The sequence below is a fragment of the Phaseolus vulgaris genome, chromosome 7 (assembly GCF_000499845.2).
Source record: "Phaseolus vulgaris cultivar G19833 chromosome 7, P. vulgaris v2.0, whole genome shotgun sequence".
Taxonomy (NCBI): domain Eukaryota; kingdom Viridiplantae; phylum Streptophyta; class Magnoliopsida; order Fabales; family Fabaceae; genus Phaseolus; species Phaseolus vulgaris.
In genome coordinates, this window is record NC_023753.2 from 4,057,874 (window position 1) to 4,108,339 (window position 50,466).

General features: G+C 31.9%; 7 protein-coding genes and 2 pseudogenes across 12 annotated transcripts; 1 reads left to right on the forward strand and 8 right to left on the reverse strand.

The window, feature by feature from the left end:
- Nucleotides 1–453: 453 nt before the first annotated feature.
- LOC137830774 (small nucleolar RNA R71) lies at nt 454–559 on the forward strand (annotated as a pseudogene).
- Nucleotides 560–9,069: 8,510 nt separating this feature from the next.
- Nucleotides 9,070–17,157, reverse strand: LOC137827538 (cysteine-rich receptor-like protein kinase 10). 5 transcript variants are annotated; one of them, XM_068633722.1, is made up of 9 exons: nt 16,610–17,157; nt 13,431–13,434; nt 11,619–11,963; nt 11,358–11,474; nt 10,861–11,006; nt 10,552–10,762; nt 10,222–10,459; nt 9,808–9,958; nt 9,221–9,686 (listed from the first exon to the last, which is right to left on the reverse strand). In XM_068633722.1, exons 1-9 carry the CDS (start codon nt 17,066–17,068, stop codon nt 9,336–9,338), a joined length of 2,022 nt encoding a protein of 673 aa, XP_068489823.1. In that variant the 5' UTR covers nt 17,069–17,157; the 3' UTR covers nt 9,221–9,335. The 5 variants fall into 5 exon arrangements, with proteins under 5 accessions (XP_068489821.1, XP_068489823.1, XP_068489824.1 ...); XM_068633723.1 differs by lacking the exon at nt 13,431–13,434 and having other exon boundaries at nt 11,619–11,846; nt 16,483–17,157; XM_068633724.1 differs by lacking the exon at nt 13,431–13,434 and having other exon boundaries at nt 10,861–10,997; nt 11,619–11,778; nt 16,424–17,157.
- A 3,260-nt stretch (nt 17,158–20,417) lies between these two features.
- LOC137827541 (cysteine-rich receptor-like protein kinase 29) lies at nt 20,418–21,381 on the reverse strand. Its single transcript, XM_068633728.1, has one exon. It carries the CDS (start codon nt 21,355–21,357, stop codon nt 20,575–20,577), a length of 783 nt encoding a protein of 260 aa, XP_068489829.1. The 5' UTR covers nt 21,358–21,381; the 3' UTR covers nt 20,418–20,574.
- Nucleotides 21,382–21,764: 383 nt separating this feature from the next.
- Nucleotides 21,765–25,470, reverse strand: LOC137827528 (cysteine-rich receptor-like protein kinase 44). Of its 2 annotated transcripts, XM_068633707.1 has the most exons (8): nt 24,678–24,882; nt 24,462–24,598; nt 24,028–24,150; nt 23,521–23,654; nt 23,212–23,422; nt 22,850–23,087; nt 22,565–22,715; nt 21,765–22,432 (listed from the first exon to the last, which is right to left on the reverse strand). In XM_068633707.1, the coding sequence occupies exons 2-8, from the start codon at nt 24,592–24,594 to the stop codon at nt 22,088–22,090; spliced, it is 1,335 nt and encodes a 444-aa protein (XP_068489808.1). In that variant the 5' UTR covers nt 24,595–24,598; nt 24,678–24,882; the 3' UTR covers nt 21,765–22,087. The 2 variants fall into 2 exon arrangements, with proteins under 2 accessions (XP_068489808.1, XP_068489807.1); XM_068633706.1 differs by having other exon boundaries at nt 24,462–25,470.
- Nucleotides 25,471–26,092: 622 nt separating this feature from the next.
- Nucleotides 26,093–28,623, reverse strand: LOC137827542 (cysteine-rich receptor-like protein kinase 10; annotated as a pseudogene).
- Nucleotides 28,624–29,140: 517 nt separating this feature from the next.
- LOC137827533 (cysteine-rich receptor-like protein kinase 26) lies at nt 29,141–32,471 on the reverse strand. Its single transcript, XM_068633714.1, has 7 exons — nt 31,588–32,471; nt 31,246–31,368; nt 30,629–30,756; nt 30,322–30,532; nt 29,986–30,223; nt 29,679–29,829; nt 29,141–29,543 (listed from the first exon to the last, which is right to left on the reverse strand). Exons 1-7 carry the CDS (start codon nt 32,408–32,410, stop codon nt 29,244–29,246), a joined length of 1,974 nt encoding a protein of 657 aa, XP_068489815.1. The 5' UTR covers nt 32,411–32,471; the 3' UTR covers nt 29,141–29,243.
- A 2,542-nt stretch (nt 32,472–35,013) lies between these two features.
- On the reverse strand, nt 35,014–38,450 carry LOC137827534 (cysteine-rich receptor-like protein kinase 10). Its single transcript, XM_068633715.1, has 7 exons — nt 37,578–38,450; nt 37,245–37,358; nt 36,556–36,689; nt 36,240–36,450; nt 35,910–36,147; nt 35,614–35,764; nt 35,014–35,501 (listed from the first exon to the last, which is right to left on the reverse strand). The coding sequence occupies exons 1-7, from the start codon at nt 38,404–38,406 to the stop codon at nt 35,220–35,222; spliced, it is 1,959 nt and encodes a 652-aa protein (XP_068489816.1). The 5' UTR covers nt 38,407–38,450; the 3' UTR covers nt 35,014–35,219.
- Nucleotides 38,451–40,118: 1,668 nt separating this feature from the next.
- On the reverse strand, nt 40,119–44,156 carry LOC137827531 (cysteine-rich receptor-like protein kinase 25). Its single transcript, XM_068633712.1, has 7 exons — nt 43,241–44,156; nt 42,045–42,182; nt 41,813–41,934; nt 41,478–41,688; nt 41,134–41,371; nt 40,596–40,746; nt 40,119–40,513 (listed from the first exon to the last, which is right to left on the reverse strand). The coding sequence occupies exons 1-7, from the start codon at nt 44,040–44,042 to the stop codon at nt 40,184–40,186; spliced, it is 1,992 nt and encodes a 663-aa protein (XP_068489813.1). The 5' UTR covers nt 44,043–44,156; the 3' UTR covers nt 40,119–40,183.
- A 1,902-nt stretch (nt 44,157–46,058) lies between these two features.
- Nucleotides 46,059–50,160, reverse strand: LOC137827535 (cysteine-rich receptor-like protein kinase 10). Its single transcript, XM_068633716.1, has 7 exons — nt 49,202–50,160; nt 47,704–47,838; nt 47,494–47,615; nt 47,200–47,410; nt 46,862–47,099; nt 46,616–46,763; nt 46,059–46,505 (listed from the first exon to the last, which is right to left on the reverse strand). The coding sequence occupies exons 1-7, from the start codon at nt 49,998–50,000 to the stop codon at nt 46,191–46,193; spliced, it is 1,968 nt and encodes a 655-aa protein (XP_068489817.1). The 5' UTR covers nt 50,001–50,160; the 3' UTR covers nt 46,059–46,190.
- Between the last annotated feature and the right edge of the window lie 306 nt (nt 50,161–50,466).

Sequence of the window (50,466 nt, forward strand, 5' to 3'; positions counted from 1 at the left end):
TAATTGTTAGAAAAACCGCCTTGCCTTCCTTGATTGCCCATATAATTCACCTCAACTTCGGATGCGTTGTTCTGATAAGAACAGTGACCATTAGGATGATCACCTCCACAAAAATCACACCTGAGAGGTACATTCTGACTTTGGAGTGATTGAACAACATGCAACTTTTGGGGTAATTGGGTCATATGTGCGGTCAGTTGCTCAAGTTGCTGTGTCAGAATTTTGTTTTGAGCTAGCAATGCATCTGCAGTGTTTAACTCCAATACTCCTCTTTTTTGATGATTTTGTCTATCATGTTGAGCTTGATAGTCAGTTGTGGCCAAAGCTTCTATAATCCTCGTTGCTTGATCTGCATCAACAGCCATCATTGTGCCACCAGCCGCGGCATCTAGGAGCATCTTTGTATTTGATCTGAGACCATTAATAAATATGCTCAGTTGAGCAATATCTTCAAACCCATGGTTTGGGCATTTTCTCAGCATCCTCTTGAATCTCTCCCATGCCTCACAGAAAGACTCTTCTACCCCTTGTCTGAACATAGATATTTCAGACTTAGCATTGATGTAGCGAGAGATTGGGAAAAATCTTTGCAAAATTTTTTCCTCCACATCCTTCCATTTGGTTAAACTCTGATTAGGATGAGATATAAGCCACTCCTTTGCTTTCCCTGCCAAAGAAAAAGGAAATAAACGCATGTATATACTCTCAAGATCACCTGATTGGAAACCCATAGTTCCCACCAATTCATAAAAAGTAGCCAAGTGTGTATGAGGATCCTCATGATCCATCGCCGTGAATTGATTGGTACTAATGAGGGTAAGGAATGCAGGCTTCATCTCCAAGGCCCTGTTAGTTGCAGGCACTGCAATGCTAGAAAAGTGTCTAGGCCCTTGATGTATGGCGTAATCTCCAAGAGTTCTCCTAGGAGGTGGTGTTTCCTCCCCCGCCATGTTGTTATTCTCCTGAAAAATATCAATGGAAAAAGAAGAAGATGTTGAAGAATACTCTCTATTATCTTCTTGATTCTCTTTTGTCTTTGATTTTCGATTTTTTCTGGCCACCTTCTCAATTTCTGCTTCAAATAGCAAGTGGTCTTCTGGAATTTGACCTCTCAATATCATATAAAAACAACCAATGCAAGGGTTAGAAGGAAAAAATCACAAGTAATAACCCCAATTTTATATTTTATATTATTATTTAATTTTTTTTTATTCAAAAATTCAAAAATAAACAAGAATTTAAATAGCTAACTAAAATAAAATCAATAAACTACAAATTAAAACTTAAAGATAAAATAAAACAAAAACAAAACAGTAAAATGACACTAAGAAAATAAAACAAAGATATTCAGAAAAAAAATAAAAATAAAAAATATAACAAAAATAAAAATAAAAATATATAAATAAAATAAAAACTAAAACAGAATAGAAGAAAACAATGAAAACGAGAAATAACTAAAATCAAGAAATAAAAACAGAATAAAATAAATACTAGAAATAAAAACAAAATAGAATAAAACAGATAAAACAAAACGTAAACAACTAACGTAAAAATACAAGCTAAAACTAGTAATAGATAAATAATTAAAACAAATAAATAAAAACTACCTAAACCTAAATAAAACTACGTAACTAAACCTAAAAAGAACTAAAATAAAATAAAATCAAACTAAATCTGAAAATAAATAGAAATAACTAAAATCAAAATAAGAATTAAAATAATAACAGCAAATCAGCAAACTAAAATAAAATCAAATAAAATAAAAAAGAATCTGTAAAAAAAAATAAAAAAAATAAAAACAAATCAAAACAATTAAAATATTCACAATATTTAGGAAATTATACTCAACAAATCAAAACCTGTCCCCGGCAACGGCGCCAAAAACTTTTTACGGCAAGTGCACCACGTTTGTCAGAAGTAATAATTGTCCCTAAGGACGGATATCGATCCCACAAAGAACAGTGAATTATCGAGTAAAATATTCGCTAAATATAACAACAGAACAATAAAAAAGAGTTTGAAGTGATTATGTTGGCACTGATTAATAAGAAAACAAACAAAGAATTAGTTGTTTCAATTGGAAAAATTGGGATTAAGTTTCATCTCTCTCACTCTCATGTATTTTGATTAGCATGTTAATATTAAGTTCTTTAATTGAAATTGATGCCCGTATAAAAATCATTTATATCGATTCCTCGCATATAAAATCCTTAAGAATGTTCCCTAACTATCGATCCCTCGCATACTTATAAGAACAACTTAGAACGAAGCTCAGACGTTTAATAGCAATTAACATTTCAAGTCTATTCCTAGCACTCAAATATGTTAAGTATTGTTGTTTAGGTCCAAACCCTAAAAATACCTCCCGGTCAAGATTCTCAATTTGTCACGGAGAATTAAAAGTAAAACAACAATACCAATAATCAATCAAGAACTGAATATTAATATATAAAATATCACCTCAATACATAAGAGTTTGAGCAGATTACTTCCAATCCCAAAGGGTAGAATTAGCCACGCATACTTCTATCACCTTCCATTCTCCCAATTGGGTTACAATTCACTCTATGGTGTTTTCCTCTCAATCTGCCACACTAAGGTTGAGCCTCTAGCCCTCTATTTATCCTAGTTTTCTAGGGTTAGGTTGTTTATTGTGTCGCGCTAATGGGCTAAATGATAAAACATAAAAAGGCCCAATCTTTCTTTCTTTCTTTTTTTCTTTCATTCTGGGACCTTCTATCTTTATCTTTTTGGCTCAAATCATTCATCTTTAATCCAAATCTCCAATCTTCCTCAGAAATCTGCAATTAACACCAAATTTGGGAATAAAATACTCTTATTCAAATAAAGATCATAAAAAATGTAAAAAGGTATAAATTCATAAATTAGGGATTATTTTATATGTAAATTAGCAATAAATCCTCATAAGTGCCTATATTTTAATATGAAATATTACTGAAATTAGACACTTATCACTTGTCAACAATACTAGGGCCACAAATGTTGTTATTTAAATGTCGTTATAACATTACATAACTTACTACCCAATATATAAACAATAAAATTAAAAAAAAATAAAAATTATGACGTGGCATAAGTCGTGTCAAGTTGGCACGACTTCAGTATAACAGGGCAGAAGTCGTGTCAAGTTGGCACGACTTCAGTATGACATGACATAGTCGTGTCTAATTGGGACGATTTGTGCATATGAAGTCGTACCGAATTGACACGACTTACCTAAATTTGTAATTATTTTTAAACGGACCCCATTTTAGTAAAAAACAAAAAAAAATAACCCCATCATAATAAAAAAACCCTTCTAAATAACATTGCCACTGTTTTGTAATTTCTATGTATCATTCTATTGTTCCGTTTCCTGGCTAATTATGTCTCAGTGATAGATTACAGAATGAGTATGAATCTCTTTTTACATGTTTATCACTGAGCTTTAGTTTACAAATTAATGCCTCGTGAAGTACATGTTAATACAAGTCAAAATAGTAGTAAGTAAAAGTATCTAAAAATTATAATTTTAAATATGTATTATGTCATTTTTTTGTACATTTCATAAATACGAGATTAGATAGTTTCTTTTTCTTAGGTGTTCTAATGCTTATGTGTTTAAAAATTATAAAGAGAGATGTGTATAAGGTGTTTGCGGTGCTTTACAAAATTGTTGACAAAATAATAATCAATATTGTTCTTATTGTTTGTGTATTGAATTTAGTTTAATTGAATTCTAATTTTTTGTAACACTGTTTATGACATAATGATCTATTAGTGACTCAAGCTTTTTTTTGAATAATGATGATTAAAATATGTATGTGTAATGTAATTTGTATCTAAAAGTAAAATATCTTAAAACTGTTAAAAAGTATATTAGTAACACTTTTTTAAAGTAAAAATGTAATAATAACTAGCAGACTGGTATTCAAAAAGCAAAGACATGACAATCATCAATGTTTTGTCTTGAGAAGCATGATAGAGTAAAAGTAAATAAGTAAATTAGGTAAGTATGACTTTGATTGAAAGTAAATACAAGTAAAAGAAAAAGTACCTAGATTAAATGTAAATTAGGATAAGGATGTAAGGAATAAAATTTGCAATGAATGGGATTCAAGATCAGGTTACTTAGTAACTAAAGAAAATTTAATCACTACACTAAACACATACACCAAACACATTCTTTAGTATTATTATGATTTTTATTATACTTATTATTATTAATAATATTAACAATATTAACAATATTAATAATATGAAAATAATATTAATATAATATTAATAATATGAATATAATATTAATAATATGAGTATAATATGAATATAACATTAATAATATGAATATTAATACTAATAATATTAATTATAATATTAAAATTATAATATTAATAATAATAAGTATAATAAAAATGATAATATGACCAAAGAACTTGTTTGGTCTAGTGGTTAATTCTTCCCTAGTCACTGGAAGGACTTGGGTAACTAAGTTAGGAGCAGCCTTGGAAATGTTTAAATGTTTTGTACGTAGATAAATGATGCTTTATGCATATGTCCCGACTTCAGTTCAAAGGGTAGTTAATGGATTTTAATTGATACATTTGGTAATGAACATGTAGAATAATGGATTGGTGTTGGATGTATGACATGCTTGATCCTTCAAGGAGACTTAGGAAAGAGTTGGGATAAGGCGTCCTTGTGTCAACCAAATGAGGATAACTTACCTCATTCTTCAAGCAGCCATGATCAAAGCAAGGTTTATCATGAATATAGACTAAGTGAGGGTTTGCCCCTCTTTATTTTAGGAGGAAGTTTGCTTTTAGTTAGGACGAAAATGACTCCATCCTTACTCTAACAATGAGAGTTAAGCAATCTCTACTAGCTTCAAACTAGAGAGGATTAAGCCTACACAAGTAGTTGCAATCCCTCGCTCAAAGATTAACGTCCAACTTTTTAGCTTCCCCTGTCTAACCCAAGCTAAAGGACATTTAGTGTCCAAAATCCAACATTTGTGTCCGTATTTGGCAGGTGCTATATGTTGGGTTTCTTGTGATGACTCTCAATGAATTTTCTTTCAATTTAAAGTATATTTTTTAATTATGGTCATTAAAATTAGTATTATTTATCAATGGATGGTACTTAGAATTTTCTTTATATATATCAACTTTTTTTAAACTAATATTATAAATAATTTTTTAATCATAAAAATTTCTACACTTTTCGAATCATAAAAGAAAAAAAGAGAAGAAATGTTTCTTTTGTTGGTTGCTAAAGTATTCGTCTTCGAAATGTGTCATTAGTGTTATTTAATTTCCTTATTTACAAGTCACCTTCATTTTTCTTTCTAGAAGGATAATTTATTCTTAGAAAGAGTCATGGAAATAAATATGTAAGACGTTGCTTTTCTTCCAACCCTATTTTTATGTATCTTTATGTTCTCACTAACCAGATTGAATTGAATTCTATATTTAAGAAGGATTGGCATTCAACCCAATTTGATTCCATTATTAAAAACTATTTAATAACTTCTAATTCTTCATACAAAATTTTACTTAAATTATAAAAATTATCATTATAAGTGTTCCAGACAAGAGTATTGGCGATCTAAAACTTAAAATATTCAGTTGAGGTTGATTAAATTATGAGATGATCACTGATCGTATCCTAGCAAGTTTCATGGGCTTTAAGGAAATGAGGGGACTCCACCTACAGATGATACCCTGACGCTAAGTCAGTAAGAGCATAAAATATAATGAGTATAGTGTAAAATATGAGTTGAAAGTACTCCATGTGTTGTTGTGTTACGTGATTTGTTTTCTTTCCTTTATATAGAGTAGTGTTCTCCCCCTTCTCCTTGTATTTGGTCTTATTATTGACTTAATTCAGTTATAAATGTTGACTCCTATTTAAGACCGATTATCCAGATCCCTTGATTTGCGTTGATACAACATTAATGTCTTTAAATATAAATATCGGTAGACAACATGTTTATATGTAATACGAGCTTGACCCATAACGCTACATAATGCTCAACTTCCGAACATACATATAAATCTCTAAGCATCTAGCTCGTTACCATGGAGGGTAAACACCCTTCCATGATTTTTTCAGCTGGTAATGGACCGAGCATCTAGCTCAGCACCTTGGAAGGTAAACACCCTTCCATGGTTTTTTCGGCTGGTAATGATCGAGCATCTAGCTCGACACCATGGAGGGTGAACACCCTTTTTTTTTTTTCCAAATGGTGATGAACCGAGCATCTAGCTCGGCACCATGGAGGGTGAACACCTTTTTTTTTCAACTGGTAATGGACTGAGCATCTAGCTCAACACCATGGAGGGTAAACACCCTTCCATGATTTTTTCGACTAACAATGGATCGAGCATCTAGCTCGGCACCATGGAGGGTGAACACCCTTCCATGTTTTTTTCAGCTGGCAATGGATCGAGCCTCTAACTTGGCACCATTGCCCTTCCATGCTTTTTTCTTCATATGAATAAACCAAAGTTGCCCCCCTACAAATTGAAAACTTGTACACCATGTAGTATATTGCATAAGCAATCTTATTTTCAATCAGCATAAATTTGAAATAAATCAAATTGTACCAAATACAAATTAGACAAATCAACAAAATTTTTACAATTAGCTGTAATAAAAATGTAGATTAGTCATGCTTTATGTTCTTGGTATAAGTCTCCTATCCAATAATTTAGAAATAACTAAATGGACACTCTCCAGTGGAATGGTTATGGTAAGAGAAAATGTTCAAAAACATAAGTATTCTATATTTTTTGTATCTACTAGTTGTTCGGATACAAGAAATCATTTTTAATTCTTGAACTTCGACATTTTTAATTTAATAAACTTTCTATCAAATGGATTTTCAAAATTTATGGCATTCATTATTAATTTTTGTTGTTGAAAATATAATTAATAATGAAACAACATAATTCATCCCTAGTACAAAATCTTATGGCCCATTAGTGCAAATTGTCCGTCCATTCTTTTAATTTTGGTATGCAAAATAAAGTGAATAAATAGTGTATGCATTCTCACTCAAGATAAAGAATAAAAATTAAAAGAAGTAAACTTGGTGAAATTTGTACCTCTATCATTATTTCTCTCTCTTTCACTTTTATATTCTTTTTTTAATAAAAATGACATTGTAATATAGTGATTTTTTATAATAAAATATGATATAATCTTAAAAACTTTGAGAAGAAAAAAGTATGGATGAATGAATAAGTTATATTGGTAAATAAGCAATTTTTTTTAAAAAAAATCTATTATAAAATTAAATAATATTTTAAAAAAATCATAATACTGTGTATAAGTTTTGTAACGTATATAGTAGCATAAAAGATAATTTTACTGTAAAAGAAATTCACCTAATAAAAACATATTTAAACACTCAGTAAACATGCTGATAAACTTTCAGGGTGAAAATACTATTTTTTTTCCACTTTTCATAAATTTTAAAAGCTTAAAAAGTTCATCTGTGTATATAGATTATATTGAATGAAATTGTAAAATTTAGGAAAATTTTTAAACATAACATTTCTCTTCTACTTTTCCAAAAACATCTCTTAAATATTTTAACCAAATAAAATCCAACACAGGACAAATTCAACCAATAAAAAATAATATCATTTAAGAATAGTAAAAAAAAATTTAAAATTCAGAAAAATTACCAGAGGTTGCGAAACTATGGAAATGTATTATACACACCATTTCACAAAAATTTCACAAATATTTCCAAAATTCTCTTTACCCAATTCTTACCAAATATACTTTAAAATTATTAATTTTAAATTTCCGCTCCTATTACAAATTTAATTTAATTTTACTCTCTTTATAATGATATTTTTTTTGAGTTTTAATTATCTTTTATCTATAAAATTTTCGAATAAATTTATGTGATAGAGCATGAACACCAAATCAATGAATAGTATATATGACATTGAGTATAACGATGTGACTCTTTTACTCCATTCATCTATTCATATGTTTTTCCATTATTATTTGGGTTTTGTGTTCAAGGTGATCAATCATGAATAAAAAATAATGAAATATAAATTAATATGCTCATTAAAAATTAAAGGCAATGTCGGTGTACCTAGCACGGTGGCTGCAAACTATATCAACTATGGTAAAACAGTCCCTTCATGGGTGGTGTGTGCTACCTTGTGGAATAAGGAAAATTTTACATATATATTGTGAAGGTAAGAAAAGTTTTATCTGTCTCACGATGCGTGCCAAAATGTTCCAAACAAAAGTATTGACAATCTAAAACCTAAAACATTTAGTTGAGGTCGGTTAAACTCTGAGATGGTCACTGATCGTATCCTTGCAAGCTTCTTCACGGACTCCAAGAAAATGAGGGGGATCCAGCTGCAGAAGATACTCCGACGCTAAGTCAGTAAGAGCATAAAATATAATGAGTATAGGGTAAAATATGAGTTGAGAGTACTCCCTGTTTTGTAGTGTTATGTGAGTTATTTTCTTTCCCTTATATAGAGCAATGTTCTCTCCCTTCTCCTTCTATTTGGTCTTATTATTAGCTTAATTCAGTAATAAATGTTGTCTCTTATTTAAGGTTGATTATCTAGGATCTCTTGATTTACGCTGATACGACATTAATGTCTTTAAATATGAATATCGATAGATAACTTGTTTATACGTAATATCGAACTTGGCCCATGACTCTACCGTCCTAGCCTAGACATAAGTCAATGAGACTAAAAACTAAGTTTATTCTGACAATTTCCAATCAATCTACATATCTCTTAACATTGGACTTGACCCATAACACTACAATAAAATACAACTTATATTTTTTTAAATAATGTAAAATTATATATTTTCTTAAACAAGAGATCAGTTATTAAAATTAACTAATTAAATAATATCACGTTAAAACCTCAATGAATGGAATAGATACCTATACACCTTAACGGTAAACAATCAGAAATAGCAAAATCGCCTCAACGAGAATCTCTGCCACAAAGACACACCAACAAAATCAATGTCCCTAAAGATAAATGATAAAAACAGAGAGAAGAGAGAGTTGAGAGTATAATCATCTTTATTTAGTTTTTCTCTTTCTTTATACATAATCCCTCTTGTACTAACCTACAAAGGTTAATTAATAAAAATGAAATTGCATATTAATTCAAGATATAAACTAATTAAACTACAAGAAAATCATTAATAAACAAAGATGATGGTCATATAACAGGTTTCAGTCTCAGGTTAGGGAAAAAATGTATTTAAACAAGATTTGACATCGTATTTTGGTGAAGACAAGAAACATGAATGATGACTGAAACCAACATCTAGCGAGGGTATAGCTCAGAAATTGAAGCTTCATTTTCTGATTCTTGAACTGATTTAAATATCGCTTCACTTGATCCTGGTTCCCTTGAATTATACTCCCATGACTGCATCTCTGGAAGGCTTCTAGTTCTACTGTTCATATAAAATGCTGGTTCTGCAGGAATAGGGAGACTCAGAGAATAGCTGTTAAGCATTAGCACAATGTTAGCCATGGTTGGTCTGTCAACTAAATTTTCTTGAACACAGAGTAAACCAATATGGATGCATCTCAGCATTTCATTCCGTGAATTGTTGTTCAGTGACGGATCTACAATATTTATAGCCTTTCCCTCCTTCCAGTTTCTCCAAGCCTGCAAAAGTTGTCATCAGATTATGGATTCACTTATACATTAATGTTTTGGAGCATGTAATCTTCTAATCCATAATTTTAAGTTGCAATGAAGAAGTAACAGTGACAAAATTAAGACTTACAAAGCTTAGTAGATCCTCCATATTCTCTCCTTTATTAATTCCACTGTTTTTCTGGCCGCTTACAATCTCAAGAATCAGTACACCAAAACTGAAGACGTCTGATTTCACTGAAAACTGTCCATGCATTGCATACTCCGGTGCCATATATCCACTACAGTATGAACAGGATTATTATTTTCGTTGTGTTTCAGTTTCTAATGCCATTCACAGCTTTAAATCTGAATTCTTGTAAAAGTTTTTTACGCTATCACGGCCATACGAAACAGATTGATTCTAACAACTTCCTGTTATTCAATCTCTGTGAACAGTTACTAATTCATGATTTGGTGAAATTAATGATAGAAGTTCTCTTCGATGGTTGATTGAAATTAAAGTCTCAAACATCAACAAGCTATAACATATTCTAATACTTACTAGGTTCCCACAATTCTACTTGTATTTGCTTGAGTTTGATCCATTAAAACCAGTCTTGCCATGCCAAAATCTGCTATCTTAGGATTCATCTCTTCGTCTAAGAGAATGTTACTTGCTTTGAGATCTCGATGTATAATTCGTAGCTGAGAATCTTCGTGAAGGTAGAGAAGACCTCGAGCAATACCTCTAATGATTTTGTAGCGCTTTTCCCAATCCAATTGGGCGTTCATGGCTGGATCTGTATATATAGCCGCCATCAGTTTTAACTATGAATAATTAGGTTTGTAATGAGCAAGAAGTGAAATATAGAACAGCAGTCATAAAAGTTACCAAATATGAAGTAATCAAGGCTTTTATTGGGAACAAATTCATAGATAAGTAGTCTTTCTCTTCCTTCCAAGCAGAAACCAAGTAGCCTAACTAAATTTCGGTGCTGAAGCTTGACCACTAAAACCACTTCATTCTTAAATTCCGTATCTCCTTGCCCAGAATCTCTTGACAACCTTTTGACAGCAATCATCTGTCCATTGGAGAGCCTACCCTGAAAATACATCTCTGTCAGGTATAGTAAATAATTTAGTAACTGCTGTTATACCATGCTTTTTTACGATGTGTCTCTGAATCAACAGGGTTACTTACCCAGTAAACAATTCCAAATCCACCCTGTCCAAGTTTATTAGAATCAGAGAAGTCCTCGGTAGCAACTCGTATTGTGTCAAAGTTGAATTGCAATGACTCAACAATGTTAATTTCATTCTGATCTTCTTCATCTTCTTCTTCTTTAACTTCACATAGGAAACGGAATTAAATTAGTCAGTTTTTCGAATACGTTCGAAGAACAATACCGCTGTCTGTGCATTCATGGGGCCTTTTAATTTTTTAAACCAAAATACAAAAGGTATACAACTCCCTGTTTCTATTCAAAATATACGTGACTTACACTTATCGAAGATTTTCATATTCAGTCTGTTTTGCATGTATTTAGTTATTATTTATAGTTAAGAATTACTATATATTATGTCAGATCATATATGTCTATCTACAAAAAAGATTTGTCCGTTTAGGATTTGTTTTAACAATATATAGGAGCAAAATTGAAAATAAAAATGTGACAGTAAATTGATTACTGGTCTGGCCTGCATGATTTTTCCTTGCGTTCCTCCTCGTTAAATACAGGAAGAGACAGATGACCAAAACAACAGCAGCAGCAGGCACAATTATGGCAATGACAATTATTGTTGTATTACTACTTTCTGCAAAAACAAGAATCCTGTGCCGTGTTAGAGACTCGAAGGATTAAGGACAATAAAACAGCACAAAATGGAAAATGATAAAAGTGGATCATGAACTCAACTGTAATTATTAGGCTATTAGCAATTAAATATAATGATAAGTACCTTCCGGGGAAGTGTTAATTGTGGATGGTGGTGGTGTCTCAGGGTCTATTATCGTGGTCTGTTCGTAGAAGCGGTAGTCTTCATATCTAATATTACAACTGGGTCCAACAACTCTACCACCTCTCTTTTCGTCGCAGCAAGTTGGGATTTGTTTGATAGCCTCATCCAAGCAATCATTGCAGTCTGTCTGAGTCAAATCAGGGGTGCACTGCACAAGACCATATATGGCTTGAAAATTACTAGTTGTGTTATCATCCGTAGCATACTTACGGCGAGAGTCACCGGATGCTGCTTTGTCTTTGAGTTCCCTCAATAAGTTTTGGAGCACTCGATTGAACTCATCCGCTTCTGTTGCATTGGCCGTGTTGTACGCAGAAAAATCAGGAGAAATGTCCAAGACCCCAAATATTGAGCGGTTTGAGTAGCGCAACATGCAGTGGTCATTATATATAGAAGCCTCTTTCTGGTTTGGACAAAGCTGTGTGATATTGCCTCCGGCATCTTTGAGGTAACTGCGGCACTCATTTGGCTCCACATCTCCCCTGCACAACCCAATGGCGTTGACTTTGTCAGCGTTTTGACCATGAGAGAAGTTGTAGAAACCATAGTTGATTTCAGTGTTGGAAGAAAGAGTGGATAAAAGGGTGATGAGATTGGTGTTATAGGTGCTATTGGCTGTGTAGTTGCCGTTGCTGTTATCACAGGATTGGAAGAGATACTGGGCGTTGGCTTGAGATATTAGACAACAGAGAAAGAAAAGAAGCATGCAAGAAACGGCACCCATCCCATAATCAGGATAAGGAACAACGTTAACTGAAGCTTTGCGTATTATCATGAATGGTGCTTTCACTTTATAACCAGAATTTCCTTCGGTAAGTTTCTACATTTTGTTTGTAGTTTTCATTGAATATATAACATCTTTTGATACCGTGTGTTTGGTAGCTTTTCATTTCAAATGGTTACTAACTAAAATAGAGTTATGATTAATTTTTGTTCTTATAAACACGAGTTGCTTACGCTGAAAACTACGCGTAGTCTAGAAAAAAAAATTCTAGCGTTAAATATATGGAGTGATTTTGTTTAGAAATTATAAATATAAAATACATTTAACATTTAAAAGAAGAAGTCAAGGCTTAAACAACATTATTTAAAGGCGTTGAAATTATTTGAATTTTCACCTTTTACAATAGAGTTTCTTTTAATCGTCTCTCATTTATTGGAGCTGTTCATCTACTATAGACGTCTTCCATTTTTCTTTAGTTTATGAAAGAAGAAAAGATTCAAAGGAGTAGAGCAGGAAAGAAAATTAATCAATCAATTTCGAGGCTATCTTACTTTTTATTAATTTCACAAAAAAAAAATCATAAAATAAATCAATATTTAGTGATAAAAAATAATTAGTTGTTATAATGATTAAATTAGATATCATTTTAGAGACTAAAAAATATTTTGATTTCTAAATTAGTTTATATTATTGTTAAATGGTTTCTAAATTGATATCTAATTAGCCACCAATGTTTTTGCTACCAATTATTTAGATCCTAAATTTGGCAGCAAAAACTTTGATTGTTAATTAGACACCAATTTAGAAACTATTTAAAAATAATAAAAAACTAATTTAGAAAACAATTTTTTTAGTCTAAATGGTCTCTAAATTAGTCACTATATAACAACTAATTATTTTTTTTCTTTAAAAAATAGTTTTTATTTTATGATTTTTTTTTTAGTGTTTCTATTCATACGTCTAAATTATTTTTCCAATTCATATGATATTAAAGAAACATTTTAGTCCTTGCTAGCTTTTTAAATAACACGACTGTTTTTTGTTAAAGGTAAAAATCTTTCATGAAAAATATTCATTTTGAACAAGTCCTTTGTTATTATAATTCACTAAATTATTTTTGGAGGCACACCAATACTCTGTAAAAGGGCGAGTTTGTTGTTTTAAAATTTCCAGACACTATATAAAATTTCACATTATTGTTTTCATTGATATTGGTACATAATTTCTATAAAAAGAAAAAAAAAGTACTGTAAATTAGTCGATTCAATTTATTGATATATATATATATATATATATATATATATAATTTGAGGTGACAAAATCATATTTTATTAAATTCTTTAACTTGAAAGCTGAATATACATGTATTGTTATTCCTGTGTTTTTAAATTTTCTGCTATACATTAAACAACTCCACTTAATGTATACACTTTTTTTAGTTAAAATATTATTTGAGTAGTTTTTAATGGGTGCCATTTTTGAAACAGTCTGAAGGAAAAATGTGGAAAAAGTGAAATAGATTTAAAGATGTTATCTAAAAGTCTCACATATATAAGTAATTTATTTGGCTTTGACATCACTGGTAGCTATATTGATGGATTCAAGAAGAGAAGTTACAAAAGAACGACACCTTCTTAAAAGGTTGCCTGAAAGAGACGGAACTGACACGTTCAAATTTACAAATCCAAACAGAGAAAATGAAGACGAAAGCTTCAACGTCCATTCTTTAACAGTTCATCATGTTTGGGGAGGATGTATTCATGCTCTTTCAATAATTTTAGTCCTCCTTCCCCGATATATTAATATATTATTTTCTTTTTTTCAAGATAAATAATTAAATAAACATGTCTCTTTTTGGATAAAAAAATAGAAAATATTTTTTTTACATGAAATTTGAATTTTTATGATAAAATATATTATTTGAATAATAAATTAAAATTTTAGAAATTTATAAGAATAAATCATTTAAAATAAAATCATTTCACTTTTCAACTTAAAAAATAAAATTTATTTTTATGTTTTCTCTCTTTCAAATTTACCTTTTTACATATTATATCTCTAGTTTAAATTTAGTTGAGATATTATTTACTCAACTTCATTCAAAACATTGACTTAATTAGGTACAGATTAGCTCGATATGTATTTTTTTGATTAATCTCGATGAATTTCCCTTCAATTTAAAGTATATTCTAGTTTTTTTTTTAAATTATGGTCATTGAAATTAGTATTATTTATCAATTGATGTTACTTATAATTTTCTTTATATCAACTTATTTTTAAATTATTATTACAAATAATTTTTTAATCATAAAAATTTCTACACTTTTCGAATCATAAAAGCAAAAAATGAAAAGTAGAAATGTTTCTTTTGTTGGTTGCCAAAGTATTCGTCTTTGAAATGTTGGCATTAGTGTTATTTAATTTCCTTATTTTCAAGTCACCTTCATTTTTCTTTCTAGAGGTATAATTTATTCTTAGAATGGGTCATTGAAATAAATATGTAAGACGTTGTTTTTCTTCAAAAACACTCTTTTTATGTTTCTTTATGTTCTCACTAAGCAGATTGAATTCTATATTCAAGAAGGATTGGCATTCAACTCATTGATTCCATTATTAAAAACTATTTAATAACTTCTAATTCTTCAGACAAAATTTTACTTAGATCATAAAAATTATCATTATAAGATACAAATTATATATTTTTAAATAATGTAAAATTACATCTTTTCTTAAACAAGAGATCAATTGATAATACAATAAATTAATTAAATAATATCACTTTGAAAATTCATACACCTTAACTATCAGAAATAGAAAAATCGCCTCGACAAGAATCTCTGCAATAAAGATCAATGATAAAAATAGAACAGAGAGTTGAAAGTATAATAATCTTTATTTAGTTTTTCTCTTTCTTTTATATATATATATATATATATATATATATATAAATGTGTGTGTGTTTATTACTTGGAGATTAAAAAAAAAAGCTTTCCATCATGCAAAAATACATTTTCCTTTATCAAAACACAAACACTAAATTTTAAATGTATAATGTATAAATATATTATTTTAAAAGTAATTGATATTGAATCATTGAAATTGGTTCGAATTAAAAAAATAAACCTGAAATAAAATTAATTTGATTTGAATTTAAAGTTAGAAAACCAATTTGATGAACTTATATAAATTAATTTAATTGATTAATTATTTCAATTATGAAGATCATCATAAAAAAAAATCAATGACGTCCATTCTTTCTCTTTATTAACTTCAACCATCTAAAAAAATGGTTAGTTCTTTGTTACAATTCATATACTAGAGGTGTAGACAAGGTATATTACATAGAATAATCATCTAATTCAATAAAAAAAATTGTTTGAATTGAATTGTTTTCATCAGAACCAATCCAACTGAATTAATTCTTAATTTTATCGAATTGAATTGAATCAATTAACTTACAAGTTTTAATTATTTTTCTAAAATTTATAATTTTAAATATTTATGTTATATTTAAAAAAAAGATTATATTATTTAATGTTTAAATTTTTTAATAATTTAAGATTTAAAAAATATTTAGTTTAATGCCATCACTTAGAAAACCCAATCCCTATATTATCATATACAAACAAAACAAGGCTTCTGGAAAAGCAAGTTCAACATATACGAAAGCTTGATGGAAATGACAAGTGCAATCAATTATTTATTAAACAGAAGCACGTAGGAAAAAAACACAATAATAAGTGTAAGAACAATACATAATAAATTTATTCCTAGCAGTGGCATATACAATATATAGCTAATAATGGCCACCTTTATTGAGTCTATTACAATGATTAGGAATAATTTTCTATCAGTATTATATAGATGGATAATATGGTGGAAGTGTGACGCATCACATTAACGGGGATGGTGCTGGTGCATATGCAGGTTCATCATAGAAGGTGTAATTTTCATATCTGATATTGCAACTGGGTCTGCCAACCCTACCACCAATCTTGCCTGTGGGGATTTCTGCGATAGCCCCAAACAAGCAGTGGAAGCACTCTTGTCGAGACAAGTCAGGAGTGCACTGCACAGCACCATATATGGTTTGAAAATTTGAAGCACCTGCACTTGCCGCTGCATACTTGCGACGAGAGTCACCTGATGCAGCTATGCCTGTTAGAATCCTCATCAAGCTGCTCAGAACTTGATTGAACTGGTAAACTTCCGTTGCATTGTTTGTGTTATACATATAGTACGAAGGTTTAGTTTCCATTAAGCCAAATATTGAGCGGTTTGAGTAGCGCAACATGCACTTGTCATGGTACAAAATAGCCTCTTTCTGGTTTGGACAAAGCTGTGTGAGATTGTCTCTGGCATCGTTGAGGCAACTGCGGCACTCGTCTGGCATAACGTCTCCTCTGCATAGCCCAATGGCGTTTACTTCGTCACTGTTTTGTCCGTAAGAGAAATTGTAGAAACCATAGTTGATTTGTGTGTTGGAAGTGAGATTGGATAAAAGGGTGTTGAGGTTGGTTTGGTAAGTGCTTTCGGCTGTGTAGTTCCCTTTGTTGTTATCGCAGGATACATAGTTATACTGGGCGCTGGTTTGAGATATGGCAATGAAAAGGAAAAGGAGACAACAAAGAAAGGACCTAGAGGACACAGCAACAACAACAGCCATTATGGTTGGTCTCTTCCTTGGAGTAGAAAGTAACAAATTCAGGCTTCAGAGATTTATGACATTCAATGTCGAGAGAGTGAAGTGATTTGCTGAGTAAAGTTTGTGTTGTTATTGCTGCTTTTATAACGCAATTTCTTTGCATTGGAACCGTGTTTGAAACGAAACTTAATTGCACAATTCAAATGGCGGGACGCGGTGACATACATGGAAACTGTAAAATTGAGACTGGTAGTGTTTTCTGTGGCCCAAATCAATGCTTTGAATTTTGATTAATAACACGTAGTCATTTCTACTTTGTAGGAATTAATTTTTTTTTTTGTTGTAATTGATTTGTTAAATGTTTTTCAATTTAGAAACTTCTCTAGATTCGCCTCAGATAACATATTAGTCCGATATGATATCTCATAAGTCTAACAAATATTCTTTACTATAAGTTTTAAATGATTCTGAAACCATATTACAAAATGGATTTTAAGTCTAACTCACTCTCATTAAACCGACTCATAACGTGAGGTTTGCATCCACTTATGTACAATTAAATACTCTAATCTCTTTTTCGTGGGAGTATGGGAGAATTTATTGGTGCTTTTTCAGCGTTTTTTGAAGTTCAAACTGCTTTGGTTGCTGAGTTTTAGGGAGTTATACATGCTATGGAGGAAGCTCAAAAAATGGGACTTACTAATGTCTGGCTTGAATGTGATTCTACCTTGGTTTGTGCTGCGTTTACTGCTAGGACTAATGTTCCGTGGATGCTTCAGAATCGATGGAATACTTGTCTTAATTTTTGTGGGACAATCAGGTTTAGGGTAACTCATATTTTTCGTGAAGGGAATGCGTGTGCTGATAAGTTGGCTAATTTAGGATTTATTCATAGAGAATCTTTTCATTGGTATAATAGACTCCCAACTAGTCTGTTCTTAGAATTCTTTATGAATAGGTATAATCTACCTATGTATCGTTTGTGTTAACATATGGGTTTTGGTCTAGTCCCCCCATATTTTTGTATTTTCTTTTTTTTTTCTTTTTTTTAATAATATTTTTTTTTCATGTGATGGCAGATGATTGTTGTTTCTTGAGGTGTCAGCTTAGCTGAGATGTCAAGTTGCATAGTGATGCCTAACACGAAAACTTTATAAAAAAAAATACTCTAATATCTTGTTGACGTAAATTTCCAACATTTTTTATTTTAAATTAAGGTAGATTTATTAAATAAAAAATAGACCTACTAAAATTTGTATTTTTTTTATAAATTTTAATCAATAGTGAAAAGTATATTATTAACATTCTTTATATTTTAAATAAGCTAGACATCTAGATATAATCTGATAGACTTGTCTCTCTTTTACTCCGTTTTTCTTCAAATACATTTCTTTTTATTTTTCATCATATAACTTCAATCACGATTGCAACAACAAAGGAGATACTATTTGAAAGTCTGGGTTGGCATGAAGGAAGGTTCTATATTGGTGACACTATGAATTTTTTCTTCTGCATACATTCCTACACTTGAGCAAATCCATGAGGTCATCTTTGAACCCCCATAATTGGAAAAAAAAAAAAATTAGCAATATAAAAAATATATTGTCCTTTATTGACTTATACTTAGCTTTATAAATTTCTAAACAAAAATATGTAAGTTATTAATACACCATATTCAACTCAAACTTTAAAAAAATATTTAGTTAGATTCTAGAAGTCACCTTATTACCTTAACTTAATTGATTAGACTATAAAGGTCAAACCTTTCCAATAGGACTAACTTCATAACAGAATTCTTATTATATTGCCTAGATTTACACACGTTAGACCAAACTTTTAATTAAAAAATTATTATAACAAATTTTAACTCAACGTTTTTATTTTGAATATTTATTTTACATTAATATAACACTTAATGGAAGACAATAAATACTTTTTTCTTTCCTATAATCATTTCACTTTTTTATATATAATTTTTTTGTCATGTTTTTTTTTTAATATTTTTACTCTATAAATTATGTTATTTTTGTTTTTAATTTTCTTATGACGTGATATTTTATAATGTGACACATAACGTGACACCAGTTTTCCATTCATTCCAACGCCAAAAAAGACGTCCTACTTCTTTTTAATTAAAGATTAATTCTTCCAACTGCTTGTACCATTATTCCAAAATGTATTTTTAATATTCTTTTTATATATGCGAAATTCTATCCCAAAATATAAATTAAAATTAGTTTCAAAATTAGTTTTCTGAATATTTAAAAATGTTTCTGAAATAATTGTTTTGGACCATAAAAATATGCACTCAATTCTGGAGTTATATTTTTGGAATATAAAAATACATTTATTTAATTTTAAAATGATTTTCAAAATATAAAATATATTTCAAAATGATCATTCCAAAAATTCTATATACTAAATTTTAGAATAGTTCTATGTGACACATAAAGGGTTGTCACATAATATAGACTTCAAGGCCAACAGAAGGTGTGGCCTATTTAATCAAGACTATTGAGAGTAAAAAACAATCATTCAACAACAATTTTTTTTATATAAAATAAAATATTATAATAAAACAATATTTTTTGGATATCAAGTATTATATATCCAGATATGACTTAAAAATTGGCCCAGGTTTCTATATTATTTGGAGGAACGGAGAACACGAAGTACCGTGAGATTTTTATTTGTCCTCTGTTGAATTTTTTTAAAAATGAAATAATCTAAATCATGGTAACAAAAAATTTTAATTTTTAAATTTTAAGTATCAATACATGAATATTTTTTTAGTTCCTCTAAAAATAGTCCGTTTTCATTTTGGTTCATATAATTTTCTTTTCTTTTCTTTTCATTTCTAGAAAATTTGGAATAATTGCTTTTAATACTTATAGAATGTGTGAATTTTGTTTTTAGTTTTTATTTTTTTTATGATTTTCATCCTTCAAAAATTTCAAAATCACCAAAGAAAAAAAGAAAGAAGCGAAGAAGATTTTATAAGCACTAAAATTATATTTAAGTCTAAGCATTTAGTAAAGTTAAATAATTAAATCATGAAATATAAACTTAATTTCTTCTCCATTCTCTTCTTTTCTGTTAAAAATTAAACCATTGAACACAAGTTTATATAAAAGGTTTCTTCCTATTTCTCCATCAATTTCATACCACTAGACATCATGTCAGTGATCAATTTAGAAAGTGTGAGATTTTTGCTCTTTTGGTGGAATTGGATATTTTTGCTCCATTTTAGTAATTAATTTAAATTTTAATTATAGCGAGTTTCATTTTTTTGAAGAGGAATTATAGTGAGTTTCATAACTCCAAATGCAAAGACAATGAGTTTCAAGCTCGAAACATAAAGACTAAATAATGACAAACAAATTTCAATTTCAGATATTTATTTGACTATTTTTTTCAATTTGAAATAATACTATGCCCTACAACTGCATGAACATTTATTCAGTTCACAGTAAGTTCAGCTTGAATTTCCATTACCATTAAAGGTTGATGGTGGAAGTGGGAGGGCATCACAGTGACGGTGCTGGTGCATCTGCCGTGGTAGAAGGTTCATCATAGAAGCGATAGTTTTCATATCTAATATTACAACTGGGTGTTGCAACTCTACCACTAATCTTGCCGCTGCTTGTGATTCTTGAGAAAGCTTCAACCAAGCACCGGTTGCAGTCTTGTTGAGATAAATCAGGAGTGCACTGCACAACACCATATATGGTTTCTAAATTTGGTGCAGTTGAATTTCCCGCAGCATACTTACGAAGAGAATCACCTGATGCAGCAGCTATGCCTGTTAGATTGCTCACCAAGTTGTCCAACACTTGATTGAACTGGTCCACGTTGGTTGCATTGACAAACTCCAACGTATAAAACAAAGGTGAAGTTTCCATGAGGCCAAATATTGATCGGTTTGAGTAACGCAACATGCACTTGTCATACCACCCAATTGCCTCTTTCTGGTTTGGACAAAGCTGTGTGAGAAGGACCGTTGAATTGTTTATGCAGCTGCGGCATTCATCTGGTTTAACATCTCCTCTGCACACCCCAATGGCGTATACTTTGTCACTGTTTTCGCCGTAGGAGAGGTTGTAGAAACCATAGTCGATTTGTGTGTTGGAAGTGAGATTGGACAAAAGGGTGTTGAGGTTGGTGTGATAAGTGCTGTTGGCTGTGAAGCTGCCTTCATCACTGAGACAGAAGTGATTTAGGAAACTTGGCTGCGCGCTGGCTTGAGATATGATTATGAAAAGTAGGCAACAAACATAGGAATGCAACCTTGAGGAAACAACAACGGCCATTGTGCTTGCGTTTTCAGTGATTAATTTGGTGAGTAAAATCTGTGTTGTGGGTACTTTATATATAAGCAAAATTTGTTTGGCACCTTGTATGAAACGAAACTTCACTACTGAATTCGAGGAAGAGGTCACGTATTATGGGAACGGAAGAAACTGTAAAACTGAGACTCAGGCTTGTGTGAATGCTTTGAATTTTTCTTTTTAAGACGAGGGAAATGCTTAAACATATTGTCATTGTAATTTGTATGCTTTTTAAATTTAGAAACTTGTCTGAATTTGTTCCTGCTTGGGTTAGAAGACCATGTCAACTACGTATCACTATTGAAAGAAAAAGTTATTTTCCGGCTCAGTAAAACAATACCAAGTCCTTATTTTGACTCGTTACCCTGAAAATATATCATAGTCCAGTATCGTATCCAAATATACCATGTTTAGGATGAAGGAGTAATATTTTTCAGGATGAAAAGTGCCATCTACTCTGTAAACAACTCCAAACCCGCCGTGTCCAAGTTTATTAGACTAAGCTAATTTATTTGTAGCAACTCGTAAGCTAAATCCCTGTTAGATTTACATTCAACCTTTTCTCTTGGCTTCCTATTAGTAAATCCCTGTTAGATTTACATTCAACCTTTTCTCTTGGCTTCCTATTAGAAAGCACCAAGTATCTGTTTGCCTTGTTACATGTAATTGCATTAACGATCATTACATTTGACTATAATCATGTGATTCATATTTAACGAGGGTATAGACTACTAATTGAAGCCCCGTTAGTTGATGCATCAGCACAGAAACTTTTCTGCTCATTTGACCCTGTTTTCATAGAACTACACCTCGAAAACTGGATGACTGATGAACAACTATTTTTCATAAAATAAGCAGGTTGCAATGGAACTGGTAGAGTAAAAGAGTGGCTATCAAGCATAAGCACCACTGATGCCATTGTTGGTCTATCAGCAGCCTTTTCTTGAACACAAAGTAGTCCAATGTGAATGCATCTCGCCATTTCATCTCTGAAAGCATTATTTAAGGTGGGATCTATAATATTATCCGTTCTCCCTTTCCTCCAGTTTTTCCAAGCCTGCAAGAAGTTCATATGAAAAAACATTAGCTCCAGTTTTTCACTTCTACCATTTTAAGTGGATTAGTTAATGCCTAATTCTCCATTATAAACCTTATAAAGATAGAGAAGATAAAAAAAATGAAAACATACAAAGCTTAGTAGATGCTCCACATTCTCTCCATCACGAACTCCACCATTCTTTAAGCCGCTTACAATCTCTAGCATTATTACACCAAAACTGAAGACATCTAACTTCATCGAGAGTTTTCCATGTCTTGCATACTCAGGTGCCATGTATCCACTGCATGTCAATAAGAGCAGGCTCAATTACGTACAAACATTACCTGTTATTTGGACAATAGTCCATGCTCCTCGTCTGTATTAGTTAAGGAAACATATTAGAAACTGAACAGCTTATAATATTTTGATACTTACAAGGTTCCTGCAATTTTACTTGCATTAAACTGAGTTTGATCCACATTAAAAAGCCTTGCAAAACCAAAATCTGAAATCTTAGGATTCATGTCATCATCTAAAAGAATATTGCTCAATTTGAGATCTCGGTGAATAATCCTCTGCTGAGAATCCTCATGAAGATAAAGAAGCCCACGTACAATGCCTTTAATAATACTGTAGCGTTTTTTCCAATCCAAATGTGCTCGCCCGATGTGATCTATTTGCCAATGAGTACAATCACTTAATGTTTTAAACTAGAGTCAAAATCTTTCTTCATTTAGTCATGCAAAAGAAATTATGTGATTGACTGGCTGTATAAAGTTAAAGTTAAATAAACATACCAAATATGAAGTTGTCAAGACTTTTGTTGGGAAGAAACTCGTAGATAAGGAGTCGTTCTTCACTTTCAAAACAGAAACCAAGGAGCCTAACTAAATTTCGGTGGTGAAGCCTTGACATTAATAGCACTTCATTCTTGAATTCAATATCTCCTTGGCCAGAGTTTCTACATAACCTTTTGACTGCTACTACTTGTTCATTGAAGATCGTCCCCTGAAGATTTCATGGTAACAGTGTTTCACGATGTAAAATTGGCCAACAATAACGTTTTGACATTAAGATAAATTTAATTGTAAGGGTGCAATGTTTACTTTGTAAACAGGTCCAAATCCTCCTTGTCCAAGCTTGTTTGCATCAGAGAAGTTGTTTGTAGCGACTCTGATGATGTCAAGGTCAAATTGTGATGACTCTAATTGTCTAATTTCGTCATCAACCTTAGCTTCATCTAGATGGGGGAGATAGTTTTAAGCTATAGTTTGTCAAATCGAAATCAAAACTGCAGCATGCAAAAGTAAAATTTCCCAAGACAATTATTCAATAGATGAAGCACTACATGTAAGCAATTCATTTCTTGAAAATAGTTATATTCCCCTTTTGGTTTTTGTTCGTAACTCCCGATTAGTAAAGTTATTTTAGAAAAAATATCTCTTGTATGCCATATCCCCTTGTCAATTCCAAGAAAAAAGAAAAAAGAACATTGATTCATCTTGAAGTAGGTGTCACACGACCTACCTAAGTAAGAAATCACAGGAAAAAATATTGATTCTTTACACACTATGAAGCTCAGACACTTCTCTTAAGTAAACATCTGAACTTACTCTCAAAATATTTTCTTGGCTTCCTAACTCTTAAGTAGATGCAAGTAGAAATGAGCATCCCAATAAAGACAACAATTGGCACAACGTACTTGGCGTTGACAGGTTGCAATCTGTTGCGTTTTCCTGCATAAAAACAGAACATCTCTTCTGGGTAAAATAATCCTCGTCAGGGAGATATCTCAATTTAGTCAGGAAACAGAGAGACAAGGAATTGAAGATGCCACTAAGGTGCTGGAATTTTTAAGTCTAAAATACCTTTAAGTACTTGGTTGAAATGTTCTCCATTTTATCTTTCCTTACATTAGAATAACATTATATAATAATAAAATCTCCCTCAACATATATGTCTGAGAGGTTTAACTTGACTTATGATGTACTAAATTGGGGATCAGTATTGTAATTCAAACCATGCTGCAAATTGTAACAATTAATACCATGATAAGTACTCTCTGAGGAATTTGAAGTGGTGGAGGGTGCAGGTGACGATGAAGGAGGAGATGCTGATCCTTGTGGTGGCAATTGTAGTGTTAGTGTATCCGCAGTAGGCTCATAGAAGCTGGAGTTCATATATCTGAAATTACAGCTTAATTTAATAACTCCGCATCCTGATCTGTTATTACAATATTTGGATATTTCTGAAAAGGCACCACCTAAGCAGTCGTTGCACTCTGCCGCTGTCAATTCAGGTGAGCACTGAACAACGGCATATAAAGTTTCAGAACTCGGAGTAGTTGCATTTCCTGCAGCAAATTTGCTTCTGAGATGGGAGTCAGTTGTTGCAGCTTTCTCTCTTAGTTTTGACAGCAACTTGTTCAGCACATAACTGTACTGATTCCAATCTGTTACTTTAGTTTCCCACAAAACATAGAAGAAGAAATCAGAGTCTTGGTAACCAAGTATTGAGTAATCTGCATAGTGTAACATGCATAAATCATATCCTCCCACCGCTTCCTTCTGATGTGGACAGTACTTGAGGAGAAGGGAAGTAGAATTGTTTAGGCAAGTAAGGCAAGTATGTGGGCTAACATCTCCTCTACAAAGGCCAGTTGCGTAGACTCTATCAGTGTCTTGGCCATAGGAGGAGTTGTAGAAGCCATAGTCAATTTGGGTGTTATAAGTGAGCCTTGAAAGAGCAGCATTGAGGTTAGTGTGGTAGGTGGTATTAGGGGCATAGTCTTCACTTTGGGAGCAGCCTGTGTAATTGTATTGGTAGTCTGGCTCGGCAATAGCTTGAGATATAAGAATACCAAGAAGGGACAGGAAAAAGGGCACTGTTTCAGAGACCATGCTGTACAATGTTGAGCTATTAGATTTCAGGCCTCAAAACTACATATGATTGGAATTTAAGGCAGAGAAAGAGTGAAGAGCTAGGAATTTCAACCAAAGTGAGTGACACTTTGTAAGGTAAGGAAAGAAAAATAAATTAATTTATCATTACAAATTGAAATTCCTCAAATAAAATTATACAAAAAAACTCATTTAAATAGAGTAAGACTTTCTTTCTGTTATTTTTTTCTCTGCTGGTTTTTTTTTCTGCCAAACACGTACAATCTAATGATTTATTGTTTTGAATGCTAATTTTTAGTAATATTTTACAAGTCCATTCTTCACTAACAGTATCATAATTATAATTTTTTAATTAAAAATAACTAATTTGTTCTTTTGAAAAATGCCAGTCCAGCTGAAAGCTGTTATCAATACTGCGACAATTTAACAATTTGTCTTTTACCTACAATTTTTGCGATTAATAATTGTCAATTGTAAAAACAAGGTTGCGTACTCATCCCCTGGTCTTTCTGCCCACTCCTCACGTCTTAGAAGATGTCAGAGTTTCATCTTTCATGCGTATTGGTCACGGACAGTAACTGTTGGACCAAAAATTCAAACAGACAGTACTGGTCCTATTTTTGTCATAAAAGAAAATTAATTATCCATGTTAAGATTATTAACATTAAGTTGTCATGACATTAACATAAGTATATACCCTTTGAAAATTGACCGTTGAATTTGTCTTGCATGGAGTGGAGAATGGACACCTTCCAAGTCAATGGTGGACAATACACTATTAGATACAAATTGCAAACTTGACCTGTTCTCTTGATAATAATCCAGATCCTCATCTGTATTACTCAAGGATACAGATTAGAAACTAAAATGCTCTTTATATCTTGTAACTTACTAGGTTCCAGCAATTTTACTTGCTTTAACCTGAGTTTGATCCACATTAAAAAGTCTTGCAAAGCCGAAATCTGAAATTTTTGGATTCAAATTGGCATCTAAAAGAATATTACTCAATTTGAGATCACGGTGAATAATCCTCTGCTGAGAATCCTCATGAAGATATAGAAGGCCACGTGCAATGCCTTCAATTATTTTGTAGCGTGTTTTCCAATCCAAATGTGCGCGCTTGATGGGATCTACATGCCAACACGAGTATAATCATTCGAAGTTTTTTTTAAACTAGAGTTTAAACCTTTCTTCATTTAGTCATGCAAAAGATTTAATAATGTAATAGACTTCCAGTTTAAGAAATCAACTCACCAAATAAGAAGTTGTCGAGGCTTTTATTGGGTAGAAACTCATAGACAAGGAGTCGTTCTTCTCTTTCAAAACAGAAACCAAGGAGCCTAACTAAATTTCTGTGTTGAAGCCTTGACATTAAAAGCACTTCATTCTTGAATTCAGTATCTCCTTGGCCAGAGATGCTACATAACCTTTTGACTGCTACTTCTTGTTCATTGAAGAGCTTCGCCTGATTAGTAAAAGACTGACAATGTTTTATGGATGTAAAATTGGCCAACAATCTGGCCCTACATCGTTTTGCTAGACAGATAAATTTAATTGTAATAATGCAATGTTTAGTAAACATGTCCAAATCCACCTTGTCCAATCTTGTTTGCGTCGGAGAAGTTGTTTGTACCGACTCTAATGGTGTCAAAGTCCATTAGTGACGACTCTAATTCTCTAACTTCACCATCAACCTTAGCTTCACCTGGAGGGGGGAGGGGTTTTTAAAGTAGTACATGTAAGCAATTGATTCTTGAAAACTGTTATATTCTGTCTTTATTTGGTTCTGTTCTTAACTTATGGTTAGTACATATTTTAACAAAAAAATCCCATTCTTTGACATATCCTATGTCAATTTGGAGAAAATTAAAACAACTCTTTTTTTCTTCATATTTTGATTAGGTCTCAAAGGACCAAAGAAGAAAATACTAATGGACTCTTACATCAAACGTTAAATAAATATTTGAACTTACTCTTAAAATGCTTTGTTAGCTTCCTCACTCCTAAATAGATGAAAATGAAGATCAGCAACCCAATAAAGACAACAATAGGCACAGTGTATTTCGTGATGACAGATTTTGATTTGTGGCTTTTTCCTGCATAAACCCAAGAACTCTTCTGGTTAATATAATCTTTATCTGGAAGACGATTCAATTTAGTCATTAAACTGAGTCGAGAGACAAACAATTCAAAATACCACAAAGCTTCTGGATTTTTTAAGTCTGAAACACCTTTAGTACTTGGTTAAAATCTTTTTCTTTTTCTGCATTGGAATAACAATAAAAAAAATCATCTCGGTTTTACTTGTGCCAAATAGATGTTGCTTGAGGATAAAAATATTCACTTCTAGCCATGTAATAACTAATACCATGATAAGTACTCTGTGGGGAATTTGTAGTGGTGGATGGTGAAGGTGAAGGAGGAGGAGATGGAGATCCTGGTGGTGACAACTGTAGGGTTTGTGTATCAGCCGTAGGCTCATAAAAACTGAAGTTTTCGTATCTGAAATTACATCTGAATTTAATAACAACTCCACCTGATCTGCTACTACAACATTTTGGTAATTCTGAAATGGCGCCACCTAGCAGTCATTGCATTCTGCAACCGTCAAGTCCGGTGCACACTGAACAGAAGCATATACAGCTTGAGAATCCGGACCTGTTGCATTTCCAGAAGCATATTTACGTTTCAAATAGGAATCAGTTGTTGCAATTTTCCCTTTTAGTACTGGCAGCAACTTCTTCAGCGCATAACTGTACTGATCCCAGTCTGTTACATTGGTTTCACTCCGCAAGTAGACCCGGAAATCAGAATCATAGTAACCTAATACTGAGCGATATGAATAGTGCAACATGCATTCACCATATCCTCCCACTGCACGTTTTTGATGTGGACACTGTTTTAGGAGAAGTAAACGAGAATTGTTGAGGCAAGTAAGGCAAGTAAGTGGGGTGACATCTCCTCTGCAAAGGCCAGTTGCGTAGACTCTATCAGAGTCTTGGCCATAGGAGGAGTTGTAGAAGCCATAGTCAATCTGGGTGTCGGAAATGATCCTTGAAAGAACAGTGTGGAGGTTGGTCTGGTAGGTGCTATCAGGGGCATAATCTCCACCTTCTGTGATGCAAACAGCGTATGGATATTCTGGTTTGGCATTAGCCTGAGATGTGAGAGTAAAAAGTAGAAAAAGGAAAGAAAGAACTCTCGGAGAGAGCATGGTGTAGTAAGATGTTGTGATGTTGCAGGTGTTTTCAACAGTGTAAAGGATGTTTCCACTGACACTGTTAACAATGTGCGGTGATTCGTTTTCAATATTTGTTGAGGAAAAGTGTGCTTACTTGCGACCTGACAATTAGTTTGTGTTTGAACCCGAATTTTAGAATTAGTGGTTCACTTCACCACGGATGCATACCATATCCCTGTTTCTTAATTATTGTGTAATAACCCATTAACGGTTAGGATTTGACCTAATTTTAGGTACGCACATAGTTGTCTGGAGAGGATTTATTTGCTTTAGCACACTCAAGACCAAACTCTAGACAACTGGAAGCTTTGGCTATGAAAGCCAGACATTATTGTACCTACCCTCTATAAGTGTGTTTGTTACCAAGTATGAAATATACGAATTCAATTGCGTTACGGTAAACTTTGAAAACTAAATTACATAAGGGATTAAATGAATTTTATAATTTGAATGAAAATAACTTTTTATATATTAATTAACTTGTATTTAATTTATTGAATTATTTTTTTTATAAATAGAGAAGAAATTCTTACCAAGTTCATTTTATCGACAAAAAGAACATATGTAAATAGAAAATTGAGAATCTTAATAAAGTATTTTCCGGGTAATGGGTACAGTAAAAGAAATGAGAGAAAGAAAGAAAAAATTGGAACAAAAATTCTACAAGTGACACTTCTATCCATAAACTCTAGCGAGCAAATGGCTCGGTAATGGAAGCCTCGTTTACTGATTGAATATTTGGTTCATTTGATTGAATGACTGATAAACTTGTACTATCAATGGAGAAAGCAGGTTTTGAGGGCAATGGTAGCGTAACGGAGTGGCTGTTAAGCATGAGTGCCACAGAAGCCATGGTTGGCCTATCATCCCCTTTTTCCTGAACACAAAGCAACGCAATGTGTATACATCTCATTATTTCATTGCTCGAACCACTGATTGTGGGATCAACGATGTTTGACATTGTCCTTTTCCTCCAGGTTTGCCATGTCTGCAAGTAGTTGATCAATATTAGAAATATTGATTCAGATTCAATCATAAAGTTTATAATTCCATAAGTAACATGTTCAACCTTAACTTCTAAGTGCAAGGAAAATAAGTCATTAATAGAGTAATGATTACTTACATAGGTTAGAAGATCCCCTTCATTCTCTCCTCTTTGTACCCAACTGTTTTTCTGGCCACTTACAATCTCAAGAACCAATACTCCAAAACTAAAAACATCAGATTTTACTGAGAATTGTCCATGGATAACATACTCCGGTGCCATATATCCACTGCATGTCAACATGGACGACCACATTAGCTCCATTACATACAAATATTAGCAAACTCTGTTAATTAAGATCACCTTTACAGATCCTTTTGTTTTAATTGAAGACAGTGATTAGTATAAATTATTTGTCATAGAACATTCTAATAGTAATACTTACTAGGTTCCAACAACTCTACTTGTATTGGCCTGACTTTGATCCACTTCAAATAATCTTGCCATGCCAAAATCTGATATCTTAGGATGCATCTCTGCATCCAAAAGAATGTTGCTTGCTTTGAGATCTCGGTGAATAATCCTCACACTTGAATCCTGGTGAAGGTAGAGAAGACCTCTAGCAATGCCTATTATAATTTTGTATCGCTTTTCCCAATCCAATTGTTCACGCCTGTCTTCATCTTCAAAACAAAGCCAAGATATAATATTCCAAATGAGTTAGAGTGTTTATAAACGATGAACAAATGTTACAGTTCCGTAGCCAAAAAAATTTACTAACCAAATATAAAGAAATCAAGGCTTTTGTTGGGGACGAATTCATAAACCAGAAGCCTTTCTCTTCTTTCCAAACAAAATCCTAGTAGCTTAACTAAATTTCGATGCTGAAGCTTGGCCACTAACAACACTTCATTCTTAAACTCTGTGTTTCCTTGGAGAGAATTCTTAGACAACCTTTTCACTGCTACTTCCTGACCATAGGAGAGCCTACCCTGAAAGTTTAAAGTTGATGAATGTAGGTCAGGGCAACCAGCCTATCAGGTTGTGTAGATGAGATTTTCATTTTTATGTGACACTGTTATATGTACCTTGTAAACAGGCCCAAATCCTCCTTCTCCTAGCTTATTTGCATCAGAGAAGTTGTTGGTAGCAACCATGATACTGGCGAATTCCAATGGTAATGTCTTCGTTGACTGAATTTCGTCATCATTTTCAGCTTCAATTGAGAATGAGTTGCAACCAGTCAGTTTTCCAAATGGAATTTTTGTTCATTTTTGGAATAGCCAATTTGTTTTCGTCAATGATAGTATTTTTATGAGAACTAGATAGAACATAAGGATGCAATTTTAAAATATTGTTTACTTTTAACATTTCAACTATTTACATTGTGGCAATCACTCAAATAAATTCTAATTATTCAGATTAAGCTGCTGTTAAGCCAATATTTTCTACACTTGAAAAGCTGTATTATATGAACACTTACAAGTTGCAAGTGACTTTTCTTTCAGTTTATTTCTTACCGATTGTGATTGAACCATGCATTTTTTCAATAATGGAAGAAGTGTTTCATATTTCATTCCGCTAAAATGCAGTGACTAAAACTCTAAGACATTAGTCAATTAGACTAAATAGATGGTTTTTTATTTTGTTGTTAGAGAGTGGCAACCACAGTAGACCTTTCAGAGAGAATCCCATGTTAGCTTACCTTCAAATTGTTTCCGACAACTCCTCATTCTTAAATTGATGCAGCAGATAAGGTTGACTAGAATGACAAAGGCACTAATTGTCACAGCTATTGCTATTACAGATCCAGATACAATTATCTTTCCTGCCAAAACCGAATTCATTCGATGTTATAAATACATATTTCTAGGAATAAGAACAATTAGTCCTCATGCAGCGCAAGTTTTATCGAAATTTCATTAAAAATGTGGTCATCAACAACTAATTTTTTTTGTAGAAGTCGTGTCTAGGTCTTACCTTATCATAAGAAGAAACTGGTTTAAGTTGAATTACTATTTCCCGTTACCTTTCAATTAGCATTTACCTTTTGTTGATGCCTGCGGTAGTGGTGGTGGTGATGCATGTGTTGTTGCAGCATTGATAGGATCATAGAAGGGGAATATCTCATATCTGATGATACAACTGGGTTTAAAAAATTTAGCACCTTTACTGCCATTACAACATTGTGGAATTTCTGAGATAGTCTTAAGCAGGCATTCATCACAGTGTTTTTCTGAAAGGTCAGGTGTACACTGCACAAGACCAAATATAGTTTGGAAGGCTGGTCCTGAAGCATTTGCTACAGCAAACTTACGCAGAGAGTCGCCTGTTGAAGCTTGGCTTGTGAGGTTCTCTAGCAAGTTCCTCAGCACTTCGTTGAAACTATCACCATCGGTTGCATTATAGGTCCGCTTAGAGAATCCAGGTGTGGCTTCCATGGTCTTGAATATTGAGCGGTTGGAATAGCGTAACATGCAGTAGTCATACCACAAGATCGCCTCCTTCTGATTTGGACACAGTTGCGTGAGAAGGACTTTGGAATCACTCAAGCACATGCGGCAAGCATCTGGCTTAGCATCTCCTCTGCACAGCCCAATTGCGTTAACTCTGTCACTTTCTTGGCCATATGAAAAATTGTAGAAGCCATAGTCAATATCTGTGTTTGAAGAGAGGTTGGACAAAAGGGTGTTGAGGTTGTTGTGGTAGGTGCTGTTAGCAGTGTAATTACCCTTGTGATTCATACATTGGTGTAAATGAAATACTGGTTGGGCGTTGCATTGAGATATGGATATGAGTTGGAGAAAGATAAAAAGAAATATGGGCATCCTGAAAAACAAGGTCATAGTTGTGAGGTTGGAGAAAAGCATAGAGAAAGAAAGGGAAGAATGAAGATTGAAGGTTATGTAGAATATGACTTAAAACATTCACAATACCTAAGTGTGGACATGAAGGTCTGTGCATGTGATCATTACTGCTTTAAAGATAAAAACAAGATTCCCTGTGTTTACACCTTTACGCGTTTACGCATATTGCCAATACATAGCCTCGTGTTACACACACTATCATAACACTTGCTTAGCCTCGTGTTACACTACACACATGTATGACAGAATATATGTCTAACCAGAAACCAAATGGTAGTAAAAAAGTTAATAAGCTGAAATTGATGAGCTATTCTTTAGGCCAAGTATTTCTTACTGTCACATGCACATGCAAATTATCATATTCAAAACCACATTTTTCATATCATAAAATTACAATTTCTATTACTATTATTTTAATTCCAAACTTAATTTTTATTATTGTATTTATTTTTAAATTCATCACATCAAGAATTGTAAACCACTCTAAAATTCTAAGGGTTGTCAAAGTATTATTTTTCTATAAAAAAATGTTTTCATGAAAATATATAGAGTTGACACTACAAGTAAATCATGAAATAAAAACCAATTTTAGAGACAAAAAATAATTAGTTGTTATAGTGACTAAATTAGAGACCATTTAAGAAACTAAAAAAATGGTTTCTAAAAGTGGTTTTTAAATTGGTATTTAATTAACTGTCAATGTTTTTGCTATCACATTTAAAATTTAAATAATTGGTAGTTAAAACTTTGATAGCTAATTAGATACCAATTTAGAAACTATTTAACCATAATAACTAATTTAGAAATCAAACAGTTTTTAGTCTCTAAAATGATCACTAATTATTTTTTTCTCTAAAATTGATTGTAATGTGGTTGGTCCACTCAACAAAATAATCTTGACTTCAGTTGATTTGAATTTCTAATTTTTTTTATTAAATACAAGTTAATTCACTTTTTATCGGATTAGATTGAATCAAGTAAATTGGGTCATTTAATTTTAAAATTTATTATTTTTCTAAAATACATAATTTTAAAATAATTTTAAGAAAATATAATGATTTTTTTAAAAGTAGACACTGATATTAATATTTGAATAATTGAATTGTTTAATATTTTAAAAATATATATTTAAATGAGTAATATAATTATATTATTATTATTTAATAATTTTAATATAAAGAAAATTCATTCTCATATTTAAATTGAATTAAGTGATTGAATTATCTAAAATATTGTCCAATACATGGGACTTGGGCATAAATATATTTATAACCCAGTTTAAAATAAAATGAAAAAGGAAAAAATACTGAAATCTCTAAAATTTACTCTTTTTTATAAATGTCTTAAACTGTAATGTACTCTAGTTAATTTTTAAATTTTATTCTAATTGATTTTTAAACTATACCATGTTTGCAAATTTAAAAAATAATTACCTTAATTTTCAATTCTATCTTAATTAATCATTAGCATGGACCTTTTATTTTATAAATAGATATTGATACTAGATAAGCGTTAAACTAACTATTATTAATAAAAAGGAAATCTGAATCGTTTATTTTATTTTAAATCCTAGTCCTTTATTAGTTATCTTATAAATAATCGCTTATTTTATTTTCAAAATAATATAATTTATAATAAAGTGTAGAATTAAAAAACCAAATAATTACTTTTTTAATAGTTTTTTATTATATTTTCAAAACGCATATTTTTGTTTATTTGAATATATGAATAAAAAAATTACGTTTTGTATATTATTCAATAATAACATAAAATTATCCTCCCGTTAAAAGTATTTGAAATAATTACTATATATTAACGTAGAAATCTATATACTATGACATTTTTTAAATTTCAGATTGTTAATTACTATTTTTAATATTATTTTTTATTTCAATAAATTAAATTATGATATTAAATCACAAATATTACACATTGGAAAATAATGTAGTTAACGATAGTTAAAACTGCAAATCAAGGTAAAATATAATCCTGTTCAATATATTTTTTTTATAATGTATACATACTTCTATAAATTAGTTATACAAGTATAACTTTATATATATATATATATATATATATATATTTAATTATCTACCCGTATATGAAAATACACATCAGTGTAGTCCAATAAAATTGGATATAATCCAATAAAATTTGAAGGGATCGTATAACTTGAATGCTTATATGATAATAGTTAATGAATGATATATTTCAAAAATTTACTTTACCTATATTTTAACATCATACTCATAAAAGTCTATTAAAAAAATTATAATAGTTAATTATCATCTTCTTTTAATAATTTCAATTATTTTGTTGTTGTTCTATTTTAGACACAATAACTATGCGGAAGGAGTTTAAGCTTCCTCATAACATATATATCTATATGATAAATTCTTCTTAGATAGATTTTGTAGTAAATACATATATAATAATTGATCGCAATTATTATAAATGACAAATATGTTAAAAGTAATAAATAATATAATAAATGCATGCTTAAAAATTCTACTATGGGAATGACAAAATAAACTACCTTTGTAAAGAAAGTTAAAATAAAATTTAATAAGATTTTTAAATATAAAAATAAATAAAAGATAAGAAACTTAAAAGCAATTAAAAATTGTTACTTAAAATAATGTCTTCAAAACACACAGTAGGCTATTAAACAATTATATGCTAGTATTAGAAAAAGAGAATCTTAGATAACGTATAATGATTACAGTTAATAAGAAATTGTTAACTGAACTTGGAATCTACACAAAGGTCACTTGGAACCTTCACTGATGCTTTGGCAGATTGAACATTTGATTCAGTTTATGCTGTTGCCACTCACTGGATCATACTCTTCTGATTGAATGACTGATACATTTCTGCTTCTAACGGAAAAAGCAGGCTTAGAGGGCAATGGAAGCGAAACAGAGTAGCTGCTAAGCATGAGTACAACAGACGCCATGGTTGGTCTATCAGTGACTTTTTCCTGAACACAAAGCAACGCAATGTGAATAAATCTCATTATTTCATTTCTCGAACTGTCTATAATTGTTGGATCAATAATGTTTGACACTGTTCCTTCCCTCCAGTTTTGCCATGTCTGCAAGCAGTTGATCAATAATAGAAATATTGATTCAGATTCAGTCTTAAAGTTTGCAATTCTATAAGAAACTAATGGAAAACAAGTCATTAAAAGAATAATTATTACTTACATAGGTTAGAAGATCCCCTTCATTCTCCCCTCTACATGCCCAACTGTTTTTCTGGTCAGTTACAATCTCAAGAACCAATACTCCAAAACTATAAACATCAGATTTCACTGAGAATTGTCCACGGAAGACATACTCTGGTGCCATATATCCACTGCAAGTCCAAATGGACGATCTCATTAGCTCAGTTACATACAAACATTCACAACTTTGTTAAGATCATCTTTAGAGATCCTTTTGTTTTAATTGAAGACAGTGATTAGTATAAATTATTTGCCATAGGGCATTCTAATAATTACTAGGTTCCAACAACTCTGCTTGTATTGTCCTGAGTCTGATCCACTTCAAATAATCTTGCCATGCCAAAATCTGATATCTTAGAACACATCTCTGCATCTAAAAGAATGTTGCTTGCTTTGAGATCACGGTGAATAATGGTCAAACGTGAATCCTGGTGAAGGTAAAGAAGACCTCTAGCTATGCCTCCTATAATTTTGTGTCTCTTTTCCCAATCCAATTGTGCGCGCTTAACTTCATCTTCAAACCAAAGCCAAGATACAATATTCTCAACGAATTAGAATGTTTATAAAGGAAGAATAGATGGTTCAGTTCCGTTAGTTTTGACTTACCAAATATGAAGAAATCGAGGCTTTTGTTGGGAACAAATTCATACACCAATAGCCTTTCTCTTCTTTCCAAGCAAAATCCTATCAGCTTAACTAAATTTCGATGCTGAAGTTTGGCCACTAACATCACCTCATTCTTGAACTCTATGTCTCCTTGGAGGGAGTTCTTACACAACCTTTTCACTGCAACATCCTGACCATTGGAGAGCTTACCCTGAAATTAAATTTTATGAATGTAACTCAGGGTAACGGCCTATCAGGTATACTAGTACATTTTGTAGATGTGATGTGCATCTTTTTGTGACAACGTTATATTTACCTTGTAAACAGGTCCAAATCCTCCTTGTCCTAGCCTATTTGCATCAGAAAAGTTGTTTGTAGCAGTCATGATTGTGGAGAAGTCCAATTGCAATGTCTCTGATGATCTAATTTCATCGTCATTTTCAACTTGAACTGGAAATGAGTTGCAACGAATCAGTTCTCCAAATGGAATTCTGCTTCTTTTTAGGAAAATCTTCTGATTACAGTCGTTCACTTGCTTATTTATGATAATAATAACTTTATTTTGGGAACTTGGTAGAACTTAGAGTATAAAATTTATATATGTCGACTATTTACATTATGTCAATCAGAAATTCTACAGTGAATTATTTAGAATAAGCTGGTTTTCAGACATCTTAAAAATGTTTCTACTCCATCTCCAATTGCATTTTATTATATAAACACCTATTGCTGCAAGTGACCTTTTTTTCATTTTACTATTTCCATTGAACCATGCCCTTTTTTCCAACAGTGGAAGAAATTTCATATTCTATTATTCTGCTAAATAGCAACTAGAATACTAAAAAAAGTTATTCGATAACTCTACATTCCAAATTCATATTTTGTCATTTTGTGGGTAGCAACCATAGTGGACTTCTTGAGTTTTACCCTATAAACTCCATTGCAGACAGCAAATGATTAAAATCAACAAATAACATATTAAAAGAGAATGTTATGTTAGGTTACCTTTAATCTGTTTCCGTGACTGCCTCCTTAAATAGATGCACATAAGAATTACTAGTATGAAAAAGGCTATTGGCACAACTATTTCTATTACAGTTACAGATGTGTTGCTCTTTCCTGCCAAAACAGAACTCAATCTTATTAATTAGTTTATTTCTAGGATTGAGGATAATAAATAAATTAGTTCTCAACAAGTCTAATCACTTTCCTGGAAAAGGATTTCATTAACAAGTGTTTAAATTTTGTAGGTTTAGAAACGGTAAAAATACACTCACTTATTTCTTAGAATTTTTTACAATCATAAAATTAGCATTTCAAGAAGGATTTGATGTTTACCTTCTGTGGACAAGGTATCTGTTGACAAAGGAGGAAGAACAGACACCTTTGGTGCTGGTGCTGGTGCTGGTGGTATTTTAACATCGGTAAGATCATAGAATCTGTATATCTCATATCTGAAGTTACAACTAGGCCTTAAAATTCGACCACCTCTCTTACCATCACAACATTGTGGAATTTCTGAGATAGCCCCAGTCAAGCATTCACTGCAATCTTGTTCTGACAAGTCAGGTGTACACTGCACAAGACCATATATAGTCTGAAAGACTGATTCTGAAACATTTGCTGCAGCAAACTTACGCTGGGAGTCGCCTAGTGTAGTAGCTTGGCCAATGAGGCTATCTAGCAAGTTCCCCAACACTAGATTGAATTGATCAATATCTGATGCATTACCAGGGTTCCACAAAGCGAAACTATGTGAGGTTTCCATGGTGTTGAATAGTGAGCGGTTGGAATAGCGTAACATGCATTGATCATACCAACCAATTGCCTCCTTCTGATTTGGACACAGTTGCGTGAGAAGGACTTTTGAATCATTCAAGCATCTACGGCAAGCATCTGGCTTAACATCTCCTCTGCACAGCCCAATTGCGTTTACTGTGCTACTATCTTGGCCATATGAAAAATTGTAGAAGCCATAGTCGATATCTGTGTTTGAAGAGAGGTTGGACAAAAGGGCATTGAGGTTGTTGTGGTAGGTGCTGTTAGCAGTGTAATTACCATTGTCGTCGATACAGAAGCTGCCTAAGAAACTTACTTGAGCATAGGATTGAGATATTGTTACGAGCATGACAAGCATACAAAGGAATAGGGTCATTCTTGAGACCATTGCCACAGTTGTCCGATTGGAGTAAGGTAGTGAAAGAAAATAAAGGGAAGATTTATTGTTGATACCATTCAGCAAGTGTGAACATTAACATTTAACTTTTGACCTGAAGGTCCGTGTAAAATTGCCTTGCCACCGTTTACGGGTTTAAGTATCATTGTCATTAAGAAAGTTGGTTGAAAAGAAGAGGGCAAAAACTAGCCTCATGTTTCGAACCAAATAGGAAGGAACTGGTATCCAAGGTCATGCATGGACCCTCTCAATATCAACAGATTAGAAACTGGTGAGTCCCACTTGCCTAAAAACTGAGATCTCTATATTCACCTTATTAATTCTTAGTTCCTAACACTTTTCCATTTAGAAAGCATAGTTTGGTCACTCAGTTGACCACCAAGCTTCAGCTGGACTTTGAACAATTCTGTATTACAAAAACTTCATGGAATGTGACAGCAATCACTAGTATATGCCATAGATTACTTTTAGATACATAATTTCAATTGAGTAATATATTTGTTATTTTACATACATGAAGTAGTTATATTTTATTTCATTTTAATAACATTATTTTTTTTAAATTAATGTTCTTACTTCTCAATTTACAAATTTATTTTCAATGTTTTATTTTTAAAATATATAATATAGTTTAACTCTTATAATTTATCCTATCTTTAAATATAGACAAATATTAACATATTTAATCTTTAGTACAATAAAAAAATTAATACAATTTTTTAATTCTGTTTGTTTTTATTTAAAATTTGCTAATCTGTTGATATTTAGTAATTTTTACATGTTTTTATTAAAATAATAATAATTATTATTATTATTATTAATATACAATAAAGTTTGGAGAGAGTTTTTTTCCCCTTTATTTTTTGTTTTTTAAATTTAAATTTTTTTATTCTTTCAAAATTAATTTTAATTTTTTCCTTAATAAACATACTTAATATGTTCAATTACCTTCTAACACAATTGAATCAAAACTAACGAAACTAAAAAAAATTACTGACATTAATTTTTTTATATTATACTTAAAAACAAAATATATCGATATTTATTATACTGAATCTAGTACAAAATATATCTATTTTACTTTGGAATGTGTTGTTGATCCGGTTTTGAACACAAATTTTAATGATTAAATACTTTTAAGTATTTTTCTTCCAAATATCTGGAGTATCGTCTTCAAATCCCGGAACGTAAATGGTGGTTCGTAAACTGGTCAACAAGTCCCGGTTTACCGTTTGCGAAGGGGTGTGAAAAAACAAGATAACAGGCCCATACAATTAACCAATCCATTATAAAACTAAATCCCATCATAAAAATTAAACCGTTTTGGAAAACAAGGATCAAATAAAATTATGGATGAATCAATACTAATAAAATTATTAGTAATAAAAATATTATGGATTAATCAATACTAATAAAATTATTAAATAATAAATGCACAGATATATAGGAAGAAGATTAATTAAATTATTTTGATATAAAGGTTAATACATTGTTTACACACTTTATAGTCACTAAAATTTATAAAACTATAACGAGTTCGCGTTATTTTTAGATGTTTTCATTTTGGTGACACTCTACTTTGTTGGAGATCCCACATTTACTAGAAATTAAAACATTTCATTATATAAATGGGTGCAAACTTTATGAGCTGGTTTTATGGGATTGAGTTAGGTTTAAAGTTCACTTTGTAATATGTCACATATGTTGAATGTGGTATATAATATATATTTAAACAAAATTAAAAATGATGAACAAATTTAAAAGAATTTTAAGAATGGAGTGAGGGTGTAGAGCTTTGTTCTATTGAAGAGGAAATTTCGTTGATAAATGTAGAACTGGTGCTGAACTCTCCTGCAACCATTTTCTTCAATATTTTTTTATGCACAGTGTTCGTCGGTTCTCCTGGATATGGCAAGTCAACTGATGGATTACTGAGATAGGAAATAACTTCTGCCATTGTTGGTCTATCGTTATGTTTATCTTGGACACACAGTAGACCAATTTGAATGCATTTCAGCACTTCATTGTGGTTGCTAGATTCTTCAATATTTTGGTCCAATATTTTTAAGGGTGTTTCATCTCTCCAGTATCTCCAAGCCTTAACAATTTTAGATATTTAAATGGTTAGTTTCTTCATGCATTTTTTCAACAAGAAAAAAGTTAAAAAATAATATACTCACATCACTTAAGAGATCATCCACGTCATCCGATAGTAGTGAGCAACTATTCTTTTTTGAGCTTATGATCTCCAAAACTATAACTCCATAACTATAAACATCAGATTTTTCAGAAAATTGTCCATGCATAGCATATTCCGGAGACATATAACCACTGGAAAAAAAATCACCACTAAATTAAAAATGTAATGAAAAATATAAGAATGAAGGTTAAGATAAAATTGACAAAAACTACCTAAAATAATCTTTCTCATAAAATGTAGATAGGTTTGCATAACTATTAATTTAAATGAGATAAGTTATTGAATATTTAACATAAGTAATTTTATGTGTATCAAAAGAGCAACAAAATATTTTGAAATGCCTAACATGAGATCTTTTACAAGAAAAAAAAAAGAGCAACAAAATATTTTGAATTAAACATTAATTCTAAACTTTAAACATATTCAAAATAAATATGTTCATGTTAATTTGAAAAGGTAAATATAAAATGTATATAATGAAAAAATAAATAATAAGATATATAAAATAAAATACTTACTATGTTCCAACAATTCTATTTGTACTTCCTTGATCTTGTTCTAAAGCAATAATTCTTGCGATGCCAAAATCTGATATTTTGGGATTCATGTTATTATCTAACAATACATTACTAGATTTAAGATCACGATGAATGACTTTCAATCTTGAATGATCATGTAGATAGAGTATTCCTTGTGCAATTCCTTGAATGATTTTGTAACGTTCAATCCAACTAAGCAATCTAGTCTTGTGACTATCTGTAAATATGTAATCAAAGAACTATTAATAAAAAATAATTAAACATTTATTTCCAACTTATAAATATTAAATTTCATCGAAAAATATGGTGAAGAAGTTGATTACCAAATAAAAAATAATCAAGACTTCTATTGGGTACGTATTCATAGATGAGTATTTTTTCTTGATTTTCCAAGCAAAATCCAATCAAAGTCACTAAATTTCTGTGTTGAAGTTTAGCTATTAGTAATATCTCATTCTTAAACTCTAGGACACCCTGTCGAGAAGTATGAGAGAGTTTTTTCACAGCTATATGTCTTCCATCCAAGAGAATACCCTGAAATTATTATAACCAAGCAATTAAGGAAGAACAAAATAAAGAAGAAAAACATTCATACTAAGGATTAACTAAATAAAAAAGAAAAACATCCATGGGCTTAATTTTCCTTATGTTACCTTACCTTATAAACCTCTCCAAATCCTCCCCTGCCAATTTTGTTCTCATATGAGAATTTCTTTGTAGCTACTTCAATGGTTGCCAAACTAAATTGCAATGACTCTAAAGTAGCACTGTCATCCCCAACTGAGAATAAGATATATAGGAATTTCAGTCTTAATAATATAAGTTACAAATATCTGCTCTTAAAGCTTCTAAAACATAAAAGGTGGATTTGACTTTGTATTTCAACTTACAGTTTTCTTTTAAAAGAGTCTTATAATTCCTCCTTGATCTTCTCACTAGGAAATAGCCACCCGAAAAAACGAGAATTGTAGCAGCCACCGCAACCACAACAATTATGATAGTTCTTTGTGAACCAGACTTCTTCTTTTCTGCATAATTTGTTTTTGAAAAAAAATCAATATTCTACTTCAAGAAGTCGTAATTTCAAAATTGGAATAGGACTTCAAGAAGTCGTAATTTCAAAATACTATTTTTAACATGAGAATAGAATTTGTGTTTCAATTATATGACTTTAATTTGTTATTATTTTTATTTTTAATAAAATAATATGACTTTAACTTTGAAAATTATTTTATTTTATTTTGGTAGGAGTTAGGCGATTAATGAACATTCAATATTATGAAAAGATCATACGTAAATGCTTAGAATTATAAGTTAGATAAAACATCATCATTATTCAAAGATCCGAAGAGCAGCCATGCATTAACCGCACGGCCTCTAAAAAAATAAAATAAAATAAATTTAAAAAATAATTTGGTGCATTCATTATAGGACTTTATTAAAAATAAAATCAAAAATAAAAAATTGGTAAATTTTAAAATAAGCACCACAGATTCGTGAAAAAAAAAAATCTAAGTCTTATACTCTCGTCCTTTGAAAATCTTTCACACAAACCAAAATTTTCAACTTAACAGTTGAGACAGTTGAATCAACTATTAAGATCAATGCGTATAAATGTCTTTTTGCTAAAATGAATTACATAAAACAGGTTGAAATCTCATAAAGAAACTAGCATTCAACGATTGATTTGACCCAATTCATTGACAATCTTCCTCCATATTAATAACTCAATAAATATTAATATTTTTGCAGAAATTTATAATTTTTTTAATTTAAAAAAATCTAACACTTTACATTTTATATTTTCAATGAAAAGTTTTTAATTTTTTTAATAAATACTAATATTTATTATGATTATAAGATGGAATACGGTTATCAAAATATCATAACTCTTGAGTCTTGAAAGAAAAACAAAGAATTATTTATCTTTATAGATAGTAAAAGGTTTTCAACATAGCACTCAAATAAAAAATAAATAAAGTTAGTCACCACACCACAATGATGAAGATATTACAATTCTATAATGTTACAGTGATTTTGCATTTTTGATTTGACATAGCATTTTTGTGATTTGTGAATTTGTTACCTGAAGGAGGGGGAGGAGGAGAAGGAACCGGAGACGACGCAATGCTAGTGTTGTAAAACTGGTAAAGATCGTATCTAATGTCACACCACGCAAGAAGAGCTCTAGCACCTTGCTTTCCTTGGCAGCACGTGCCAAGCGTTATCGACGCATTCACCAAACACGCTTCACACTGAGCATTCGTCATGCCGCTCGCACACTGCGCCAACCCATACACGCGCGAAGTGGCGGTGAAGTTCATTTCCCCGATGGCAAATTTCGACGCTGACTGGGAACCCGCAGCTTTGGTAGCCAAACCGCTCAACAAGCTTGACAACGTTTGATTGAAGCTTCCCCAATCCGAGGTGGAGATGTTCTTGTCGTCCCATAAGTTGGCTCTTGGAACCACGCTGGTGGGGCTGAAGTAGCGGTCTGTGTAGCGTACCATGCACTCGTCATACCAGATTATGGACTCTGTCTGGTTTGGGCAGCGCCGTCTTATTTCTGTGACTGCGGTGGCGACGCAGTCGTTACTGGTGGCGGAGAAGAGGTCCGCGCGGCAGAGGAAGAGGCCGTTGACGGCGTTGGTGGATCCGAAGCCCATTGTGGTGGTGTAGGACACAACGCCTTGAGTGGCGTTGGAGGTGAGAGAAGCGAAGAGGACATTGAGATTTGTTTGAAATGTGGTGGTGTTGGATTGGTAGGATGCGTTTTTGGGACAGTAAATGTCGTTGTATTTCGGAGTTGCTGAGGTTAATGGTGTAAGGGATCCTAATAGGGAGAGGAGAAGAAATGAGATGAAGCAATTGCTGTTGAAGATAATCATTTTGGTGATATATGATTATGAATTTGATTAGTAGAAACCCATTCACTTGGGAAATATTATGGTGAAGTATTTATGTAACTTCTATATTTTGATGAATTGGGTGCGTTGCTTGTTCTGTTTTTGGCTCTTGTGTGTAATGAGTTAGGTGCACGAGAAGAAGAGTGGCACAAGAAGCCTTCTAGTAGAAGCATCCAAGGTCCGGTCTATTCTGCACACCCCAAAACTTTCAAACCACAAATTTTTCTTTTTCTTTCTTCGTATTTTTATTCACTTTATCGTTAATGGGGCCATGTAATGGTTACTTTCGTATTTTGACTTTCAACTCCCTCGTTCCCTCTTATCTTTTCCAATAACAAATTAATGGATAAATTGAAAAAATAACAAAATGACATTCACAAAATTTCATTAACGACAAAATTACAAGATAAAAATACTTAAAAAAATAAATTCTTTTAAATACACCATAGAAATTTTTTGTAATAAAATTTTGGATTAATTATATTTTTCATTTTATACTATAATGTAAAATTAATTTTTGTTCTTAATACAAATTTTAACTCTACTAAATAATTGTACTAAAAAATTATTGAAATAATTTCTTATCAATAAAAGTCAACCATTGTGATTTCTAAGCACTGGTGACATTAATACAATGGTGACATTAGCGCAGCTGTTCTTGGACTAACTGTTAATTGTTTGACCATAGTCCAAACCAACCATAGGTAACATATCTGCCTCCCATCTCATGTTTCTTACAAAATATTATGCTGTTGTTTTAACCTTTATGTTTCACCCAAGTTACCAATCTGGATCGTTAGTTTTATTTTTTGGACATAAAAATATTTTCAAAATTTAAAATAAATTAATTTGCTTGAATTTTAAACTAAATTTTTATTGTACAATTAAAAGAAGATTGCTTTTCTTGAAAATAAGTTATTTCATATTTATCCAAATGTCATTTGGCTAAGCTTCGGTTTCAATTCAAACAAGCGATGGAGATTGACAAAGAAAGAAAAATGTATTCTGACTTTGTTTGATACAATTTTAGGAAGGAAATAGAAGCATAAAGGTATGGATCCCATTGTTTTATTCTCTGAATTTGGATGAACAGAGCATACAAGTGTTTGTGGTTGCCTAAAATACCAAATTATTCTTATTTTTATATTTTTTATTTTTTATTCCAGATATTTGCGTCCGAATATTTGACATTTTACTTTCATCTCTCATCCCACACACAAAATCATTTTTTTTTTCTTAAACACGATTAAACCAAAAGAAGAACTAACATTGGAGACATAGCAAGAACTATTAAAAGATACCCACAAGTAACAATGTTAACATCACATCAAACTACCATTTACAAACAGTGAACAAGACTTTTAAATAACAAAAAGGCACAAACAGATTATTAGAGCCGAAAAATCTATAATGTAGACATATCAATCTCTCTCCATCATAAATAACAAAATAAAGTGACAAATAGCAGAGCTTGTATTATTTTTTTTTATCAACAAAACAAACTCTTCTTAATTAATATGCAGAGCTTGTATCCCTTTTTTTTCTTTGAGTTAAAGTTGGCAAGAAAGTTATTCTATTTTGTTTCCATTCTTACAAATAATTTTAAAAAAAATTACATTAATTCTAATGTATTTTTATTCTTGTTATTTGTGTAGGAAATAATAAAAATTATTCATTTTTATTTTAACCAATTCCTAGTACATATTTGACGGAAATAAAAAAGGTGTACTTTTAATCATCTTTTAAAAAAATATAGTAACATTATTTTACCAGCCAGGAAGAAAAATGTAATAACATAATATATTTTTCAAATTAAACATTTCCTTCTTTAAGTATAAGAGTATTTTTTTTTATTCAACAAAGAATAAATAAGATAAAATAAAATTTTAGAAATGGCTTTCTTATAAAAAAAATCAAACCAACCTGACCTACAAAAATTTATGAGACTCTGCATACCAACAAACAAATCATCAACTATACATAAAATACACCACATAAAAAAATTCAACAATTAAACTGCTCTCAAATTATTCTATCAAATTTTTTGTAATCAATCTTTAGTAAAAATTAGTGGAGATTTTATAACTAGCTAGGATGTACAATTTATTTATATACAACTCTATACATATACTACCGAGGGATAAATATGGTGACAGACATTTCATTTTTTGACAGTGCAGAACCTGAACTAGATCCTCCAACTAGCATCCTTTGAACTATTCCACTTTGATTACAATTTATGGGTTTTTCAGGCAATGACAACTCAGATAAAGAGCCACTGAGATATGAAACAACTTGTGTCATTGTAGGTCTGTCCTGTGGCTTCTCTTGTACACATAATAAACCTATTTGGATGCATTTAACCACTTCACTGACATTGCAAGATTCCTTAATATTTTGGTCTAATATGTTTATTGGTGTCTGATCCCTCCATTGATCCCAAGCCTGCAACAAATTCATAAATCAAAAATTAATTGGATCTTTGCTTTCTTTATGCCTAATTAGCATCAATTAATAATTAATGTAAAATAATCTCCAAAGAAATAAATACTTACATAACTCAAGAGGTCTTCATGATCTGAGAAAACATGTCTAGAATTTTTTTTTCCGCTAACTATTTCTAACATTATTACTCCAAAGCTAAACACATCTGATTTTTCCGAAAAATTTCCATACATTGCATATTCCGGAGACATATATCCACTGTTAAAAAATATCAACATTAAAGAATGAGTATATGTTAACAAATTAAAATGTATCTTTATAAATAAAACAAAAGTTGTATTTGAAAAGTTACTTACTATGTTCCCACAATTCTGTTTGTTTTTCCTTCATATTGATCTACCGCAACCATTCTCGCCATTCCAAAATCTGAAATCTTTGGATTCATGTTATTATCTAGTAATACATTACTAGGTTTGAGATCTCGATGTATAACTTTTAGTCGTGAATGTTCATGTAGATATAAAATTCCTTGTGTAATTCCTTCAATAATTTTGTAGCGTTGTGACCACTTCATTTGCCTACTTTTATCAGGATCTGCAAATGAAATATTGAATGTAAGAACAAAGAAAATATAAGAAAGTATTTTTTAAGTCAGCACAAGGATTATAAATTTCAACAATAAATAGGAACTTACCAAATAGAAAGTAGTCGAGACTTTTATTGGACACAAATTCATAAATAAGCATTTTTTCTTGTGCTCCCAAACAAAATCCTAACAATGTCACTAAATTTCTATGCTGAAGTTTTGCAATTAATAAAATCTCATTCTTGAATTCTGCTGCACCTTGGCCTGAACTATGAGAAAGTCTTTTAACTGCTATTTCTCGTCCATCTGGAAGGATACCCTAAAAGCACAAACAATTCAGGTTAAATACAAGAAAAACAAATAGAAACAAACATGTTTATATTTTTTATCACACTTTATCACCTTATAAACATCTCCAAATCCACCTTCACCTATCCTGTTTTCAAGTGAAAACTTCTTTGTGGCAACTTCCATTGTGGCTAAATCAAATTGTAACGATTCCAAAGTGGAACTTTCTTCCCCAACTAGAGGAACATCCAAGAACAGAAATTAGTAATTTTAGGCGTTCAAAGAAATGGAAAAGGGTCAGGCTTTCTTTTTCAGATTACTTACAATTTTCCCTTAGAAGAGTATTGTATTTCTTCCTCGATCTTTCGAATATGAAATAGCAGACACCACATAAGAGAATTATCGACACAATAACAAGGGCAACAATGACGAGTACTCGTACTACATTATTGTTACTTCCTGCATAAATAATTGCACGAAAAAAAAAACAGGCTTTAGTAATTACAAAGGGAAAGAAAGATGATGATTCATTATATATGCATACACCAAAAAGCATGGCACTATAACTATTTGGCATTCAACTAATCTTGATCAATATATTCCTTAACTTAATTATAAGGTAATTTCTCTGGTATCCTCTCTGAAATTGATGAAGATTAGTGTGCTACGGTCACTTGAATTCAATTCACGAACCCTAATCAATTTTTCGAATTGATGAAGAGCAGTTCAATCTCCTTCCGTCGAGTTCATACAACGCAGAACCGGTGACATCTTCTCTGTTTCATATTTGTAACCTCTCCGTACGCCTCCAACACCGTCGTCATCATCGCTGGAAACTGTACTCGTCCAATATTTGTCTCCGTCGCCAGAATCCCTACACTGCCATTTCCGTTGTTTGCCGTTTTACTATCGCCTCCAGCTCCTAATGTTGCATCTCAATCACCGTCGTTTTCATTTGCCACAGTACCTGGAGCGACGTCATTTTCGCCTTTTGGGAAGCGGCAATGACGAGGACGAAGGAGATGAGAGACATCGATATCGTGTCTCAGCCGCCAAAGAAGTCAGGGAGGAGAGACATTGTTATCGTTACCGCTACTGCTTTTGATGAAAACTCACTGCCGAGAGGTTTTACAAAATGATACTTCCATCCAATCAAATGTTTCTGATGCTGAGAGGAAACAGCGATAGCTATATATAGGATTCAATAGAAGTGCGAGGGTTTTCCAAGATTTTCTATATTCAGATGGCCATGGAAGAGGCACAGGCTTTTCTTAACCTTCTACATGTTTCTATTATCTATAACCTTCAACATGTTTTTATTAAAACCAGTTTTCTGATTTCTTCTGCCACCGGAGACGGAAGCGATGATAACGATGATTGTTCCTCCATCGTCACTACCCCCTTCCGTCACGACAGAACCAACATTGGATGAATTCGACGGCGGAGTTAGAGGCTGCTGTTGACCGATTTGAAAATTTGGAAATTAGAATTGGATGATTCCAAACTAATGAGATGGAAAAAAGAAATAATCCAAGTGTAAATTAAATTAATAAAAAATATTATAGTATTAGTATTTCTACTTTCCACGGGTACAAATGAAATTATATGAAATACAGAATAACGTTGCTGATTAATCTAAGTGAAGATAAATGGAATAAATATGATCTTAATTAGAGTAACATCAAAATAGGTTTTTGAGATAGTATACACAAAAAATAGAGATTAGCGATTAGTGTAATACATTATACTCAGGTAATTTCATTAACATAGAAAAAATTATATATACTATTAATATACGAGTAATTAGGTTTAAAAAAAATACCTGATGAGGGTGCTGACGTGGCGCTCGTATTGTAAAACTGAAACAATTCGTATCTAACATTGCACCACGCAAGCAGAGCCCTGGCGCCCTGTTTTCCTTCGCAGCACGATGGAAGAGTTGAAATGGCGTTTTGCAAACACTCTTCACACTCAGTACTCGTTAAGGTCGGCTCACACTCCGTCAGAGAGTACACCGTTCTCTGAGACGAGGATCCGGCGAATTCTCTGTCGCCGGTGGCGAATTTTCTCGCCGAGTTAGAGCTCGCAGTCTTTTCCACCAAATCGTCCAACAAGCCGAACAACGTACGGTTGAAGCTGTCCAAGTCGGAGGCGGATATGCTTTTATTGTTCGACAAGCTGGCTCCCGGTTCGGTGGCGGCGGGGCTGAAGTACCTGTTTGTAAAACGGAGCGTGCACTCGTCGTACCATATTATGGACTCTGTTTTGTTGGGGCAGAGTTGTGTTATTTCGGCGGCGGCGGTGGTGATGCAGTCGTTACACGTGGTGAGGGAGACGTCGCCGCGGCAGAGGAAATAGCCACTGGCGACACTTGCGGTCCCCAAGCCCATGGCGGAGGAATAGGAGCCGTCGGATTGAGAAATGTTGGAGACGAGAGATTCGAGTAGGACTCTGAGATTGGTTTCGAATGTTACGCTGGAATTGTAGGACGCGTTGCTTGGGCAGTAATTGTAAACCGGAGCTCCAGAGGAACAAAACGGTTCAATTCCGAACAGAGACAGGAACAAAAGAAAGGTTACAAGGTTGTTGGAGATGGAGAGGAACATGTTGCGCGAAAACATTGTTTCGCGCACAAGATTTTGGAATTGGAATAGTAAGTGTAGTTTTAACTAAAAATTATTGTAATTATAAAATGATAAACTCTCAGAATATGTGTTTTACACATACACTTCCGGCCCCATTTTCATTGCGTGATGTTGGACAAATTGAATTTGGCTGTGCATCATGTAGATCTAGAAGCAACCCAACAAAGAACTAGTCAACTCATTAAAAATTCAGAATTGAAGTTTGAAAAGCTTTAGGTTGTTAACAATCATTTCTCACTATCAACTTTTTTTTAAAATTTTGCATTTCTTCTTGTGTGGGTGGAGAAAGCATTTTTCACATCTACCTGAAGATTCTTGATTTTTTTTTTTCGGAATGATTTGGTTGGGAAGTTAATTTGGAGTAATTAATATTATCAAAACATAAATCATGTTTAGCTGATCTGAACATATTTATAGAAGTGTGTTAAAGTCAAGAAAATAG

Bases quoted from the DNA above. Each gene is read 5' to 3' on its own strand.
- LOC137827535 (XM_068633716.1), bottom strand. From the start codon at position 50,000: ATGTTTTCGCGCAACATGTTCCTCTCCATCTCCAACAACCTTGTAACC. The intron at 47,411-47,493 runs GTGATAAAGTGT...TTGTGCTTTTAG, and splicing joins GATTTGGAGATGTTTATAAG to GGTATCCTTCCAGATGGACG. The intron at 46,764-46,861 runs GTAAGTAACTTT...ATTTTTTAACAG, and splicing joins AACAGAATTGTGGGAACATA to TGGATATATGTCTCCGGAAT.
- LOC137827533 (XM_068633714.1), bottom strand. From the start codon at position 32,410: ATGCTTTTCTCCAACCTCACAACTATGACCTTGTTTTTCAGGATGCCC. The intron at 31,369-31,587 runs GTAAATGCTAAT...CGGTTTTGGCAG, and splicing joins ACCGCAGGCATCAACAAAAG to GAAAGATAATTGTATCTGGA. The intron at 30,224-30,321 runs GTTAGTAAATTT...TTTGTTTTGAAG, and splicing joins CCTTGATTTCTTTATATTTG to ATGAAGACAGGCGTGAACAA.
- LOC137827534 (XM_068633715.1), bottom strand. From the start codon at position 38,406: ATGGTCTCAAGAATGACCCTATTCCTTTGTATGCTTGTCATGCTCGTA. The intron at 36,451-36,555 runs GTAAATATAACG...ATTTAATTTCAG, and splicing joins GATTTGGACCTGTTTACAAG to GGTAAGCTCTCCAATGGTCA. The intron at 36,148-36,239 runs GTAAGTCAAAAC...TTTGGTTTGAAG, and splicing joins CCTCGATTTCTTCATATTTG to ATGAAGTTAAGCGCGCACAA.
- LOC137827531 (XM_068633712.1), bottom strand. From the start codon at position 44,042: ATGATTATCTTCAACAGCAATTGCTTCATCTCATTTCTTCTCCTCTCC. The intron at 41,689-41,812 runs GTAAGGTAACAT...TAATAATTTCAG, and splicing joins GATTTGGAGAGGTTTATAAG to GGTATTCTCTTGGATGGAAG. The intron at 41,372-41,477 runs GTAATCAACTTC...ACATATTTACAG, and splicing joins TCTTGATTATTTTTTATTTG to ATAGTCACAAGACTAGATTG.
- LOC137827528 (XM_068633706.1), bottom strand. From the start codon at position 25,314: ATGGTCTCTGAAACAGTGCCCTTTTTCCTGTCCCTTCTTGGTATTCTT. The intron at 23,423-23,520 runs GTAAACATTGCA...TGAAATCTTCAG, and splicing joins GATTTGGACCTGTTTACAAA to GGGACGATCTTCAATGAACA. The intron at 22,433-22,564 runs GTATGTTTTCAT...AACTTCTTGCAG, and splicing joins TGGAGCATCTACTAAGCTTT to GCTTGGAAAAACTGGAGGAA.
- LOC137827538 (XM_068633721.1), bottom strand. From the start codon at position 12,453: ATGATAATACGCAAAGCTTCAGTTAACGTTGTTCCTTATCCTGATTAT. The intron at 10,460-10,551 runs GTAACTTTTATG...CTATATATACAG, and splicing joins CCTTGATTACTTCATATTTG to ATCCAGCCATGAACGCCCAA. The intron at 9,959-10,221 runs GTAAGTATTAGA...TTCATACTGTAG, and splicing joins AGTAGAATTGTGGGAACCTA to TGGATATATGGCACCGGAGT.
- LOC137827541 (XM_068633728.1), bottom strand. From the start codon at position 21,357: ATGGCCGTTGTTGTTTCCTCAAGGTTGCATTCCTATGTTTGTTGCCTA.